The sequence below is a fragment of the Pan troglodytes genome, chromosome 5 (genome assembly GCF_028858775.2).
Source record: "Pan troglodytes isolate AG18354 chromosome 5, NHGRI_mPanTro3-v2.0_pri, whole genome shotgun sequence".
NCBI classification, from domain to species: domain Eukaryota; kingdom Metazoa; phylum Chordata; class Mammalia; order Primates; family Hominidae; genus Pan; species Pan troglodytes.
This window is the reverse complement of record NC_072403.2, coordinates 20,047,918-20,119,614: the sequence shown is the minus strand read 5'-3', so window position 1 is coordinate 20,119,614 and position 71,697 is coordinate 20,047,918. Positions and strand designations below refer to the sequence as shown.

The 71,697-nt window shown below is 44.2% G+C and overlaps 2 protein-coding genes and 1 non-coding gene across 10 annotated transcripts in view; 1 reads left to right on the top strand and 2 right to left on the bottom strand.

The window, feature by feature from the left end:
• The window catches only part of LOC129144213 (vacuolar protein sorting-associated protein 26C-like), a 12,658-nt gene extending 5,304 nt beyond the window's left edge, over positions 1–7,354 (top strand). The window contains exon 1 of the mRNA XM_054685609.2: positions 1–7,354. This exon is cut by the window's left edge and continues 5,304 nt beyond it. Within this exon, the coding sequence (XP_054541584.1) occupies positions 6,611–7,210 (600 nt within the window). The 5' untranslated portion in view covers positions 1–6,610 and the 3' untranslated portion in view covers positions 7,211–7,354.
• Positions 7,355–12,232: 4,878 nt separating this feature from the next.
• Positions 12,233–12,297, bottom strand: LOC112209643 (U7 small nuclear RNA). The gene has a single exon (XR_002944466.1). It is a non-coding gene; the product is annotated as a U7 small nuclear RNA (small nuclear RNA).
• A 19,919-nt stretch (positions 12,298–32,216) lies between these two features.
• On the bottom strand, positions 32,217–67,619 carry CD83 (CD83 molecule). Of its 8 annotated transcripts, XM_063812114.1 has the most exons (8): positions 67,385–67,594; positions 65,506–65,681; positions 61,763–61,919; positions 58,696–58,809; positions 50,821–50,936; positions 37,150–37,378; positions 35,143–35,249; positions 32,217–33,789 (listed from the first exon to the last, which is right to left on the bottom strand). In XM_063812114.1, the coding sequence occupies exons 6-8, from the start codon at positions 37,352–37,354 to the stop codon at positions 33,661–33,663; spliced, it is 441 nt and encodes a 146-aa protein (XP_063668184.1). In that variant the 5' UTR covers positions 37,355–37,378; positions 50,821–50,936; positions 58,696–58,809; positions 61,763–61,919; positions 65,506–65,681; positions 67,385–67,594; the 3' UTR covers positions 32,217–33,660. The 8 variants fall into 8 exon arrangements, with proteins under 8 accessions (XP_063668184.1, XP_063668185.1, XP_063668188.1 ...); XM_063812115.1 differs by lacking the exon at positions 61,763–61,919 and having other exon boundaries at positions 67,385–67,619; XM_063812118.1 differs by lacking the exons at positions 61,763–61,919; positions 65,506–65,681 and having other exon boundaries at positions 67,385–67,579.
• Positions 67,620–71,697: the final 4,078 nt, after the last annotated feature.

Below are 71,697 nucleotides of genomic sequence, written 5' to 3'. Positions count from 1 at the left end.
TGGTGGCATAAGGAAAATGACTTCAGAGCTGGAACCTCTCCTGGTGTGGAGAAAACAGCTGGCTGACCTTCCACCCAGAAACTCCTCCAAGTAGCTGAGCAACACAGACTGCCCGTGAAGGCTGCATTTGGCAGTAAGGGCAGTCAGTAGTCATGGCTGGGGCAACCAGAAGGATTCCAAAAAGGAGCAAATAGAGAACTTGAGCAAGGATGGAAAGTGGAAGGACAGCAAACAGGTGGGGATAACTCCTTAAAGGATGAAGCTAGGTTTATTTTATATGAAAGATGAAGTGTGAAATCCTGGGCAGGCATCTTCCATGAAATGGCTTAGGGTAAGCCAGAGAAAAAATGAGGGAAGAAGACAGCCCTGATGATAACTAAAGCCTCTCTCTACCTTGGTTGCTAATGTTTTTACCCTGGGGTCAGGAACAGGGTGGTTATGATGGTGTAGAATATGGTCCTTTCTCCAGTGTTTGGGCCACTCTGGCCCCCTTGCTGTCCATCATCACTATGCCCAGAGATGGGCATGGGAAAATGAGAAGCTACATGGAGGGTTGCTCAGTGGCTTTTTACTAAGCAGGGCCTTGTACAGAGAAAATTGAAGCTTCTGTGCTGGCAGAGATGAGTGTAACCCTTGCTCCCTCCTTTGAGTGATTCACACTCAAATCTCATGCCAAGCCTGTGGTTTCACAGTAACAATGATTTTAGACTCCAGGATCCCTTTATAGACCAGCCACCAGGATTCCTTGTCCCCAGGCTCCACTGCCTTTTCTTTCTGGGCACTAGCTAGCTCACCCACTCATAGCAAAAACCTCTGAAGTTTTCCACCCACTTTCGTCATGACCTCTGAGACACCTCTACTCTCCCTTATTGCCTCACCTCTCTTACTTCCCATCCTTCCTTGAAATTTTGCTTTATTCTTTGGATGGAGACATGAGGTTGCTTCTTCAGAAGCTCCAGAGGCCCCTTTATGAAGTCCTCCCCACTAGTTTCTTCTCTGTGTAGTCTATAAGCATATATGGATCACCTAGTCTTTAGCCAGGGGCCAGGCCCTGGTTTCTCCCTTGTGTCATGAATCTCAGTTCATTCGTATGCAGAAAGTCTAATGCCAACAGCCTAAAGTGGAGGTCAAGCCCCTGTAACTCCAACAGAGGCAAGAAATTCATGAAGGTGGGGTTACCAGTGGTATCAGTCGGTTACAGCTGCCATAACAAAACACCATATACTGAATGGCTTAAAACAGTGAAGCTCATTTCTTCACAGTTCTGGAGGCTGGAAATCCAAGATCAAAGCGTCAATAGGTTTGGTTTCTCCTGATGCCTCTCTCCTTGGCTTGCAAATGACCCCCTTCTCCCTGACCTCACATGACCTTTTTTATGTGTGTGCACATCCTTGGGTCTCTTCCTCTTCTTATAAGGACACCACTGCTATTGGATTAGGACCCAGCCTTATGACCTCATTTAATTTTAATTACCTCTTTAAAGGCTTTATCTGCAAATACAGCCACATTGGGAATTAGGACTTCAACCTATGAATTTTGGGGAGAATAATTCAGTACGTCACACCAGTGAAGAAGCTTTTGTCTGCAAGTAGCAGAAACTTGACTCTCGTGTTCAGGTGTCCAGAGGAAGAGAGTATCCACTGTTAGTTCAGGGACCCCACAGGTTTATCAAGAACCAGACTCAAAAGAGACCACTGAAAGCATGTTCAGTTATGTGTATAGATCCAAAGACAATGATTCTCAAGTCTAGAAATTGTTTTAAGATTTTGTACATCTATTCTGCACCTGTCACTTATTTGTGAGAACCACCAGCAAAACATTAAACCAGGCTATATGATTGCAGGATACGCAAGGGTATTTTCAATTTATCATCACTGGAAATGACACTGACATCACTTTCTTAGTTCATTTATTCAGAACACAGTTAATAAACGGGTCCCCTGCATTTTCAAGGCCTTGAGTTAAGGGCTTTCAAGGCCATTGGTATGAATCAGAAATTAGAGTGCCTCCACCTTGTTTTGTGAATTTCAGAGCAAGATTTAGCCACTTATGCCCACAGTAAGAAGAGAATTCTGAAAATTCAGATGTTCAAGAAAATACATGTAAGCAATAAATAAATAAACAAATAAATAAATAAACTGTGACACTCCTTAGAATCAGGCAATAATCAACTGCACAATTACTTATAGTGAAGATTCACACTTCAGGGGACACCAGAAAAAGTAGTTTCTGGCCAGGCGTGGTGTCTCACTCCTGTAATCCCAGCACTTTGGGAGGCCGAGGAGGGCGGATCATGAGGTCAAGAGATCGAGACCATCCTGGCCAACATGGTGAAACCCCATCTCTACTAAAAATATAAAAATTAGCCGGGCATGGTGGCTCCTGCCTGTAGTCCCAACTACTTGGGAGGCTGAGGCAGGAGAATCGCTTGAACCTGGGAGGTGAGCAAAGATCGTGCCACTGCACTCCAGCCTGGTGACAGACTGAGACTCCATCTCAAAAAAAAAAAAAAGTAGTTCCTACTCCTTTTTACTGTTTAGTGCTTTTTTTTTTTTCCTTTGGTCTCCCTATTTTGTTGATTTGTACAGCTTCCAGCAGTTCTCTCTCCACTTTTCTCTAAGATTTTCCATCTTGCTTTTAATGGAGCTTGATGTCTCTCTCTCTTTCCCTTTTTTCCCCATTAGTCTTTGCTTTTAGTTCCTGGCTCCTGCATGTAATTCTCCCCCACTCCCACCATGTCTCCACCTTTCCCCACTAAGGCCTTGAGACACATAGATTTCTTCCAGAGAACCTGGGTGAATGGTTTAAACTTGCCTTAGGAAGTTACTTCTTTCACATATAGCTGCTTCAAGTGAGAACCAAAAGCACTCTTTATAGCCTGGATCTGGGAGGCTGCAGAGCAGAAGGCTGCTCCTGAAAGTGGAGCAGGAGCGCTGGGCATTCTCTTTGAAGAAAGCAGAATTCTTTTATCTCAGAGCAGAGTCCAATTTTATGAGCACATGGAAAGTTAGATTGAAGCAGGTCAAACCTCAGCCAATGCCTTTAATGACTGCATCTTCCCTCACAAGGGCCATATGCTTGGGATGGATCTGATTATGTATATAATATATAAAATAGACAAAGGTACACTCTTGTACTCTCGCTTGCCAATTTCATGTTTTTGAACCATGAGATCCCTTGCTGTTGAAGTTGGGTCCCTGTGGGCCCTGTAACACCTTCTACCCATAGGGGCAGAATTCATGGAGTTCCATTGTGGAATTAAATTAACTCTGCCATCCATAAAAGCCAACAATCCAATGCATCCTCAAACCTCTGCGTTTTTTGAAGAGTATAAAATGCGAACACGTGGAGGAAGATTTGAGACCAAATAGACAAGAGATAAGTGGCCAGCCACTTATTTTAAGTTAAAGTTTTTCCCCAACGATGATTGATTGTTATGCTATTTTGACAAGGAGGTTTTTAATAAATTCTGGCAATTAAAGAAATTTAGCAGTCTTGGAACCAGAAGCCTTTGAGAATGAACATAGTCTTTACATAAGAAGCTCAGTGAACTAAGGGAAATACCAGGCAATATTGCCATCAGCAGAGTGAGGGATTTCTTTAATAGTAAATAACAATGGTTTGTAAAATTTGCGTATCAAGCAAACACACAATCACCTAGCCAAAAAGCTGTGCTTAAGTATGAGGCAGATATAGAGCTGCCTGTAGCTGACAAGCAGTTTCCAGGAATTCTTTAAGAACAAATGTGACCTGGTAAACAAGTGTGGCTAATAGTCCCAATATCACAACTATTTATAGGGCCAGGGTCCAGAACAAATCCATGAAGAGCTATAGTTCAGCCCAACCCAAAACCCAAGGATTAGGATGTTGAGGAAATTAAGCTGTTTGGGGACATGCAGGGCACACACGTGTTTGCCTTCCTGTGGATTAGTTATGCTATAAATGCAAGCTATTTTGCTAGAGAGAAAAGCACATGGGGGACAGTCTCCTAAATTCTGGCTGGCTAGAAAGGACAGAGTTCCTAGATGTAATGGCCAAGAAGATTGCAGAAAGCAGCAGGAGGAAAAATAACTCTACGAAGCTAGAATCACAAAGAATGTCAAGAAACCAGTGAATGGAAAACACAAGGCACAAGGAAAGAAGGCACCCAAGACCTAGCATCATGTCTGGTACATAACACTTACTCGGCCAGGCACAGTGGCTCATGCCTGTAATGCCAGCACTTTGGGAGGCCAAGGTGGGCAGATCACGAAGTTAGGAGTTTAAGACCAGTCTGGCCAACATAGTGAAACCCCGTCTAGTAAAAATACAAAAAATTACCCAGGTATGGTGGTGTGCACCTTTTCCCACTAAGGCCTTGAGTGACATAGATTTCCCAGCTACTTGGGAGGCTGAGGCAGGAGAATTGCATGAACCTGGGAGGCAGAGGTTGCAGTGAGCCAAGATAGCAAGATCGCGCCATTGCACTCCAGCCCAGGCAACAGTGTGAGACTGTCTCAAAAAAACAAAAAACCAACAACAAAAAACAAACAAACAAACAAACAAAAAGCCATTTACTCCATGCATGTTATTAAAGAAATGAAAGAATAAAACACTAAATGAATAAATGGAAAAGGTTTAATCCACTGTATGTATTAGGAATTGACTTTTTCCATAGATGGTGGATCTGGAGCTTTGAAAATAGATGGAAGCAAACATTTCATAATCCGTGGGCAACTAAAGCTTCATGCTGTCCCTAGAAGGGAGATTCTCATTGTGGTGACTGATGTCTCCCCTCTGCAGGGGTAGAGGTGGCTGTGAGTACACTTGGCATGGACAATTGGGAGGTAAAGGAAACATGATGGACACATTTTCAGCGTTTTCCAAACTTGGCTTATGTGATTCAAGTGTAAATAGATGCCATCCACATGAGAAGCAAACTTGAGTTGTGGGCAGAAGTAGTGTTTTCAGCTCTTCTTCCATTGAAACTCATGACTTTGAAAGTCAAGGCACCTTTATGAAGTAGGCAATGGAAGTTAATTTTCTAAAGCATACCCATAGCTTTTCAGTCAAGGTTGGGCACTGCCTTTATTTTGGGAGGGACAATATTTTATTTTGTAGGCCAATAGTACAGCCCTGCCTGCTGCCCACGAAATGCCAGTTAACACACCCCAGTCATTGTGACAACCAAAAAATGCCCCAAAACAGTTCCAGTTGCCGTCTAGGGGAATGTTTTCCAAGTGAGCAACACTGGATGCTTTCAAAGAACTGGATTTAGTCTTCTGAACCACAGTACACTATGCAAAAATAAATGGCTTAGGAAAGGATAGAGTTTGTCTTGTAAATATTGGACTAACATGCTTGGCAGAATGATGATGTGTTCAGGACAACGTTGAATGATATTCAAGTGTGGAACAGAGACAAACTCAAACATGCACTATACCCCTTGCCTATCTCAGTGGGCCCCCTTCAAGTGTCTACTCTAGTATAGAACACCTACTGGGTGTTCAGAGTTAAGCAATCTTAACTCCTACTTGCTTATGCTCTGCTCCAGGCCTCAAAGGCCTCATTTTCAACCTTGCCTGCTCATCATTTCACCCTCTGGCTTGCTTTTCTACTTTCATCCGGTGATAGGCTAACTTCCAGCTCCTGGCCATGGCTTAGTTTCCTGGATGCTGCTTTTGTGGTGTTCCTGCATCATGGCAACCCAGATAGATGACTTTGTGATGACCATGTTGCCCAATCTAGCCCAGGGAGAACCCACCCTTGGGCAGAGTGCCTCCATGCAGCCCTCACCCAATCTTAGTTCAGCTTCAGTGTCACAGCCAAAACAAACACCACATAGCATAAACAAACAACAGTAAGGAAGGTTCTCAGTCCCTCTCAGGAAAGAATAATAGGGAAGAGGGTTAAAAACAATGCTGACATATTCACAACTTCATATGCAAATTCCCAGAGTATAAGTAATAAACCAAGTGAACTTGAAATTCTAAGAATAGAAAATAAATTGGCCTCATGGGTCCAAATGAGAGTTAGGAGCTCATGGAACTAAAAAGTCCAGAGGTAGAGCTAGTTTTAAGCATGGGTAGTGTATTAGTCCATTCACCCACTATTATAAAGAAATACTCGACACTGGGTAATTTATCAAGAAAAGAAGTTTCACTGGCTCCTGGTTCTGCAGGCTGTGCAGGAAGCACGGAAGTATCTGTTGCGGGAAGTCAGGGACCCCAAATGGAGGGACCAGCTGAAGCCACAGCAGAAGAACATAAATTGTGAAGATTTCACGGACATTTATCACTTCCCCAATCAATACTCTTATAATTTCCTATGCCTGTCTTTACTTTAATCTCTTAATCCCATCATCTTCATAATCTGAGGATGTATGTCACCTCAGGATCCTGTGATGACTGAATTATCTGCACAAATTATTTGTAGAGCATGTGTGTTTGAACAATATGAAATCTGGGCACGTAGAAAAGGATCAGGATAACAGCAATTTTCAGGGAACAAGTGAGATAACCATAAAGTCTGACTGCCTGCAGGACCAGGCAGAACAGAGTCCATATTTCTCTTCTCGCAAAAGCGAATAAGAGAAATATACCTGAGTGGCGGCTGCTGCGGAGAATTGGAGATGGGGACCGCCCTGGACATCAAGATTAAAAGAGCGAATAAAGTTTATCACGCCGGGTATACACTGCGCTGTGACATGAAGCGGTCTCTGTTGGCCAAGGACTTGACAAAGACCTGTGAATTTATCGTTCACTCCGCTCCTCAGAAGGGGAAGTTTACTCCCAGTCCCGTGGACTTCACGATTACACCTGAAACCTTACAGAACGTCAAAGAGAGAGCTTTGCTTCCCAAGTTTCTCCTTCGAGGACATCTCAACTCAACAAACTGTGTCATCACACAGCCGCTAACGGGAGAGCTGGTGGTGGAGAGCTCGGAAGCCGCCATCAGAAGCGTGGAGCTGCAGCTGGTGCGCGTGGAGACATGCGGGTGTGCAGAAGGCTATGCCCGCGACGCCACGGAGATTCAGAACATTCAGATCGCCGACGGGGATGTGTGCAGGGGCCTCTCTGTCCCCATCTACATGGTCTTCCCTAGGCTGTTCACCTGCCCTACACTGGAGACCACCAACTTCAAAGTGGAATTTGAGGTTAACATCGTGGTGCTTCTTCACCCTGACCACCTCATCACGGAGAACTTCCCGCTGAAGCTCTGCAGGATATAGCCCGGAGGACGGAAGCATAGAAAACGGGAGTGGCCATCTGGAAATCCAGCTGGTTATCCAAATCCTAAGGGGAGCTACAGCCAGCGGCATATACTTGTTTTTGTGATTATTCTGTATCAGAAATGAAACAGACCCTCAAATTAACTTTCCTTCCTCATTTCTTGAGGCTTCTGCTTCCAACAGGCACCTCTAATCAGACCTTTTCTTTGAAATTCAACAAGATTTCTTAATGCTATTTGCCAAGACCATTTCACAGAAAACATTGACTGTGGCTCTTGCCTTATCTGTTCCTTTTTAGGTACAGTAAAACAATTGTGACAGCAGTTTGAGCTTGCTGGAGAGTGGCATCACGGGGACAAAAGGAAACCTCTGACTTGCTAATGGATGTAGCCAGGGACTCCCCATAGCAAAGGGTCTGTGGCCAGTTGACATCCAGGATGGCTGCAAGCACACTCGATGGTCAGGAAGTTTGCAGATACTCGCCAAGGCAGAGCGCAAAGTGCTAGCCACTGGAAATGCATGACTTCCCTCCACCCCTACTCTATTCTGTAGTTTTTTGGTTTTGTTTCTGAGACGGAGTCTCAATCTGTCACCCAGGCTGGAGTGATCTCAGCTCACTGCAACCTCCACCTCCCAGGTTCAAGCGACTCTCCTGCCTCAGCCTGCCGAGTAGTTGGGATTACAGGTGACTGCCACCGCGCCCGGCTAATTTTTGTATTTTTAGTAGAGACGGGGTTTCACCATCTTGGCCAGGCTGGTCTTGAACTCCTGACCTCGTGACCCACCCGCCTTGGCCTCCCAAAGTGCTGGGATTACAGGTGTGAGCCACCACACCCAGCCTCTGTAGTTCTTTTTGCAACATTTTTCATTATAACTTTAAATTTTTTAAGCAACTGGAAAAGTGTTCCTTGCTCTCATGGGGGGATTTGGCTGGTGCCGAAGTGTTTCTGAAGTCTCAAGAACTGCCATAAAATCTCACGCTGCCATTTCCCTGAACAGATACATACATAGAGAGAGACAGTTTTCCAAACTGTGTCACGCAGGCTGAGTGCACTGGCAGGATCACAGCTCACGGCAGCCTCAACCTCCCTGGCTCAAGCGATCCCTCCCCTCAGCCTCCTGAGTAGCTGAGACTACAGGTGAGTGCCACCACACTTAGCTAATTTTTAAATTTTTTGTAGACAGGGTCTCCCTATGTTGCCCAGGCTGGTCTTGAACTCCTAGCCTCAAGTGATCCTCCTGTCTTGGCCTCCCAAAGTGCTGAGATTACAGGTGTGAGCCACTGTGCCCAGCAGTTTCCCAGAATATATTTAAATGCAAAGTTACATGACGGGAAAACATGTATGTTTGCTCCTGTTGTTATTGGGTAGGTTCTGAACAGCAGAAACCCATGTGCAGGGTGGGCTGGTGAAGGCCCCTCTCCGCAAGATGGTAGCGGGAAAAGGTCCTTGACTTGATGAATTTGGTCTGCCTCTGAGCCACTGGAGGAAGCTGTTTTGAGCCAGGGTTTTTTGGCCTAAAGCCAGCATTTCCTCAGTCTCCCTTTGTGGTTCGAAGGATATGGACTATTGCAATACATTTCTTCCTTCAAATCCTGCCACTGTTTTGTTGGCCCACAACTAATAGGACCTCAAAATAAGCCATGCTGCTTTGCACACACACTAGCCTTCTTTTGTACTTTTCATTCTGGATGGGCTTGGCCAAAACAGGCTCAGGCCAAAGGCCTCCCAAGCTGTATGTACTTCCAGTATCCTGAAACAGTGTTTGGTGACGTAATGCCAAGGGTAAACAAGCCTGATTTAGGCACTGCTTTATCCAGGGGCTTCACCCATGAAATTAATAAAACTTATCTGAGTCACTTGAAACTTGGTTCCCAGAAAATACATTTCTGGTTTATAATCTCCTTTTATGCTCACCTGACATTAATTATCTATCCTTGATGATGTGTTTAAACTGAGTAGCAGAAAACAGAGGCCACACTTTCTGGGAAATTTTAAAGGAAGAAACCATTTTTAATGAGATGAAAATATTTAACGAATTTAAAAAGCTAATGACAATTTTGAGAAAAGGTTTGGGATGTATATTGCTATGTAATTTAATAAACTGATTTTATGGATATTAAAAAAAAAAAAAAGAGAGAGAGAAATATACCTGAATTCTTTTTCGCAGTAAGGAACAGCCCTGGGAAAAGAATGCACTCCTAGGGGCAGGCCTCTAAAATGGTCTCTCTGGGAGTGTCTCTCTTATGCACTTGAAGATAAGGGATAAAATACGCCCTGGTCTCCTGCAGCACCCCCAGGCTTGCTAGGATTAGGAAATTCCAGACTGGCGAATTCTAGTCAGACCAGTTCTCTGCCCTTGAACCTTGTTTCCTGTTAAGATGTTTATCAATGACAATGTGTGCACAGTGGGACATGGAACCTCATTAGTAATTCTAATTTCACCCTGGCCTTGTGATCTTGCTCTGCCCCCATTTGCCTTGTGATATTTTATTGCCTTTGAAGTATGTGATCTCTGTGATCCACACCCTATTCGTACACTCCCTCCCCTTTGAAAATCGCTAATAAAAACTTGCTGGTTTTGTGACTCAGGGGGCATCACGGAACCTGCCGTCATGTGTTGTCTCCCCTGGACACCCAGCTTTACAATTTCTCTCCTTTGTACTCTTTCCCTTTATTTCTCAGACTGGCCAACACTTAGGGAAAATAGAAAAGAACCTATGTTGAAATATTGGGGGCTGGTTCCCCCGATAAGTATCTGCCTTTAGGAAGGTCTCAGTAAACAGGAAACAGTCATGGCAGAAGGAGAAGAGGAGCAGGCACATCACATGGCCAGAGCAGGAGCAAGAAGGGCAGCAGGGGCGGGAGGCCACACACTTTTAGACAACCAGATCTCATGAGAACTCTATCACCAGAACAGCACCAAAAAGGGAAATCTGCTCCCATGAGCCAATCACCTCCCACCAGGCCCCACCTCAACATTGGGGATCACAATTTGGCATGAGATTTGGATGAGGACACAAATCCAAACCACACCAGGTAGACTGAGGAGCTCAAATTATGTCAGTAAAATAGAAGTAAAATCTCCTGGTCTTGCTTTCTCTTGTATTGACTTTATCCTCAATAAACTTTTTACACTTGAACTATGTCTGAGATGGTCACTAGAGAGTATAGTTTACCTTCTATCAGCTTAGTAAACCCAGTGGGAAAAATTCCTTTTCCTAAATTATTCCAGAAAGAGTCCTGGGGTCTCCTTCTGGCTTAACAAAGCACATAATTATTGTCCAATCACAAAGAGCAAGGGTGTGAAGTACTATCATTGAGCCTCCTCATCCCCAGAGGTGGGAAAGATGGTTCCCCAAAGGAAAGTCAGAGGAAGAGGAAAGAATGCTGAGCAGCCAAGAATGACAGGTATCTATGATGTTGGCCTGCAGCTCTTGACTTGGTTTTGGCAAAGGAAGAGTACAGCTTTATTTTTAAATACATATACACAAAATATATACACATAAAAATAATATAAATATATACATAACATATATGTGTGCATGCAAATGTGATATATATATTATATATCATATATATAATATATATGATATATACTATATATATATATTTTATAGCAAATTCTATCAGCTACCTAAAAAGTGAGCTCCACAAAGGCAGAGAATATTTTTCATCTGTTTTGTTTGCTGTTGCATCACCATTACTTATAACAGTGCCTGGCACATAGTGGGTTCCCCCAAAATAGCTGATGAATAAATGAGTATGGAAATCCATACATATGGAGAGGAAAGCCCAGGGGACAGTGTGTGAGTGGAGACTGAGTATATACCATAGGCTGCCCCACCAGACGGAGGGTATAACTGGTGCTCTCCTAACATCTGCCCATTACTAGTGATGGATTTAAAGTCTCCAGGCAGTGATAAAGACTGTGTACCCCAAATACATGGCTTCTTTGACTTATCTTGCTAATAATTTCACCTTCAGGGAGTAATAGAAGTTGTATCCCTTAGAATCGTCTCTCACCAACCAGTGAGTACCATTTAGGATTGAATGTGAAAGAGATAAAAACCTTTGGAAGAAAGTGGCCAGGCCAGTCATGGTGGCTCACACCTGTAATCCCAGGACTTTGGGAGGCTGAGTTGGGAGGATTGCTTGAGCCCAGGAGTTGAGACAAGCCTGGACAACATCATGAGACCCTGTTTCTACAAAAAATTAGCCAGGTATGGTGGCATGCACCTGTGGTTCCAGCTACTTGAGGGGCTGAAGTGGGAGGATCACTTGAGCCCTGGCGACTGAGGGTGCAATGAGCCAAGGTTGCACCACTGCACTCCAGCTTGGGGGACAGGGCAAGACCCTTTCAGAAAGAAGAAAGAAGGAGAGAGAGAGGGAGAGAGAGAGAAGGAAGGAAGGAAGGAGGGAAGGAAGGAAGGAAGGGAGGGAGGGAGGGAGGGAGGGAGGGAGGGAGGGAGGGAGGGAGGGAGGAAGGAAGGAAGGAAGGAGCCATAGGATCCAAGCTTTAAAGGTATCGGTAAACATGTACCTCAGATGTGCATTTCTAAAAATGCAGACGTAGTGATTCAAAATTTCATATGGGCCAATAAACAAGATTTATTTCAGAAAATGTGAATAAGAAGAACAATGAATGGGGAATATATATACCAGATATTAAAATACAGCAGTCCCTCGGTGTCCATGGGGATTGGTTCCAGGACTCCCATAGATATTAAAATCCACAGATGCTCAGGTCCTGATATAAAACGGTGCCATATTTATGTATAACCTATGCACATCCTCCTATATACTTTAAATCATCTCTAGCTTACTTATAATACTAATACAATGTAAACGTTATGTAATTAGTTTTTATATTGTATTGTTTTTTAAATTTGTATATTTTTCATCATTGTATTGTTATTTTTATTGTGTTTTTTTCCTGAATGTTTTCAGTGAGGTTGGTTGAATCTGCAGATGCAGAATCTGTGGATACAGAGGGCCCACCGTACATACTCTTTTTGAGGGGCAAGGATGGTATACAGTGAAAACTGGAAACCCTGTTAGATAAATTCTAAAAGAGCTGTCACACTCAACTCTATATTCTACAACGGCAGTAACTAAACAGTATGGTACTGCCTCAGAACAGACAGACACATCTATGGAACAAAATAAAGAATCCAGAAATAAACTGAAACACATCTGGGAATGTAATACATCATATAGATGCCATCCCAATTGAGTAAAGAGAAAGTGGATTATTTGATCGGTGGTGTTGAATCAACACAGAAGAAGCCATCTTGAAAAGATAAAGTTGGATCCGTGCCTCACACCTTACACCTGGATAAATTCCAAATGTAAGAAATCAAAACCCCAAAATAGTAGAAGAAAGCATGAGAGGATATTTAATAAGTTGAGATGGGAACAACTTATCCAACATAAGATTCAGACATTATAAAAGAATAGGTTAATAAAATTCTATCATGAAAACATAAAATGAAAATTCTCTGTGCAATAAACATTACAAGCAAAGTCAAAAAGACAAATGACAAATCAGGAAAAAATCTACTTCCTCCATCACAGACAAAGACCTAATTTCCCCACCATGCATGTTTTCATGCAAATTAATTTAAGATGGTCAATCCATTTAAAAATGAGTAAAGGATATAAACAGTTCATAGAAAAGTAAATATAATAAGGCTCTTTAAAATATGAAAAATGTTCACAGCACTCACAAAAAAATACAAGTTAAAACTACCCTGAAATACAATTATTTGCTGCTGAAATTGGCAAAGATCCAAAACCCCGATAACATACTCAGTTGGTGAGGCTTGGAGTAAAGGGAACTCATTTATCACTGGAGGGGAAATAAATTGGATGGCCGCAAAGGTCAATATGGCAATATCTATTAAAATTACAAATGTGCCTACCCTTTGACCTGGCAATTCATTTCACAGTCTTTATCCTACAGTTGTACCCACACATATGCAAAATGATGTATGTACAAGCTTATCTGTTGCAACAACGTAAGAGGGAAAGATTGGAAACTACCTAAATGTCCATTAAAAAGGGACCTGGACAAGGAAATATTATTAAGGTGTAAAAAAGAACAAAAGATCTCCAATATATGCTGCTAGCTGGAAAAAAAAGAGATATGAAACAATGAGTGAAAAGGAGAGAAAAGAATATATATCTTTTTCAAGTGCATAAAAATCTCTGGATGGATACTCAAGAAACTGGGTCACTAAGAGCAAGCCATATTCAAGGGGAGAGAAATTAGACTCTGTCTTTGATGGGAAGAGGGTCAAAGAATTTGCAGACATATTTAAAACCAGTTTTTATACTCCTAAAATTCTGAACCCCATGAATATACCACCTATTCAATATTTAATCCATCAATTTTTAAAAAACAAGGGAATGAGTACCACTGGGTTTCCCAGTTGTGGCAGTTTACTTCTGTCAAAAGAAAAGAAAACATTCAACTGTCATCAGAATTTTTTGCAAGTTAGACTTGATTTCAGCATTCCAGGAGGTCCTAGGAGAGATTCCTCCTGGTTTCTCGTGGGGATTCAAACCCAACCAGAAAGAGAGGGATAGAGGCAGACAGGGAGGGAGGGAGAGAGAGGGAGAGAGAGAGAGAGAGAAAGAGAGACAGAAAGAGAGAAATATGTTATATGTTATGCCGGTGGTAGTTAGCAATGTGGTAATTGTTATAACCCCCTTTATATTTCTGTGTGATTTCTAAAATTTTTTCATTGAGCAGAAATTTTTGTAACCAAAAAAACTGTTATTTAAAAATTTATATATTCTTCAAAGTTCACTTATTAGTTAAAATTCACGTATTATTTCAGATTCACCTTGCCTTCCAACAAAGACACATCCCTGGAGAAATGTTGCTTCTGCTAATGGAGTGCTAAGCTGAAGGATGCTGGTAGAAAAATTCAAAAGAAAACTATACTTTTAAAAAGAAAATCTAGGGTGGACAAAGAGAAATACAAGAGAAGGGAAAGGCTGGACAGCATTGCTGACGAGGTTGCAGGGTAAAGGTCACTGGAGTATAAAGGAGCCATGAAGAGACCATCAGACGAACGCTGGGCACCTTAGACAGTAAACACTAGATAAATTCCATAAATTAGGTATCTTCAAAGGGGGTTTTATGCTTGGCCATATGGTCTGTGATGTACAATTCTTCCTCATTTCTTTATGAAAGCATCAGTAACTTTGTATATATGTATATAGTTTTCCAAAACACCCCCACCTCCAAAGGAATTCAGCTGAACAGGAACCTGAAAACTTCCACCTGTAGAAGGATATCCCCAGCAGAGTCTTGGGACAGGAAATAGGATGGTCTGGGCCGGAAATGTGAGAAGGTCAGTTGGCTGGAGCCATAAAGCGTCAGGTAGGGAGAGACAGGAGATGGGGCCTGATGGACAATAAGCAGGAGACAGGTCTTGGAGGTCCCTATATCTTACAGGACTTGTGGACGTTATCTCATAGATTACTTGGAACTACCAAAGAGCCTTAAATGGGAGAGTCTTAGATTTGTAACTTAAACTGAGCATGTGGCTGCAGCTGGAAGACAGATTGGAGTGGTCAAGATTGGAGACAGGGAGACTAATTAGGGTTTTATTTTGCAACAAACCTCATCCAGGTGATGGATGAGGATGGTGGAATAAGGATCGTGGTAGTGGGGAGAAAGAAACACACAGGTATGAGAACCCCCCAAAGGATAGAATGGGCAAAACGGAGTGATTGATTGGACTGAGGTTAGGTGAGGGAAGGGTTTCTGTGATGTTTCTTAGGTTTCTTGGAATGGATACTGTTGACAAAACAAACAAACAAACACACAAAGCATATATAGAGAAGACCCGTTGTGTGAGCCTTTTTAAATTGTTGCTTATTTCTTTTGTTGTCTGTAAGGAAGCTATGAGTTCAGTTTCGAACATGTTGCATTTACATTATTTATGGGACAACCAAGTAGAGATGTTCAGCTGGTGGTTGGATACTTGAGTCCAAGGTTTGGGGAGCATTCTGGGCTAGGGGTATAGAAATCATTAGGATACAGGCAAATAAATGATACAGAGGGATGGGTTCACCCCAGAATATCAGCACAGTAAGAAGGGTCATGGGGCAAGCACAGAGCTTTGGAAAGTGATGTCTGGAGTTAGAGATAGGACTCTAGGGTTTAGGACTCCAATGACTGAGTAGATGTTGACCTGATTATTTCAGGCAGGCACCTTTAGCTGCAGTAACTGGGACTCGTTCAATTTATCTCAAGAGAAGGGAGGTTTTGTGGAAGGGTCTGGATCAGACCCGGAGACCTCAGCAAATGAGGCAGGTCTGGGGGTATCCATCTCTCTCCAATCCTATTTATTTCTGTATATCCTCTTCATTTTCACAGTATTGACTTTATTATCTCTTCTCTAGGGCCAATTTCTCCAAAATTTGGAAGGTCTATAAACATCTTAAAACTGTAAGCAAATTGTTCATTTATGCATTTCTCTACAAGGGGAGTCTGTAGCTTTTGTAAGATTCTCAGGGTAATCTAAGATACAAAAGAAGGCTAAAACCTCCTCCTTATCTCTGTCTGTCTCTCTCCAGAAAGAAAGAAGCCTTGGCTTGCCTCAGCCCCACCTTAACCCCACAATATCCATTCACTTCCCGATCACTTGCAAATTACAAAATTCTTTTTATTTTCCTAGTTCAGATTTTAAAATTAGAGGATATGATTGATCCAGTTTTTTTACATTAGGCCAAAATTAATAGGATTATTGTTGTGGAGTCAGGATTAGCTAGCAAGGGGGTGTGATGACAGAATACAAACCCAGGCTGCCTGAGAAGGAGGTTAGGTAAAGAAGCTTCCCTTGGAAGGGATGTGGTGCCGACAGGATGGAAGGTAAAGGCTTGGCCTATGCAGCATGCCCATTACCATTAAAGAGGAGTAGATTGTGTATCCCACATATTGTGTGAGATGATCAATAGCTGGCTGGTTGCAATTACCCAAAGAGATTGGATTACAGGATTGATATTAAACTGGAAGATATCTAATGGAATGCTACAGATTTTGTAGAAGATCCCAACCTTATCTTTTCAACATTTATGTTAATTAAAGTTTATCAAACATGAATATCAAATTTGAAGCTGGGGGTGACATAATATATTGGAAGACAGAGCTGAGTCTCAAAACGATCTTGGCCAGTTGGAACAAGAGACCAAAACAAACAAGATTAAATTTAGTGGGGCTGAATATAAAATATTGTATTTAGAATTATTAAATTCAAACACACAACTACCACATCAGGAAGAAGTGGCCAATTATATGTTCATATATAGCTTTAAATAATCTCTAACCAATTTGATCCCAAAGAATAAGGCAATTGCTGAAGAAAAAGAAGAAAAAAAAGAAAGAAGACAGAGAGAAGAAGCAGAAGCAGGAGGAAAATGAGGAGGAATAGGAAGAAGGAAGAGGAAGAAGGAAGGAGGAGGAAGAAGAAGAAGAAGGAGGAGGAAGAAGAAGAAGGAGGAGGAGGAAGAGGAGGAGGAGGAGGAAGAGGAGAAGGGGGAGGAGGAGGGGGAGGGGAGGAGAGGGAAGGGGAGGAGAGGGAGGGGGGAGGGGAGGAGAGGGAGGGGGAGGGGAGGAGACGGAAAGGGGAGGGGCGAGGGGGAGGGGGAATGTCCTGTATTAATAAATGTTTAAATGCCCAGATCCAAGTGTGGTGCTCCATTATTCATTGCTCAGAGGGCATCTGCATTCAGTGTCTAGCTGCTGGGGCCCTATTTGGAAAGATCCAGTAAACACAATATACTCTGCTCCTTAAGAGAGCCTGCCTGGGCTGGGCACGGTGGCTTATGCCTGTAATCCCAGCACTTTGGTAGGCCAAGGTGGGTAGACCTGAGGTCAGGAGTTCGAGACCAGCCTGACAAACAGGGAGAAACCCCGTCTCTACTAAAAATACAAAACTAGCCAGGCATGGTGGTGCATGCCTGTAATCCCAGCTACTTGGAAGACTGAGGCAGGAGAATTGCTTGAACCCGGGAGGCGGAGGTTGTGGTGAGCCGAGATCATGCCATTGCACTCCAGCCTGGGCAACAAGAGCAAAACTCCGTTTCAAAAAAAAAGGAAGGAAGGAAGGAAGGAAGGAAGGAAGGAAGGAAGGAAGGAAGGAAGGAAGCAAGGAAGGAAAAGAAAAAGATAGCCTGCCTGGCTTCGACTTGGATTTCCTCCTAAGTTATTTTCTCTTAAATTACTTGCTCATGCTCTATTTGTTCCAGTCCATAGGCACATGATGCCCTTCTCCTGTGCCTGCTAAAGTCCTAGCATCTCCCCTCCAGGGACTGCAGTGAGCTCACACAACCCTGGACTCAAACTCTTGTCATCATGATCTTGCAATGATGCCCACTCCACGCCTTGAAACAGACTCCCAGAAGTGCCAGTGAGCAAACGTGAGGATGGGTTGTTTAGTCTTCATGGTGGCAACAACAGAAGAAACTGAGGTACAGAGTCATATCTCAAAGTAAGTGACCAGCACAGTTAGGATTCAGACTCCACATATTTGACCCCAAAGGATTGCCACCCCTCATCCACTTTTTTCAGTTCCCCTTTGAGCTATGGCAACACAAAATCCAAGAAATCGATTTTTGAAGCCTGTTTTGACTTTGGAATCCTCCCTTCTCCTTTCTTATCCTTCAGGCTGTCAGTCCCCATCTGCTCTGCCCCCAAGACCCCAGCACCTCCCCCTACTTCCCCCCTTCCCTCATACAGAGTCAACATTGTGACTGACATTTTTGTTTGCATGAACCCTCGCTTGAGTAGATAACCTCTGCTCAAAGAACACCTTGAGATGCAGATAGTTTTGGTCACAGTTTGGAAAGAGCAGGGGGTTGTGCCCCCAATGGTTTGGCTTACCAAGCAAACTTGCCACATAAATCTGAGTAACCCACACATCATCAGTGATATCAACATGCTCCCAAACCTAGCTGTGGAGGTCCAAAGATTGGCACATTTCTTTCCACATGGGATGAAATTGAGCCACGTCGGCAACTAGGTTAACTGCATGCATGAGAGCTGTGCAACAAATCAGATAAAATCCTCCAGGGTCCCAGGCTTGTGAAGGAGGGCCTCAGATGGAAGAAGAAACCACAGCTGTGTCCATGTTCAATGTCCTGGTGTTGATTGTGTAGGGGTAGTAAGAGTCAGAAGGGAGGCCAAGGTCATGGGCAATGAGGCAGTCAGGTGGAGCTGGCACAGCCATGGGAGGAGCATGAACTGAATAGACCAAGTATACCATCCAACAGAGCATAATGCTCATGCTGGGCAAATGAGATACCACCAGGGAGGACCAGCCCTTCCCCTGACAGCAAAACGATAGGGCAGGAACACCTGGTCCCAAGTAGAGATTCGGCCAGGCCTGGGCTCTATGGGGCCCATGGGCCAGGAGGCTGGCCTCGTTGGGCAGAGCATGCAAACCCTGCATAGTCCTGTTTCCTTTCCTCCAACCTACCAGCCAGGCCAAGTGTACATTTTCAGGCTAATGATCTATGAGGCTGCCAAACTAAACTTCATTTTCTGTTTGAAAGATTTTTCCAGTTTGGGGCCAGGCGCAAGGCTTGGCAATTTTACCCAGAGTTCTCCTTACACATGCAGTAATAACAATTAACCAAAAGCAACCGTGTGCCTTAGGGTATCCAAGCCCCTAGAATGTGCAAATGAGTCCCAAGGCAAGCGGGGAGTCAGGCGGGGGCACATCTGCTCATTTTCCTTTCCAAAATCACTGCAGTGCTAAGATCCCTTCCCTGCTTGCCAGGAAAGCGCTGCCCGGTGACTTGTTGCTGCCAGCAGTGGCCGCACATGGCCCCCTAAGTAGCAATTTAGGGCGATGTCCCATTTGCCAAAGAACAGTTACATACATTGACTAGTAGTACAGTTCAGACTTCTGTGGTTTGTGTGTACTTAAATAAAAATTACAGTCCACTCTTGGAAAGCATAATGAAAACTTGGTCTTTTTTAAGGGTTCTAAGCTATTTAATTGGTCCAAATAACATCTGTCCCTGAACCTTACACCATTACCTACCAAGTCACGGAGGAGATGCAGGTAATGTGGTTACTGCCTCCACCAGAGGGTGACATCACTCATGCCTTGTTAAGTGGGTCCTTCTGTTCTCCAGTGTCAATCCCTTGTTGCTTCCTTTCACAAAGCTTCTTATCCAACACACTATCATTGTCATTAGTCAACTAATTAAAATGCCTATTAACATGGAGAATCATAAAAAAGATTAATACGTACAACCAACATTTGACTTTAACCTAAAAATAAATGTACCTTAATTTGCCAGTTTTTCCTTATGCCAACAATCCCCGATCCCTCTCTGACCAAAGTCAACTAGAAAAGAAAGAGAAACTTAACGCAACACTTCCCCAAACCTAAGTTCCTTGACTAATCATAAAATAATCCCGGGCTTAAAAGTCACCTGAGAGATTAGCTCATTCCACTCCTTTAACAGAACTGAAAATAATGTAAAATTTTTTATCATTTTACAGAAGAGAAAAATGAAGTCAGACCAAGGATGTTAGCAAACCTGAGAGAGTTGTGAGTGCTTGCAACAAAGGGGTTACCGATGCTAAATAAGCTCATCTGCTCTCTAGAACCCCAGACAGATTCAGGAATTACAGGCCCCGCCAGAGTGTCATTGAAAGTGGGAGGCGGGGCATTGAATCAATCAGGAAGATTGATTAGATGTCACAAAAGAGGCAGTAAGACTTCCCAACTTGTCCAGCGGGGTAACTGGTCCCCATGCCCACTGCCACCAGGATATGCAGGGGTCTTATTTGGGGGATAACATGGACAAGCATGGCTCCAGGCTCGAGGCTACCAGGCAGGTCAGAGGGCAGGGGCTGGTGCCCCACTGACATCAGGGCAAGGAGTAAAAAGCCCAGATGCTGGACCCTAAGACCCCACCACCACGCTGCCTGGGCAGAGCTCAGGCAGTCACCCCCAGGCGGGAGACTGGAGCGAGACCGGAGGTATGATGTGTGCAAAGCCGCAGAGGCTGAGACTGAACTGCAAACAACCAGGCAGGGAGAGCATGAGCCCTGAGCAGGGAGGTGGGCAGAATTCCAGTGAGGGTGGGAGACCAGAAGGCTCTAAAAAAGTTAAATGGCATGGCCATACCAGCACTGGAACAGGATCGCTGTGGCAGTAGAGGGGCTCTAAATAATGAAGGAGGTAACACTGGGAATGACTGGTTGGGTCCAGGTGAGGATGACAGCTCCTGAAGAAAAGCATATGGGGGAGGGAGAATAGGTTTGAGAGGAAAAGTTAAAACTAACAGAGTCAGGCGGTCTCTCACTGACCTCTTGGTTCAAAAGGTAGGACCCCAAGCTCCCAATGTTGCCCCTTTAACCTTGCCAGTTAATAGACCCAGAAAGACCTGGGTAAGTGAATGTAAAGAAATATTGCAAGTTGAGCCAGGTGGTTGCTGTGAGATTTTAAACCAGTTGCCCATTTCTTGCCAGGAAATGTAATCTCATTTTGGGTTAGATGGATCTGCCAGGAAATACTCCAGTGTGCAGTGAAGCTGTGGAGTAGAGGTCAATTTCACAATTACGAAATAGCTAGCTTTTCCAGAAACACCAGCAGTCACCCGTCTACATCCTCAAAGGGCAGCTATGAATATCGCACCTGTGCAGCCTGTCACTGGGGGACACACTGAGGATGATGATTCACGTACGGTGGGAATGTGGGGGTACGTTGGGTGCACAGCCAAGTGTGTGCTATGAGCTGGACAAGGTGGGAGACGAGGTTGAGGCTCCTCTACAAACCTCGTCAGCTAGGGCTGGGCATCAAAATTAAACTTGTGCTTCTACCACAGCCCTCGTTGTATCTTCTCATGGCCTGGGCAGTTCTTGGACCATCAAGGTCTACAAAATTGGCACTCTCCCCAAGAGAACTAAGCCTCCTCTACTTCTTCTACTTGGCACTGACGATGACTTTAGCTGTGACAGAGCAAAGGCCAAAATATAAATGCCATCTGGGCTTTAACAGTGACTAACTAGAGGAATAGTTCAACAACGCCTTTCGACTAGTGGGAAATAATGAAGCTAGTGTCTTTGGCCAGTCTCAAATCAGTCCTATCCCTGACTCAGGCAAGGTTTAAAGGGGGCTGGGACTAGGAAGAGGCAATTCACCTGGGATGCAAACCATGAGGGGACCCCAGAAAACTCAGCGATCAAGATATAAAATATTTCCAATATTTCTAAATATTTAGAATATTTCCAATATTGCAAAAATTAAAATGAACATAGAAAAATCCATGATGAATAAAATATCAAAATGTTATACAAAAAGGTGCCCTGCCAAGCCATACTGGAGCCTGAAGCAAAAGAAAAAAATCAGTAATGCTGGTTGTTTACTTATTTAAAATTTGCAGATTTTGCTCATCATTGCATTCACTTGGATTTTTAAAAAAATACAGCATTAAAACATTTTAATCTTGAGTACTGACTCTTTGGACACCTTCTTAAATCTCGTGCCAGAGACAAACACCCCACTCTTGGACCAGCTTCACGGGAAGGAATTTGAGTAGTTTTACATGTGTTCACTTACAGTTTTGGACACCCCACCTCACCCCAACACATACACACACACACACACACACACACAAACATGTATGCACATACACACAAAAGGGCTTGGAGAAATTCAAAGCCAGTCTTTGGAGCAGACATCCCGTCCATTCACAGAGGCTATGCAAACAACTTTTCTCATTTCTGTCTTCAAGAGTGTTGCTGTTCACCTTTAAATACACACCTGAGATCAGCATTCGTAACAGAGCTGTGCACTTGGGTTGTGCTCACACACAGAAAGGAGGAAAATCAATTTCAATCCCCGAAGGACAGAATTACTGGTGCAGAAGGTCACTAAATGCTAGCACTTGCTCAGTGGGCTTGGAACAAGATCCTTGTTCTCATTGCTTCGCTGCACTTCTAGCAGAGTGTGGGGGAGGGAGGCCTGGAGACTGGCTCTCACCAGGGAAGAGAGCGATGTCACTTGTACAAGCCACAGGATAAACACTTAAAACAGCAAAGGGGACACGGCAAACACATGCATGAGCAATGTGGAGTCCCAGACTGACGTTCGCACCTAACGCTCTGGAGAAATTGGCCAAGATTGGCCCAACCAACTGAAAATATTATTGCTGTAATTCTTTCAAGGTCACTTGTCAGACTGGGTTATCTACCTCCCAAGGGCTTGCTGCACAAATCGGCCTTTCCAGAGAGACAGAACTCAGGGCTGTGTCTGGGGGAACCTCTCAGGCCTGGTTGCCATTTTGTTCACGCTCTTCCCTGCCAAGAGCATCTGATTCAGGCCATCTGGGGTCTGCAGTGGACAAGGGACGAGCCTGGATCCTGTGCCAGTGGTCACGCAGCCTGAGTCCTCCCAGATGTGGGCACACTGGTGCCATCTCTGCCACCTCAGAGATGACTGCAAATATTTGGTTGGAAAGCACACCAATGGTAACATGATCAGAGGCACGGAGGGGCAGTAGTCAGGAGAAGGTGGCCAGGCTTCTTCTGCACTCGTGTTCCCAGAAGCACACGCATTCTTCCCCCAGTGTGAGGAGGAGGGTTTAGCAGCAAAAGCCAGAGCATGGAAATCAAATAGATCTGCAGACGTGAGTCTGGATCCTGGCTCCACACATTAGCCATGGGACCTTGGGACATTATCTGACTTCTCTGAGGTTCAGTTATCTAATCCATAAAGTGGGGAAAAGCTAACGGATGCAAAGTGCCTGGTGCGAAGCTCACGCTCCCCACGTGTGTACTGCACCCTTTCCCCAGCAAAGACCTGCCACATAGGACCTCTTCTCTTCTCTGCACCAATCCCTTTTCTGTGCCCAGAACCTCCAGGCTGCTCTTGCTTCCTGTTCATTATGGTTGAGGCTTGACCTGGCTTTCTCTTTACTCAGCATCTGGCATTAGGGACAACGGGATTTTTATGAGAATAAAGGAGCCAGGTGAGAGCATCCCACTCCCAGCTTGCATGATTTAGGCAAGGAGGCAGGGAGGAGAAGAGGAAACTAAGGCACACCTCTTCCTCTCTCTCCTCTTCTCCTACCCAGTCCTGAGGACCAGAGCAACCACGAGAGCGGGCCTACCGGGCTGCATCCCAGTTGACCTGCTGCTATTCTGAACTAGCTCTTGGGAGGGCCATGAAGGACACGCAGAGACTGAAGCTGAAGGAGGTGGCTGGTCACTTGTTCCCACATTCTTGTGGGGAAGGGAGGTTATAAGAGCCCGAGGGAAAGGAAACACTGCCCTAAGCGACGGGCTCATCAGGAACTCTAGTGCACATGAGCAGAAAATAGGCTGACCTTGTTATTTGAACAAAAAGATTCATGCAGTGGGAAGGGAAATTTGAAATTACAGAGGCCCACTTTCACCCCAAATCTAAGCTATATGGCAACCAACCTCCACAGGCTTCCTAGGGAAGATTACTGGGAGACTGAACCTGGTGGGTCAAGCCTGTTCTGGGATTAAGAGTTACAAAGATGACAGAGAAAGGCTGTACAACCTGTGAAGTCCCATGTGGGCAGGGCATCTTCCTGTAGTGACAACAGTTGTGTCTGGCCCCTGCTGTGGTTTTTGGCTAATGTTGGGGGCAAGATGTTTTTGAATGGGGCACTAGGGTGGTGGAAAATGCCCCAATTCCAGGAAATGAAAGAAACGCAAGAAGTTAGCTTATTATGTAGGGAGGTTTTATTGGCAAGAGAGGCCTTTACGACTCCCAGGGGCCCAGGGGCCGCAGCCTTGGGAGCAGCAAGTCAGCCTGAGCAGGAGGGATGGGGGAAGCAGTTGCTTAATCCATCCACCAGGTGGCAGCACAGACAGCAGCAGTGGCCGGACCAACAATACAACATTGACGGGGGCCAAGGGCCAAGGAGAGCCGCGGAGGCCCACAAGAATGGGGCCTGTGAGCGGGACACCAGCCCTATTTGGTGGGGAAATGCAGCGTCAAGGATAATTTTATTTTTATCAGGGTTGTTACTCATGTCCTTGGTCATGAAGAGCCTGGAGAAATAAAGTTATACTCAAAACTTGTTAGGATTTGTTTTAAAAAATGAAAATATAATGAGTTATTTGGCAAAGATCATTTCTGTCTGGGTAAATTCGAGTTAAAAATATAATGGGGGTTCAGAGGTCACTTTTTTTTTTTGAGACAGGGGTCTCACTCTGCCACCCAGGCTGGAGTGCAGTGGTATGATGCACTCATTATGACTGTTACTTATAGCTCACCGCAGCCCCAACCTCCCAGGCTCAACGGATCCTCCTGCCTCAGCCTCCCAAGTAGCTGGGACAACAGGCACATGCCACCATGTCTGGCTATTTTTTTTTATTATTATTTGTAGAGACAGGATCTCGCCATGCTGCCTGGGCTGGTCTTGAACTCCTGGCCTCAAGTGATCCTCCCACCTCGGCCTCCCAAAGTGCTGGGATTACAGGCATGAGCCACTGTGCCCAGCCCGGAAATCACTTTCAAAGAAAGTAAGGTTGCTGATTTCACCTCCTTTGGGTTCAGCTGATGCCGATGTTTGGCCTAGTCTAAGAGGAGTGACTTCTTGCTTTCTTTATATTGCTTTGCTCTCAGCCTGTGAAGAGGATCCATCCACAACTCGAGCTGCCTCCCTGTTGCTCCGCATCTCTGGTTCCCCAGGAGATGAACCCTACCTTAGAGAGAAGAGACAGAGAAGGAAGAAGCCCCACTGCCTACTGTTGGCCCACTGTGGACAAGCTGCTGCTGCTGCTGCCAGGAGCTCTCGGGGGTGACCCTAGACAAGGAGAATCTTCCCAGGGAAATCCTGGGAGGGGCTAACTAAAGCCATGTAGAGTAGGAAGCAACTTCTCTCCAAGCCACAGTCCAATGGCAGGCTCAATTATGCAGCCTCCTTCAATGGAGCCATCTCTCCCAGCCTCGCCTTCTGCCCCTACTCCAGCTTGCCGGGCCTATATCATCAGCTTCCATGCTCCAAAAGAAGAAAACTACTTATTGAGCAGAAGCAAATGCTACTGATAATTTAACACATACTGCACACCACACCTTTACACAAATATCAATGCATTTAGTTCTCACAACAAATCTATGAGAATACCATACCCATTTACCAGATGAGTAAATTGAGTCACCTGGATTCTAATTCACATTGACTGACTCCAAAGACTATATTTTTTTCACACCAGTGTGTCAGCCATCATCTTTCTACCTTATTATGTGTTACCCGCTCTGGGGACTGTTTGCATTTTTTTTAAAGGAGCCTGAAAAGGGTAAGACTAAAGATAAATACCACATATAATCTCTTACCACGAACGTCTGCAACCTCACCCATGCCAGATGAATGGTATTTCCAGACTTTGGGTCTTAATGTCTAAAGATTTTTTTCCTTTTGCTACACTTAATCTAGCACCACTGGCTTCTGGGTGCATTCTTTGATTTTCTGATTTATTGTGGGGATTAAGAAATGGAATGTGTTAAATGCATTTGCACAAGTGCAATTCAACATGTTAAGACAGGATTGACCCGCCAAAACATCTAAGTGTCTGAGAACCATCAACACCTGCCATGCCAGAGGATCGCTGTGATGTCCCTGTCACCACCATTGCACTCTGACCTCATCTCCAGCTGGAGCACACCACAGCCACAGCCCAGTCCCTCCAGGAAATCTTCCTTCATTATCAAGATGGTAGGGTGTGTTTTTAAATGAGTGATCATTTTAACAATCCTGCATTTGAAAGCTTTCCAATATTCAGATTATTATATTAGTTTCTAGGGCTGCCATGACAAAGTACCTGAAACCGGATGGCTTAGAACAACAGGAATGTATTCTCTCTTAGTACTAGAGGCCAGAAGTCTGAAATCAAGGAGTCAGCAAAGGCCATGCTCCCTCTGAATCTGTCCCAGGCCCCTCTCTTAGCTTCTAGTGGTTGCCAGCAATCCTCGACATTTCTTGGCTTGTAGATGTATGATTCCAGTCTCTGCCTCTGTCTTCACAAGGCCTTCTCTTCTCTGTGTGCCTGTCTCCACATTTCACTTTTGTTATAAGGACACCCATCCTAATCCAGAATGATCTCATCCTAACTTGCCTACATTTGCAAAGATGCTGTTTCCAAATAAGCTCATATTCACAGGTACCAGGGATTAGGACTTCCACGTATCTTTTCTTGAGACACAATTTAATCTACAACAACTACCTTTTCCAGATATCAATAATCAATCATGGCCTATTCTACTAGGCACACTAGATACAGCGATCCTCCAGGCAGCCGGCCTGGCTGTACCTACCAGCAGTCAGAGCTGACACCTGTGGTGAAGCCGATTTGCCATCACAATTCTCACTAAAGGAAATGAGTCTGAAATGACGGCAATGTAACATGTGGTGACGAGCCTGTTGGGGAGATCGTGCCAGCATCCTTCAAGCCCGGGTGTGGGTGGCCAGTTCACTGTATGCATAAGGTGGGTCCTGCTGGGGAGGGAGTCATCACACTGTCTCTTTGGCCTGGCGGGGACTACGTACACCTGACCAGAGCCCTGGATTCACAAGGGAGATATTCCCGGTGCCTTTTCTGAGTTCGCAATCCACATGCATTGTAGTATGGCCTGGTTCCAACTTCACTCCATGCATACATTTCTCCTTCCTATACCCCCTGCAAATTGGAAATAGTGATACACAGCCATCTCACAGGGCTGTTGGGCAATTTAATTAATGTTTATAAAGCACTCTGAGGTCTTCAGATGAAAACTGCTGTGTAAGTGCAAAATTATTATTAGTTCTCAGCCTCCTGTCCCTTGACTTCTGACACAGGCTTTTGTTGTTCCTGAATGGGAGCCGTTTATGGGCTGTCCAGCTGGCTCTTTTGGGTACATACACATTTACAGATTTTTTTCCCTTTGAAAAAAGCATTCCAACTCTGTGGGATGTCTCAAAGCTTTTCAATGTCTGAATTTCTCTCTACTTGTCTCTACTAAGTACTGTAATCTACAAGAGTAGATTGTAAACAGGCTACTTTTGCAAAGAGTTGGGGCGGGGGGCAGGAAATGGTCAATTTGAAGAAATAGCTCCTTTTATAATGAAGAATATAACAATATCTCCTTCTCATGCAGAATCTAAATGAACCACTAAGTGAGGTCTCTCTCCCTCGCCCAGAGGAATACTGTACGTGTTTATGCATTGAAAGAAGAAAAGAATAGAAGATTTGCTTCCACTGCCCACATTTTGCCTCCTTCCTTCACCCTAACTTCTCAGGAACCATGGAAACAAATACACCCCACCTAGATGATGTTTTCCTGATAGTCCTTTGTTACCTCACTGTGCGCTGCCTGGGATCCCACAGGGAGAATGAAATTAAAAAGTGGAAAAGAAGAAAGATATGTCTGCAAGTGGAATGTCTTGTCTCCGAAGGACAGAGTGGGGCTCGTGTGTGATTTATCAAGCTCTGGGGGCAATAAACAATGTTATATTCCTTTTCCTTTTCCCTAAGACGTATTCACACCCGTCCCACATCACTCAGGCACAACCCATCACATTCCCTTGAAGGTATCTTTTGGTTGATCATTATGCTTTGTTAGCAGTGTTTGTTAGTCGGCCAACTGCTGGAAGATTTTATTTTTAAAAATTGCTCAGGAGCAATTATATAACATGTAATCCGTTGGACAAAAGTATAAAGGCACAAAATCAATGAAAGGATCAAATGTTAGTTACAGGGTTATAAACACAGGAATAAATAAACCAGAAGAGCTCAGATAGTGCACACCGTGTTTCCTAAGTCAACCAATCACCGATTAAATAGAATATCAAATTATATAAGAGAAAAATAGGAATATTCTTCCAGGACAGGAATGCAAATTACATAAGGGAAAAACCAGGACTATTCTTCCGGGAGAGGAATGTTGAGGCTGAAGTGGGAGGAAAGAAGGATAAAACTAGCGTGAAACACGTGAAGTCTATGGCTGCAGCAGCGGAAGTGTTTTATTAGCTACGGGGATGACTGTGAAACAGGGAGAACATTTTCCATGGTCTCCAATGATTGAGCTCTGTCTTTTAGGTAGAGATAAGGATGGGAGAGATAGGTTCTTTTCTTTTGCATTCTGTTAATTTTTTTTTTTTTTTTTTTTTTTTTTTTTTTTTTTTTTTGAGACAGTCTCTCTCTGTCGCCCAGGCTGGAGTGCAGTCGCGCAATCTCGGCTCACTGCAAGCTCCGCCTCCCGGGTTCACGCCATTCTCCTGCCTCAGCCTCCCGAGTAGCTGGGACTACAGGCACCCACCACCATGCCCGGCTAATTTTTTTTTTTTTTTTTTTTGTATTTTTAGTAGAGACGGGGTTTCACCGTGTTAGCCAGGATGGTCTCGATCTCCTGACCTCGTGGTCCGCCCGCCTCGGCCTCCCAAAGTGCTGGGGTTACAGGCGTGAGCCACGGTGCCCGGCTGCATTCTGTTATTTTTTAAAAGGAAAAGATGGCTGAGTTTTTAAAAAATAATAACAAAAACATATAAGCAGCAGCTAGGATCATAAGAAAACCCAAGGCTGGCAATTGAAAAGACACGTGCAGGAGCCGGCTGGAGTCCAGCCCTCCTCTTCTCTTCTATTGATGCGGTGCTTCTTCAGGCTTCCCTTCAGTCTCCTACGTGGTCCTCCTGCCTCCCATCTCTTCCAGCTCTTTCATCCTTTACTTTGTTTTCCTGGTTATTATCCTAAAATTGGATCTGACAATGTGGCTCCCCAACTCAGAATCCTTTGACGCTACCACTGTACAAACTCTACAATAACTTATCCATCTTCCATTACTGCCTCCTCCCTCCTCCACCTGGGCGGAAGCCACCCCATGCCCACCTAAACTCCCATACGACCCTATCTTCAGCTTGCTCTCTCCTTTCTTGCCTTAGAGACTGTGCCCTCACCATTCTCACTGCTCTTCCCATGGCTACCATTCAAAATCAGTCCAAGCTCACACAGAATCAGCTCTGCAAGGCCTCCTAAGGTGCTCCCAGAAGAATCCGGACATTGCCACAGTTATTTTTCTGTGTTCCCAGTAATCTTCATATTTCATATATTGCTCTCATATTTAGTAAAACAAGCAACCATGTATACGGCTCTGAGCTCACTTCTTCCAGTTGACTGTAAGCTCCTTGAAAGAATGTGTCCCACTAGGTTAAGTATTGCACAGTGTCTGCAACAGTATTGTATCTGGAGTACATACTCGGCCAACATAACTTATGTTTAATTTCACCCATTCAACGCACACACACACACACACACACACACCACAGAATGGCAGGTGGTAGAATCTTAATTTCGTACGTACTTTAAATGTACTTTAAAGGTGAAAATTAAAAACTATGCACATCTAGTCTTGAGAAGACAATAAATAACAATAGTAGACCATGACCAAATAACTGACTGACTGTATTTAACCAACCAATTGGTCCCATCTGCCTCTGCAGACAATCAGTTACAAAATTATGGGGGACAATAGCTGGTGAATTAAGCACATAGTTCGTATCCTGAGATTTTTAGGTCTTCAGCTATTTTTACATAGGAAAGATGAGGTATTAAACAATGACCCAGTTAATGCTACCAAATAAAGTTGCTAGTGAGGAAAGAGCTGGGAACCAGACTGAGTTATTCCAAGACTCTCGACTCTCACTGTGCTGCTAGGTTGAACACATGGCCTCGCTCTGCTGTCTCTACGTCCAGAAGTCTCTGTTATTATCTCTTCCCTTGCAACCCAGCAAATAATCGGGCTCTGCTGGATTCCATGAGTGTGGCTCAGTATTTTCTACGAGGAAACCTCCTAAGTATTATTATAAATACGAAAAAACCACAGGCTTTCTTTTGGAAGAATGTGGAGCTGATAGTCACATCTGTATTTGTGCCCTGGGACATCCCAATGCAAAATTATTATAACTGTAGAACTAATTTCATAGACAAGGGACAGCCTTGAATACAAAGCTTTCCCTGGCAATGGAGATGAAGAATAAATATGGTCCATGATCATCTGCCTTCCTCTGAAACATCTTCATAGGCCTCAATCGAGGCAGTTGAGACCAGTTCACTCTCCTTGACAAATTCTGCCCTCCATTCTCCTCTACACCCCCTTCTCTCTCTCTCTCTCTGCCTCACACACACACTTTTTTTTTTTTTTAAGATGGAGTCTCATGCTGTCGCCCAGGCTGGAGTGCAGTGGTGCGATCTCGGCTCACTGCAACCTCCACCTCCCGGGTTCAAGCGATTCTCCTGCCTCAGCCTCCTAAGTAGCTGGGACTACAGGCACACGCCACCACGCCTGGCCAATTTTTGTGTTTTTAGTAGAGATAGGTTTCACTATACTGGCCAGGCTACTCTCAAACTCCTGACCTCATGATCTGCCCGCCTTGGGCTCCCAAAGTGCTGGGATTACAGATGTGAGCCACCGTGCCCCGCCACACACAAACTTTTTCTTATACCAAAGACTAGGTCTGAAACATTGAGTCCACCTGCTCTCAAATTTCCATCATGTTTCCAGCTTAATTCAGTCCAAACTGACAAAGGGCAACCCTTCTTCATGGTGTGTCCTGTACTGTAATTCTAATGGCCACGAAGAATTTTAGTACACTGAGTATTAATCCTCTGAAAGCAGCATGACTCCTTCACCAAGCCAATTCATTCCTTTTAACAAAACCACTTTGTCAAAGATTTATGGTTACTGATACTTTCTCTGCTACCTTTTTCTCCTTTCTTGTTCTAATATCAATCAAAGGCTTACCGTTTGCTAGACACTAGGCTTACTGCTTCTATATATTATCTTATTTAATCCTCACAATAAACCTATTAGGCAGATACTATTCTTATTTTAAAGATTGGCCAGCTAAGGCTTAGAGGGGTAAGTCCTCTGCCCAAGGAAATATAACTTCCAAATCTTGAAGCTGGGCTACACACTCAGGTGACTAGTTGCTCTGTGAACTCTCAACTACCATGCCCTGGCACTTTTGGTAAAGCATTTGAGAACAGACTTGATTCCATTGAAAGTGAATCCACAGCTTTTAGAGACATTTTATGTGTATTCATCTTTGTAAAGAGACTTCCACTTATGACGCTTTTTTTTTTTTTTTTTTTTGAGACGGAGTCTTGCTCTGTCGCCCAGGCTGCAGTGCAGTGGCACAATCACGGCTCACTGCAAGCTCTGCCTCCAGGGTTCACGCCATCCTCCTGTCTCAGCCTCCTGAGTAGCTGGGACTACAGGCACCCGCCACCACGCCCGGCTAATTTTTTGTATTTTTAGTAGACACGGGGTTTCACCGTGTCAGCCAGGATGGTCTCGATCTCCTGACCTCGTGATCCGCCTGCCTCGGCCTCCCAAAGTGCTGGGATTACAGGCATGAGCCACCGTGCCTGGCCTGATGCTTTTATAACTATTACAACTACTTAGACCACATCGTTCTTAACATTTTGGGGGGAAGGGACCTATTTGAGAATCTTGAGTGAAACCCATGAATCCAGGCACAAAGCCCCTGATGTTACACATCTTTCTGAAGCAGAAACCCTCCCTCCATCCCGCCCACCCATGACCGTGCATGTTAGTATGAGCTGCTCATGTACTGGGTAGCAACGTGGTCCCAGGATGGAAGCAGAAGCATCTCTGGGAAGGAGGGTGCTATTTACAAAGCTCTGTCTGCCAGCATGCCCTCCCTCCGAGAAAGACTCAGCCAATCTTTCAGCTCTCATTTTGGATTCTGATTCTCAAACTGGTTTACAACATCCTAGCACTCATCCCAAAGTCGGGATTTTTTAATTTGTATATGTTTTTTATTTTTAACTTTCATTTTAAGTTCATGGGTATAAGTGCAGGTTTGTTACATAGGTAAACTTACATCATGGGGGTTCGTTGTACAGATTATGTCATCACCCAGGTATTAAACCTAGTAACCATTACTCATTTTTCCTATCCCAAAGTCTTATGAGTTGAATATAAAACAGAAAAACACCCTTTCTTCACATGCATACGTTTAATAACATGAAAGCCAAGACAGAGGTAAAAACACTAAATCAACTTGGTATCCATTTTACTCCCTAATATTAGGGGGACAGTGAACATATAACTCAAGCAATAAAATGCCTTTGGAAACCAAGAAGGGAAGGGCCCAAGTTTGATAAGGGAAAGCCAACAATGGCTAAAACATCCATGCAACATTTCGTGAAGTCCTTTCTGCCAGCGGCTCCCGTGTGTCCATATCTTGGAGTGTGTTAGGCTACTGCTTCAAGAACAGACCATGGACCTGGCTTCCTCACTTCCCCAAAAGAATTCCTACAGAAGGCTACAGGAAAGGCTTCTTGGTAACCTTCTTTGTTTCAAACAATGGAAAACATGAGAAATGGATAGCACCCTCTCACCCCCAAAACACCACCATCATAGCAAGGATAATGACTCAATGGAGTTTCGAATCTGTATAGTGCTTTATATGTTTTCAAAGAATTTTCACGTATATGATCTTCATCAGCCCATGCAACAGCCTTGTGGTTTACAATGGAGAAAGCAGACACCAGAAGGAACTTGCTCAAGATCATGCACCCAGATAGTGGGACAAGTGGGCGAGCACCCAGACTGCACCGTCAGCCCAGCATTTCCAGCCGGCCATTAAATAGCTCTCTATCTTGTCACCCTCTCTGACTTCTTCTCCCTCTCTATGTCCAGGCTGCCTGTCAGTTCACAATGCTATCTCACTACAGATACAGATTTCAAAAGCAGAAAAACACAAACCTTCTTTGACAAGTACATATAGATATAAAAATAAATGTGGCACTCTTCTTTATTGCTTCTTTATGGATGTCTTTCCCAGATGAAAAGACCCTGCTGGGGAATAGTTCATCGACTTGTTATTTCTTTGTACACAGATTACTCCTTAGTAATAGCAGGACCTTCACACCAGGAAATTATTTGCTAAATATTTCCCACTGTCTCACAGCTTGATCTGTCAATTTCTCCCAGATGTAAAACATCTGGGCTGGTACAGCAAAACAAAGAAAATTCAAAGAGATGTCCCCAAGATGCAGAAGAGGACAGCTGTCCTCAGGAGTCTGTCACGGGCCAGCTGGGGGCATTCATATTTCCCAAGACCCTTTTCCAGCTGCATCTCACCATAGCTTTTATATGACTGAAAAAGTGTCCAGGAGGTTGACCAGATAGCTGCATACATCACTGAAAAGGTGGCCATGGAGAAGCAGCAGTGGCCTCATGCTATGTGGTCATGTGATGGTTTTCGAGGCCTGCCCACAGAAAATGGGGTGGGATCCACTTCCAGATGTTTTCAGTGAGGTGAAGGACTTCACAGGGTGCCATCTTCAGCGTAGGCTCATTCTTCTCTCCTCCAGTGTAACAGACAGGCACACCCCTGAGCCTCAGCTTCAGGAAGAAGAACCTGCAGAAATCCTGCTCATACCAGTTCTGTCTTGTGAGGAGTCACTGGCCCTAAATGCTTATTTGGGGAGGTAACTGGGAGAAAAGCTCGTTCCATGCCAGCTTTAGAAAAATCTGGGAAGATACTCTGTAGCCGTGCAAACTTCTAAAAAGAAATGAAAGAAATGTGAAGTGAATAATTGGAAAAATTCAGCAGTTGTCACCTCCTTTTAAACTCTATTCACTAAGAGCTGGCTAGACAACCCATTCTGGAAGCTCTCGTACTCACTGCCTCACTCGCTCCACAAGGGATTTGTACCAACCATTTCACTGGCGTCTCCAAACTTGGACCAGGAGATTCACTGATTGTGGCCATTTCGACCCCCTACTGTTAGGTCTCTGTATGGAAAGTCAATGCCCACAGAAGCAGGCATTTTCCAACAAGAAGCTAAAGTCATTCATGTTTAAAACATACTGCCTGGTAACTCTAATTATCTTCTTATACGCAAATAACCCTAACATCCTAACTGTAAGCTCCTTGAGGGCAGGAACAATGTCTTACACCTTTTTATGCCCTGTACAGTGCCTAGCATAATGCCTTGAACATAGTAGGTGCTCACTGGAGTCTCTGATTGACTGGTATCTAAAATAGAAACCAGAGAGATGAGTGCACAGCCAGAGAGGCAAGTAAGTGAATAGAGGGACACAGTGAGTGGCAAGAACCAGTCCTGGGGTAGCTCCTGGGTGAAGTCTGTCCTGGCCCCTAGGTAGCCAGCCCTGCCTGGTAGATGGAGACAAAGGGGGCAGATCACTTCCTAGAGGGGTCAGACACACATGTGGCCCTACTCTCCCACAACCATGGTCAACACAGGTGAGCAGCCATGCAGAAAGAATCTCTGAGGGCTTTGAGCCGGAACCTGCAACCAACAGCTCATGGGCATGTCTAGGGTGCCCGAGCACCGGCCAGCCATCCTGCAACCCGGAAGCCTCCCACTGTGCCTCACTGCTCTGGCTTCTTGGGATTAATTCTTAAGGCATGGGCAGAAATACCAAAAATAGAAGGGGAGAACCCCCACGAGAAAATAGTTTGAAGGCAGCCAAAGGAGGCTGATCTATCCCCTGGCATCCCTGGGGCAGTGGGGCCCACTCCCTCACCCACAGGAAGAGCGGGGCCTCTGCTCTGGGATGGGGGACCCTCAGCGCTGCAACTTCTAGCACTGCGCCTACAGGGCCTCTGCTCTTGCATAGAACCCCTTGTCATTTCCCAAACGTCCTTCCTATATCTTACTTTGTTTTTTTTTTCCACAATGCTCTAAACGTAGCCACTAGACAAAAGCTGGAAATATTTCAGGGAGCTTCCTGTAATGATTCTCCCAGTCTAGGGGCCTCAAAAAGTCCAGGGTTCAAAGAATAATCTCTCTCGCCATTATTAAATGATTCGCACTATCTGCAAGAGATACTTGGATTGGTGCCCTGGGTAATCTTTTAATAAGAGAAGATGTTTTAAGAAGATACTTACACAAGTGAAAATGATGAGTGTTAAGTAGAAAATAACCAGAGCCAGCAGCAGGACAATCTCCGCTCTGTATTTCTTAAAAGTCTCTTCTTTACGCTGTGCAGGGCATCCTTTAAAAAAGTAAGCGACATGTGAAGCCATTTTAACAGGATTTTTCTACCATGAAAAAAAGCTAAGAATGCTTTGTTCCTTGGTCCTGGAGTCCTGCTTGTCTCCTCTTCCCACCATCAGGATGAACGACAGTAACAGTGACAGTGAAGGTGACAGCAGCAGCCGGTGCGCACTGTCGCTCTGTGTCTGGCTGCATGCGACTCTCACATGGTATCTTTCCGAATCTTCAGAGCAGGCCTGAGTAGTCCCATTTTACAGATGAAAGAGCCGAGGCTCAGAGAGGGTCAAGGACCAAGGACCAAGGCGGCTGAGCCAGACATCTGGTCCAGGCTTATCCTGCGGCCTGTCTGCCTGCACTTCAGATGTCAAGCCTTTCCTGGCTTATTTTGTCCTCCTACCAGATGAACCACCACTTGTTAATCCAGAAATTATCTTAACTTCATCACTGTTGGGTAGACTGTGGTGTGTCCTCACCTCAGGAGGTTTCAGGGACTATGAAAGGAAGCAGGGGAGCTGCCCTGATATTGCCAAATACGTCAACAGATTTTTCTAGAATCATTCAAGCTCTTTCGGCAAGGGTGCCAGCATGGTTGGGTGGAAGAACAACTCCCTCAGGGCTGTTAAAGGGTGTGGTGCAGCACGAAGGGAGGGTAAGAGCAGCGAGGCCTTTAGCCCAGGGACAGACATGAAGGGAGGTGCCTCTCCCCACTCAGATGCAACACCCAATGTGCTGTCTGGGGAAGCAAGTTGAGCTTTGGCTATAGTGTGCTTGCAAACAGAATCTGCTTGATGCCCCAGGCAGGAGCAGGTGGAGTGCAAGTGAGCGGAGGGGGTTCTGCCATTGGAGCCAATGGCTAGATCTCCAGAGATGTCAACCCCTGAAAATGGATTCAACATTTTGTGCAGCAGTCGAGGGATGGATTCTCACAGCCGTGGGTAATGAGAGCCATTGTCCTCATGGTCCCTAATATGTATTGATCATTCAGTCTATCCCGGGCACTACACTCAGCATTTTAACGCAACTTCTCATTTAACCTTCACAACAAGCCTATGTTGTAGACGTTACTTCCATTTTAGAGATTAGAGAACTGAGGCTTAGCGTCAATCCGTGATTTGCTCAAGGTCACACACTAACAAAAGGCAGAGTTAATATTTGAGCCAGATCTAAGTGACTGTAGACTCTGACCCCTTAAGTTGTAGGCAATATCGCCATGGAAGAGGAAAAGGAGAGAAAATCAGCTATTCTCTTCATTTTCTCTCCACTCCCCGCAGGACATGCCTGCCCTCTCCACTCTCCTCTGCAAGGTTCCTCTCATTCAGGTGAATATTCATTGAGGGCCTACTATGTGCCCAGATACATCAGAGAAGAAAACACAGAGGTTCTTGTTCTCTTGGGGAGACGGACAGTAAATCAATCCATACATAACATGCCAGTTGTACTAAGTACCAGGAAACAAAGAAACCAGGATGAAGGGCTGGAGATCCAGGAGGGCCTAAGGGAGGTGTGTGCATACAACACTAAGCAAAAAGCACAGACTGCCCCCTTAAACAGGGACTGTACTCTTGCAGGTGTAATAATATTACCCGAAGTCCAATTCCTTTCAGATCCCTGACAGAAGGAGAAATCAACTGTTGTATGGAATCAGGGGCTCTGTGACCACACTTTTATCATTTCCACCCTCAGCCCCTAACAAGTGTTGGGCAAAAGTCAAACAAAAGGCATCATTTAAGCCACAGAAAGAGAAAATGGTGACATGCTTGCAGCGGATTTCCACTTTCAGCCACAGATGTGATCCAAAGCTCTAGAGCTACACTCCAAAAGAGAGGATCGATTTTAGGACCTAAAGGAAGTACACATGCATTGTTCAAGAAGAAAACAAGTGCAGCAGGTCACCTCACCTGTCACTCTCAAGATCACCTTGCCACTTAGGTTTCTCTGCCCATCCGGGTCCTGCAGAGTGCACCTGTATGTCCCCGAGTTGCAGCTGGTAGTGTTTCGGATCTTCAGGGAATAGGGCCTTTCATTGGGGGCGTCGAAAGAACCATTTTGCCCCTTCTGATGATAGTGCTGTCCCCTGAGGTGGTCTTCCTGGGGTGTCTCCATCCTCTCTTCACCGCCCTCCAATAACTGTGAAGAAGGAATCAGAGCGCATCACGGTCCGCTGCAAGCACTCCAACTCGACACCAATGTTTCCATTTTGTTTTCAGAAGATCCAGCCTCAACTTATGTTTGTAAAACAAGACGTGATGCTTTTGTGTGTGTGTGACCTCTGGGGGAGGAGAGATCTATGAAAATTCCCGAGGCTACATCTTCGGAATATATCAGGACTACATCTCATGATTCTATCATAAGTATCCCAATTTCCACCCTATATTAGGGAGAGAGAGTCACTGTTGATGACAGTGATATGTTGTGTGTGAATCTTGCTGGATTATATTTTGTGTCTATGTATACATGTATAGATAGGACTGTTCTGTATTAAATGTTCTCTTGTTTTCTTCAGATACCAACTCACCCACTGAATGATTCCTATTTTTGTATCCCAGCCTTTTATTTGGAAAAATTCCTAAATCTGTTATGATCCTTGCCAGACAATTCAACTAAAATCAGATAAGCAGATGAGCAACGCCTCCTGCGAACAGTCACCTTGTTCCTCAAGGGCTGTGTCTCTGTGTGGTCATGCCTGACGTCGCCGAATGTGCCACACCTTTTCTCTGTACTATGGCAGTGAGACAGCTGAGAAGCATGCTTTATAGAGAGTGTATGTGTCAGATCATTTGCTGCTCATATCAAACTCCACATGGAAGGGCAGTAACAGCTGACTTCACTGTACTCAGGACAGACCAGCCGGACTTGGGGAGATGCCCAATTTAGCCAGACATTTTATCTGGCTGGCTTTCTTTTTTTCTTTTTTGAGACAGGGTCTCGCTCTATCACCCAAGCTGGAGAGAATTGGCTTGATCATGGCTCACTGCACCCTTGGCCTCCTGAGTCAACCTTCTGGTACTCCCACCTCAGCCTCTCCAGTAGCTAGGACTAGAAGCCTGTGCCACCACACCTGGCTAATTTTTATTTGTTTGTTTTTTTAGAGGCAGTGTCTTGCTCTGTTGCCCAAGCTGGTCTTGAACTCCCAGACTCAAGCGATCCGCCCGCCTTGGCCTCCCAAAGTTCTGGGATTACAGGCGTGAGCCACCGTGCGCGGCTTGCTTTCTGTGAATTCTTTGTGATCAAACTGGTGGAGTGTCCTCAGCATCTCCCACTGCATAGATTAGGCTCATACCACATTCACCATTAATTCTCTCTTTCCTAGACATATTTTTAATTTGCCTAATTAACTTGCTAAGTTGCTCCTCCATTGAAATACTTTAAAGCTTCTAAAATGAATGTACACATGCAGTAAAGCAAATCCTTGTTTTCAGCCTTCCTGGGCAGCCCTTCAACAATGACATCCCCTAGCAGCACCTGAGTTTCCCTTTGCTGGTTGGCTGGGGACCAGCAGGGAGCCCAGGATTAAGTGACATTCCTTACCTGTCCCTAGCATGATAACTGCACCCAAGAGCCACCTTAGGGAAGGAGACAGAGATTATCAGGGCCCACTGCCACTGTCTTTGCTTGCACCTATCAATGATGAATCTCCCGTTCCGGGAGCACCCTACAACTCTTCTCTGACTTTTAGGAAGGAACTCAGTGTAGGGAAAGAGATAACCAAGGAGTTAGGGGAATTCTCTGAGAAGCAACTCAGGAAAGAAAATACATACACATGGGCACGTGTGCACTCATATACACACACACACACACAGTCATTTCTGCTTCATTTATTAATTCAGAGCATATACCACAAGGTCACCGGAAAGCTCAGGCTCCAGCCCTGGTGTTTGTGAGCATTCCTGTAGAGTGGGCTACAGAGACATCTGGTGGCAGATTGATCGCTCCTGCAAGAAAACCTGCTCAGCTCCCTCCCAGCCCTGAGCTAAGATGAACGGCTCTTCTCAGGCTGAGTCTGCGGACATAAATCCCATTTCTTGATGGTCCTTTTTGTGTGGAAAGATTCCTTCCTAAATAATCAAGAATCTATGGGAGGAAGCTAAAAGACTGGGGCCCATGGGTGTGCAAAAATAAAGCACAAAAAGGAGGTGGGGCCAAGGAAATTTAGAGGAAATTAACAGTGTCCATCTGATTCCAGAACACATCTAATTTAGCACCATTTTTCCCTTTTCAAGCCTAAGTAAACCATAAACTGAAGCCTCGTCATGGGCTCACACTGCTTGCCTCTCCCTTCCGCTGCCTGGCAGAGCGGCTTCTTCCTACCAGGCAAGGGCTTTCAACAGACCAGAGACCGAGGCCCATCCAGGGCCAATCTGTGTCTAGGATGGCCTGAAAGGCCAGTTTGAAATAATTAGCTCGGCCCAGTCCCTGCAGTCCCCATTCCAATGTCCAATCTTGCTTTTCTTTTTCTAAATTAACCTCCAAATGCGAGTGTAGCTGCAACAACCATTTTGAGATTATTCACCCATGGTTTTCTCCTGGGAAGCTCCTCTCCCATCCAGCAACCCCTCCCTCAGCTCAGAAAGGCCCATCTGAAAGTCAAGATCAACACTGTGAACCCCTCTGGAGCTGGTAGAAACATAAACTATTGTGTCTATTTACATAAAGATGGCCCCATTATTGTGTTAGCTGCTGGGAACTGTTGAAGCAAAAAGGTGCTGGTGATCAAAACTGGCTGGCAGTAACTTCTGCCTATTTGCAGAGAATTCATTTTAAAAATCAGCAGCAACACCAATAAAATTTATTTGATGGTTAGATTTCCAAGGGCCTCTGGCAAAACCGTCAGTGGGCCGCTAGTTATTTTTAAATGGCAAAACAAAGGCAGGGTGAGCCATAAGAACAGAAGGAAGAATCAAGGGAGAAGGCAAAACAAAGAACCTCAAAGCGACCTGCAGAATTCTGATGTGCTGCCACCAGTGGGATCATGGCAAAATATCTCAACTCTCACAGGGTCGTCTTCCAAACACCCCTTTTCCTAAATGACCCAGAGAACTATCCGCAAAACCTAGGAACTCTTGCCAAACCAATGAACAGCACTGTTTGCCTAATAACTAACTACAGCAAAAAGAATTCCCTGTAAATTCATACATTGCACCTGGAAATATTTCATAACCCTCTCTCTAACTTCCAGTTTTAGGTATATACATTTTCAGCTAAACTTTCTCTTGTGACCCCCAGCTGTGGAATTTGGGGTTTATCCACAGCTGCAAAAGTCGTGGTAGTTTTTATGTTAGTGTTGCATGCTCAGAATGGGGGTGGGGCCCTAGCAGGATCAAGGGACCGTATGCAAAAGCTCAAATCATTATCATCAGATATGTGGCCAGGCAGCTATCACCCTGCTTTATCAGATGAGCTAACTGTGGCAGAGGCACCACCAAAAACTGAAGGGAAATTTCAGTGGGAGGAAAACGGAGTAACAGCAAATGGGCCATCCCCACTTTGCTTTGTTTTATGAGTTCTCATAAACATTGGAGCTGGCTCAAAATCAACCACTGGCAAGAACAGCTCTTTAAACATTCCAAATCTAAAAGTGTTCCATCGCTTCTCTGCAAAAGCATTTTAGGAAATAGTAATTTATAACAAAAGGAACCCTCAGATTCATTCACAGCCAACCATAATTGACAGGAACTATTTAATGCACCCTTCACAATGCTAATATTGTAGTACAGTGCGCTAAAGCACAACACAATTTCAGCAAATTAATTACTCAAAACACTCATCCCAATCATGTTTTAAAAATCCACATGTTGTACATCAACTTTTATGCTGACAACTCTATCATTTTTGGTTGAGCTGGAAAAGTGCAAACGTGGGACATCTCATTTTCAGAAAGCCTGGGGACTCTGACTTGTCTCAAGGCCTCCAATTTGACTAAATTATTTAAATACCATATTCTTTCTCTCAAATGGAGATTTGACCTTAAGAAAAGCACAGGCCCTAAATTAAAACAAACTCTCTTTCATTTGCAGAATGCTAAATCAAGCAAACACAAGTACTAATCGTATGGGCACGTGAATGGAGTCAGTTTTTTTTTTTAATGATGAACTAATTTGAACTAAAACAAAAGACATAAAATAAATCATTAATTATGGCTGAAACTGAACCAATATTAAAACATCCTATTGTGGAAAGTGTTTTTTTTAAGTTTACATAATTTTATCCAAATATATGCCAACCTCCTACATTACCATATTTGAAGCTAAGAGGGCAATAGTTTCATTTTATAGCAAAAAAAAGAGTTTTGATCACAAAATTGAAATCTAAATTTATCATATAGTAGATTTGTTAAGAATGCAGGGCCAGGCACGGTGGCTCATGCCTGTAATCCCAGCACTTTGGGAGGCTGAGGCAGGTGGATCACATGAGGTCAGGAGTTCAAGACCAGCCTTGCCAACATGGTGAAACCACATCTCCACCACAAATACAAAATATTAGCTGGGCGTGGTAGTGGACATCTGTAATTCCAGCTACTTGGGAGGCTGAGGCAGGAGAATCGCTTGAACCCAGGAGGCGAAGGTTGCAGTGAGCCAAGATTGCGCCATTGCGCTCCAGCCTGGGTGACAGAGCATGACTCCGTCTTAAAAAAAAAAAAAAAAAAAAGCGGGGGTGGGGGGAATGTGCAATAGGTGCCTACCTAAAAGAAAAAAAAAAACAGTATAAAAATTTCATCTAATAATTTGATAAAACATATTTAAGGGTATAGATTGTAAGGATTTAAAGTTGGTATTAAATTAATCTGATGTATTCCAACCACATTGAGCAGCTTTTTTTATCGCATTTCTTGTGCACTAACATTCATGTACCTTGGTTTCTAACTCAATTAAAGTGCCAATATAATTCCCATTCATCATAAAAACAGCTCTTTATAATGTGCAAAATAGTTTGGCTCAGAGGTTGATGTCATAATGAGGGTAGAATGTATGAGCATTAATATCTTTTTTCTATGCGTAGTTTTATTAGAAAAATGATTTTCTACTTTGAAATTTACTGGGTCTAACAGACAGAGCTGGATTTATGGCTGTTAACAGAGTTATGAGTATAGCAGAGGCAACATAATTAAGAGCACAGGCATTGGCATTGGACTGAGCTGGAACCAAACCCCAGCCCTCCCACGGCTACCTCTGCTCTTGGCCAACTGACTGAACCACTCTCAGGCTTGGATAGCTCCACTGGAATCTGGGGGTGATCACATCTCACTGAGCTGGCGTGAAGATACTTATGATGATGTATACAGACCCTAAGCATCATATCGATCACACAGAAAGCCCTGAAGATGTTACTACTCTCTCTCTCTCTCTCCTTTTTTTTATAACCAAGGTTTCATTCTGCATACTAAATAGTTCCCTGAATATAAGACGTATTGAAAAAGTATTTACTGAATGAATGCGTGAATTTTAGAAAGAGTGAGAAAGTTACAAGAGCACTAGCTTTGGAATCAAAGGTCTGAAGTCAATCCCAGTTTCTCCATGTGTTAGCTGGGTCATCTTCCATATGTCACTTCACCTCTGAGCCCCATTTCGTGATCTGGAGCTCCCTTACTTGCTCATGGGGTTATTATAAAATCAAGTGAGAAAACAAGAAAAGTGCTGTATAATTGGTAATGCTGGTAATAGAAATTATTCTTGTCTGTGATAGCTTTCCACACCATCCACCCACTCTGTCATTTCCTTACCACTGACACTTCCCGTCTCCTCTGGGAAAGTTGTCCTAGAAGTCCCAATCTCTGCTCTAGGGAGAAACTGTTTTTTCCACATATGATGTCTTCAAAATATCCACAACATTCTGTATTTTTTAAAGCACCATCATAATAATGTAGCAAAACCCCTTTGGAACTGAGATTTGAAGGCAATGTTGGACCCTTCATTGTTCATGCCAATCATCTCTCTTCTATTAGCATCCTGTGGGGCCTGCTGGACCTGGAAGAGGTACCATTACAAGCTCTGAGTTCATGTCCTCTGAAGAACTCCACACCTAGGTTCTAGAGGAGGCAACTTAACTCAGGCCTGGTACCCCACGATCATGGAGACTGGCTCTGATAGCCACGTGACCCAGTCAAAGTCCCTTGAGAATAATCAGACATAAGTTGAGATATTTGAAGAGAAACACAATCTTCTCCTTTGCACTTGCTTCTGGAAGGATATACAGGTTGAGCATCCCTAATCCAAAAATCTGAAACACTTCTGCTCCCAGGCATTTCAGATAAAGGATGTGCAACTTGTCCAACTCTGTAGTTACTGGCTGTGATCTGGCTGCTATGTAGAGGTTGGACACAGAACCAATGTAAAGGAAGGCAGAGTTGACAGATGGAAAGTCACCAAGTCCTGGGGACATTCATGAACCTCTAAGCCTAGCTATATTCATTTGCCAGGGCTGCAGAGCACCACAAACTGGGTGGCTGAAACAATAGAAATGTATTCTCTCACAGTTCAGGAGGCCAGAAGTCCAAAATCAAGGTGTTGCCAGGGCCAAGCTCTCTGAAGGCTTTAGGGGAGAATCTGTTCTGTGCCTTTCTCTTAGCTTCTAGTGGTTGCCAGCAGTCCTCGGCGTTGCTTGGCTTGTAGACACATCACTCCAATCCCTGTGTCTGTCTTCAAATAGCTTTCTCCCTGTTGTCTGTGTCAGTGTGTGTTTTCTCCTATCAGGACATCATTCATACTGAAGTAGGGCCCACCCTAGTCAGGTAGCACCTCATCTCAATTTGATTACATTTGCAAAGACTCTATTTCAAAATAAAGTCACAATCACAAGCATCAGAAATTAGAACTTCTGATCTTTTGGGGGGGCACAATTCAAGCCACAACGCCATCCATAACTGAAATGTGAACTGTATTTTGATTTTTCAATTTTTTCCCATTCCAATTATATATAAGCCAATATATTTCCTTCTCTTTAGGCTAGTTTTGATTGGATTTACAATCCCTCACAACTGAAAGACTCCTAATGATAAGGCACCCCGCACCACCATGTAAATAAGGGTGGTACGTAGGGGGCTATCGGCACATGGCTCCAGCCTCGAGGCCAGTCCTGCTTCGTCCCCTGGGCTCACATGCCTCCCACTCCTTGGGGAAGGAGATCTCAAGGCCTGATTTGAATCAGAACCTCTGTTCTCCAGAACTGCTGGTCCAAGGTGATTATGAACTGTTTATGGAAACCAGCATCCTTCTTTTCCTAAAGGTTTTCCCTATGTGGACCCATAATCCTAGGCAGCTACCAGCTCTTCTAGAATCGGTAAACTCAATTCTATCGGTAATACCGATTCTAATCAGTAACCCCGAGGACTGCTGGCAACCACTGGAAGCTAAGAACTGGAACACTTCTCCAAATTGTCCCAATTTGGGATATGCAGTAGACTGGTCCTCCAAGAAAGCATCAGGTGATATTAACAAGCCTTGGGCTCCCAAGTCTGTACTAGTCCCACATGACACACACGGAAATTTTACCCAAATACACCTCAGTGCAAAACAAAACAAAATGAAAAACAAAAACATGCTTATGAGTATAAAGGAATCTTAGGGAAGTATTTTCTGTCCAGCTCTATTTTGAGCTAATGATTGCTGATACAAAATTTAGGGTTATTCCAGGAGTAGCCAGGAAGGGATTACGGAAACATCTTTAGAGGGAGGAAACTTTTTTTAGGTAATCAATCTGCTTTTAGTCTTGCCCTACATAAAACTTTCCCATAGGTCACTGAGACCTTCTCCAAACTTCCTCTTCTTTGTGTAGTGACATTGCCAAGTACGTAGCTAAGACAATCCAGTCCTCATGTGACTCAGGTTCCCCCTTTTATTAATGGAAAACAAGTTGGTTTTTTTGTTTAGCTTTTTTTTTTTTTTTTCAATTTAACTCTCAGCTGCTTTCTTCCTCCCTCCCCATTGTCAAGCTAAAAGATTTTGGCAACTTGTGCTCTGTTCCACTATTGTCCAAAAATCTCAGTGATCCACCATTCTCATCTAGATGAGACTTCTTCTATAGCCACTCAGAGGCGGCCTCATTCTTCCTTGCCCACTCCTCCGCAGAACTACATGGACAGGACTGGTGACCAAGAGGAAAAGAGGGAAAAGAATGAAGTCTCCCTCTGAGACTCATCTTCTAAGATGAATCATATTCTATCCAACACCAGGAGAAATATGCTTTGCTTTAGGCATATTTTCCATTATGCCATTGTCTTTGCTTAAAATCCTTCAGTGAGGCCGGGCGTGGTGGCTTACGCCTGTAATCCCAGCACTTTGGGAGGCTGAGGCAGGTGGATCACCTGAGGTCAGGAGCTCGAGACCAGCCTGGCCAACATGGTGAAACCCTGTCTCTACTAAAAATACAAAAAAGTAGCGGGGCATGGTGGTGGGCACCTGTAATCCCAGCTATTTAGGAGGCTAAGGCAGGGGAATCGCTTGAACCTTGGAAGAGGGGGTTGCAGTGAGCTGAGATCACACCACAGTATTCCAGCCTGGGCGACAAGAGCAAAACTCTGTCTCAAAAACAAAAACAAAAACAAACAAACAAACAAACAAAAAATCCTTCAATGGCTCCTTACTGCCAAAAGGATAAAGTTCAAGTCATTGTTGTTGGGCATTCAAGGCCCCTCACAATCTGTCTCTAGCCTACTTTCTAATGTTATCTCTCAGCCACATCTGCTGTTTAAGTCTCCCTTCTACATCACTGGTTACCTCAATGGTTCCCAAAAAGTCTTAGTGGATTCCCAGGCCTTTGCTCAAGATGGTCCTCTGGCAAAAGTTCTACATTGATCCTGAGATGGCCAATGCCAGGCCCAGGATGGGGCACACATTTGGGACTTAGAAGTATTTACTAAACAATGAAAGTGTAAATATGAGAGACATCTGAAAAGCAACTTTACATCTTTCATGGTTTGACCTAGGGAGGAGCCCATAAAAGTGATTCAACCAGGACAAGTACTATAGGTGCCAATGGGGACAGTACGATTTTTTTTTAATTCTAACATACATTGTTTTCATAATTCAATGGTTCTACATTTAATGTAGAAATGTTTCCTTTTTGTCCTAAAACATGTTCTTAAATCCACCTTACAACAGAATCATTCTGGAATCAAGGGAGGACAGTAAGTGTTCAGTATTGGCTCCTTCCATGGGCTATGAAGGTCTGTGGCTGTACAGATTACATCTGCCCCAACCGCTTATCAACTCTAGGCCCTCCTAAGGCACTCTGCTCTCCTCAGTATCCCTGGTTTTGTAGCTCATTATCACACAAGATGGTAGAGACAGAAAACATAACTCCACCAAAAAGAAGTTTAGCAACATACACGAAAGACAGCCTTGAACTTTTGAAGTGGCCTCACGCAAGCCATTAACCTGCTCTCCAACAGTTTCCTTAGTGTTAATGTCAGAAGCAGAACACTCCATGGATGGCCCATGATCTGCCCCAGCTGGGGCTCTTCTCAATATTATAAAGTCTATTTATAGTAGACTTTTATATGAAGTCACACTCTTACTTCCCTTTTCTCCCTTCCTTTGGAAATCATCTGAAAAGGGCACTTGTCTTGTGATGCTTCACTGTCCTCACCCCCGCAGCATCACCCAGAGATGACACCATATATCCTCTTTCGTTTTGCATCACCCATAGGCTGTCAGGGCTCCTAGCATGATACAAGAAGGCATTGCAACTCTGGGATAAATGACCACTCATTACTATCTTTAGTGAGTATCAACCAGGCCCAAAGTACTCCAACCAAAGTCATCCTCTCTCTCCAAACCTACATTAAAGAGAGTGTAGACACAGTGATGCTTTTCATGAAGTCCACATGCAGCCCTTTAATGCATGGCTTTACTCCTCACAGACATGATATTGTGCTATGCCCTTTTATGCTGGAATTTAATCACAGGTCATGGCCAGTGGAAGAAAAGTCATGGATCAAAGTATATTTGCATATTTTCTCAAAATACCTCCTCAAAGAACCACATCTATTACAACTTTTTTTTTTTTTTTTTTTTTTGGTAGAGACAGGTCTCACTACATTGCCCAGGCTGGCCTCAAACTCCTGGGCTCAAGTGATCCTCCCATCTTGGCCTCCCAAAATGCTGGGATTACAGGCATGAGCCTCAGCCACCACACCCAGTCTATTACAACTTTAAAAGATAAATCGATTGGCTCATGCCTGTAATCCTAGCACTTTGGGAGGCTGAAGTGGGAGGATGGCTTGAGCTCAGGAGTTGGAGACCAGCCTGGGCAATGTACTGAAATCTTGTCCCTACAAAAAATTAAAAACATAAAAATTAGCCAGTTGTGGTGGTATGCCCTTGTAGTCTCAGCTACTTGGGAGGCTGAGGTGGGAGGATTACTGGAGCCCAGGAAGTCGAGGCTGCAGTGAGCCATCTTCATGCCACTGTACTCCAGCTTGGGAAACAGGGTGAGACTCTGTCTCAAAAAATAAAAATAAAGCTAAATTGAGCTACTATCCTAATGAATATAATGTATGAACTTTTCTATTTCTTCTCAATCACCCATTATGCCTTAAAAAGTATAAGGGAGGAAGGGATGAGAAGAGGACCCTTTGTTGGATCCCAGTTAAGAGGACATGGTCCATAGAAGAGAAGAGCTGGACCAACAGGAATTGGGATATCTCTGTCCACTTTTGGCTTCACCTTTAGCCTCCTGCACATGTGTCTATTAAGTCCCCTCTAGCCCATCTCACTGCATCTTTGAAACAGAGAGAACAGAATGAACACTCTTCCTTCCCAACCCTAATGTTGCAAACAGATTGGATGCTGTCTGTTTTGAGTTTTCTGGTCAAAGGCATATGATAAAAAACACATGGTTTACATGGGTCCTTTTGTTAATTACAAGTATCAGTGCCAAATGGACAAAGTCAAGATGCTACATGGTGCCGGAGGATTGAGTGGTGAATGGAATTTTAAATTGTGAGTCATTATAACCATACTTATGATATGCAGACAGCCTGCAGGATGTGCTTCAATCTGGTGGATGGTGAAAACCCACTGCAAGGGACTCTGCTTTCCTTGCCCAGTATGAAGCCCCCTCCTAAGCTGGCAAAACAGGTTTTACAAAGCCAGCGTAGTGATGATGAAGTGAGTAGGATGGGATAAGCTGGTTCTGGTTACCAAAATGAAATTCCTCCCTTTGTGGCTATCCCTCCACTTTGATGAAACATTTTACAAGAAACTTATAGAAAAATGACCAGATGCTTAACGTTCTGTAAAATGAAGTATTTCGGCATTTCGCCACTGGCCTTGTCTCCAGAACACTCTATCCATTTTTGTTGTATAAGCATAATCAATGAAAAAGTATAATTATTGGGCTGGAAAATAATAAGTATCTACAGAACATGCTGAGAGCTGTTTAAAAAAAATGCTTAAAGGAACAATATATGTCACTTTCGAGGCACCTGATTCGTTTATTGGTATAGCATAACTCTCCTACCCACGAATCTCAATCACCATTTACTTCTCAAAAAATAACTACGGTATGACTTTTCATTGGCACTATTCCATGGATCAACAGGAAAAAAAGAACGCCTAGAGACTGCTGTCCCTTTTTTTCTTGACAGAGCTTTCAAAGACCTTGGGGGTAAATCTCGCAAGAATTCTGTCCAATAAACAAGCTCATGCGTTACCGAGTTACGTCACCAGCTGACATCCAAGGAGAAGTCCAAGGTTAATTGCTATGGTTTAGTGGACCATTCCAAATGACCCTGTGCAAGAAGCTTTCACTCCAGAACTGTTTGAACTTTACAGCCTGAAATTTCATCTACTTGTTTCATGAGTACTTTTTAATTACTCCCCTGGGGGTATTAATAATGTTTTCTTTATTAAATAGTTACTCTCTGGAAGGGATAGTGGTTTCATGTTTTTCCCCGTTCTTTGAGATAACTAAGTCCCTGCCTGGTTAGCCCAGGGGCACTTTGATTTTCTTTACCTTAAGTTATTAAGGGAGAAAACAGAGATCAAGATAGACCTCTAACAACTCAGGATTTGGAATCAGACTGCTTCGTTCAAATCCCAACTCCACCATTTAGCTAGCTGTGCAAAAGTGGACAAGTTATTTCCCTCCCTAAGGCTCAGTTTCCTCACCTGTAAAGTAGGAATAGTAACAGTACTAATCCCTAAGTCCATTCTTCCGATGGATGGAAATGGATAATGTATGTAAATATTTACCTTGGAGCTTGGCACGTGGTGAGCATTCAAAAATTGTTTTTACAATATTTTTTAAAATACTATTGTTTTGACTATGAGAACAATTTCGGAATTGTTGTGTTCTCTGATCCCACAGTAAGTAAGGTACCAATGAAGTAGGAATATTTAACACCTTACTTTTATACACAATACAATGCTCTGAGGCAGCAGCACCATCCCCGTCACGCATAACTCATGAAGTGCTGGGCTGAATTCACAGAGCACCTTTGCAATTTATAGGGCAAAAATTAGGTGCCGTGAAGAATACACAGAAGTATGGATACAGCCACTGCCCCCCAGGGAACTGACAATCCAGTTAGGAGACACACACACAAAGAGATCACCGCAATGACGCCTTGTACTGTTAAGTGGCCAAAGACATGTACAGTTTCTTATAGTATCTTTTATGGTGGGCAGAAGAACGCCCTGCATTTTGGGGAAAGCTACAAGTGCACAGATTTGCCCCCATGGTAAGACAGCAAATCAGTGAGAGCTACAGAGTAAGGTTGGAATATCATATTCATTTGGGTTAAAATGGAGGTGCTGTGGTAGCAGTGGCCTGACTTAAAGATGGACCAGTGATATCAAACAGTAGCTGCTTGGCTTTGGAATGACACCATCATTGCCATCTTAGAATCTGAGAATGTTTCAGTCAAGAGGAAACCTTGAAAAAGCCTCCTTGTCACTCAGTCCTCTTACAGTAGGAGCAGCAAGGCCTGTTCTTACACATGCGGGCTCCGGATCGTGCATCCACCTGATGCCCTCAAGGCTGCCTCACTCAGAGGAAGGAGGAGGAGGGCTAGGGGAGGAAGCCAAGGGTATCCCACAAAGGAGATGACCACGATAACTACCATGGATGAAATGGCCTAAGTCACTTCTGTGTCTTAGCCTTTCCTTTCAAATTGCCCCCTCCCCCTCCCATGTATCATGGGCATCACAGTCACAAAACACAAGAAATCAGAAGTCTGGAGACATTCCCCCTGTCCAATGCCCAAATCTAGGTCCCTGTTGCTTTCTTCCTGACCTGCTGGCCCACAACCACAGGTGGCCTCCAGAATTAATCCAAATGAGAGAGTCTCTGCCCTTCCAAAACGTCTTAAGTGGATCATTCATCTCAGGCCACCTTCAGTGGCAGGAAGGGGATTGAGGTCTGCGGAGAGCAAAACCTAATTCGGCCCTGTACCTGGATGCGGATGGGGTCGGGGAGGCGCGACGGGAGGCTGGGTACTCCAAGTTCAGCTGCGGGAGACGCCCCTCGCCCCCACCTGGCAGCCACAGAGGGTCGCCAGCCTAGGGGAGATGGTTCCTGCTGTCTTCAAATGAGCCCACCAAACCCCAGCCCGCGGGTATCGCAGCACCTACCTTGACCCAGGAGACCGTGTAGGGAACCTGCGGATCCCAGGGGGCGGTGCAGGGCAAGTCCACATCTTCGGAGCAAGCCACCTTCACCTCCGGCGTCGCGGGAGCCAGGCTGTAGGCTACAAGAAAGAGAGAGCGCGTCGTGAGCAAGCGACCGACGGGAGGGGGTGTCGTGGAGGGGAGGTGGGCGACAGGCGAGACAGGCGCTCGCGAGCCCTACCGCAGCTCAGGAGCAGAAGCTGGAGGCCGCGCGACATGGCTGGAGCGCTGCGCCGCTGCCACGAGCTGCAGAGCTGTGGCGCGCTGGCGCCGGCTGCCCTTTTATGACCGCGCGTTCGGGAACTTCCCTGCGCGCCAGCCCGGGGGATTCCCCGGCGGGCAGCGGAAGCGGGTGGCGCGCCCACCTAGTCCCGCTTAGGCCGGGGCGCCCCCGTCCCCGCCCCCTTCGCCCCCGTCCCCGCCCCCGTCGCACCCGCCGCCCTCGCCGCGTGCGCGTCCCCGCCCCCGCGCGCCCGGGCCGGGCGCCCCGAGTTCGCGTCGCTGCTGCGGCTGGCAGCGGCAACAGCAATCCCCGCGTGACGCCCAGCGCTGGGGGCTTCGCAGACCGCGCTCGCGCGCGTGACGCTGCCGTTGACCCGCAAAAGGAAGCCGGGAACCGGGCCATCCGAGCGGGATCTGCCCATTTTACGGAGGCCAAACCAGATTCCGAGAGGGTGGGCAACTTCCTCAGAAGCCCAGCCTGTCCTTGGGAACGCACTGGTGAACCCAAGTCCTCATTCTTCTCCAGAATCTGTGATAATCAAAGGCGCGTTAGATTTCCATAGAAACATACAAGTCTGTAGTACTTGGCTCCCTGCCTTCCCCGGGAGGTTATCAGTCAGTACCGTCCTGTTTAAATTATATCACCAAAGGAGAGTGTCTCCTATTAAAATAATAATTACACACACACATACACAACATTTTTGGAAAAGAAAATTCTAGAAGACAATGAAATCACCTGTAATTCATCCAGAAAGTAACTTCAGTTAACATTTTTTTATATTATAAAATGTTTATAACATAACATAACGTAAAATATTTATAACATTTATGTCAGTGCACAGATTGGTATTTTTAATGGTTTATTCTTCCTGCTATCTTGTAACCTACTTTCTTTTAGCTTAATAATTTGCAAGCAGTTCCACATCATTAAAAACTTCCAACAGCATCATTTTGGTCCATTGTTCAGTTGCACCATAAATTAGAATCGATTAGTGTTAGACATACAGGTTGTTTCTTTTTGTATTACTAATATTAGAAACAATATTGTGATTGCTATGGGAAACTTCAGTGTAGATAAATCTTTGCTCTAAAATTGCTTATTTTCTTAGAATAAATACCTCAAGGAAATTGTGCTAGGTGAAGGGGAGTTTCCAATTTTGTTAAATATTGCCAAAAAATTACCTGCAAGGAGGTGTCTTCAATCTATATTCCCATCTGCAAAGAGAGTGCCTGTTTGCCAACACAAACTGTTATCCAACCTTTCTATCTTTGTCCATCCAAGAGGTTAAAAAGAGTGGCATCACTATACCACCAGTTTTAATCTGCTCTTGGAAGTAGTTATATCAATTGACAGTCTCTCCAGCTTGTGTGAGTACCTTTTCTCCAGCAGCCTCACCAAATTAATTTTTAATTGTGAAAATGTTAAGCATACAAAATAAGTATAGAAAATATGGAATTGAACACATCTGTATACAATTTATTCTTGAGAAATAAAACAGTACTAACATTTTCGAGACCCTCTTTTTTTTTTTTTTTTTTTTTTGAGACGGAGTCTCGATCTGTCGCCCAGGCTGGCGTGCAGTGGCCGTGATCTCAGCTTACTGCAAGCTCCGCCTCCCGGGTTCACGCCATTCTCCTGCCTCAGCCTCCCGAGTAGCTGGGACTACAGGCGCCCGCCACCACGCCCGACTAATTTTTTTGTGTGTGTATTTTTAGACGGGGTTTCACCGTGTTAGCCAGGATGGTCTTTTGAGACCCACTATGTGTCCTCTGCCAGATCGCATACCTAGGCATTTATGCTTCTTTCCAGTTTCTCCTGATTATAAACAATGTTGCAGGGGAGCTGAAAGTCTTCCAACACTCTAGCTCAGTAATTACACTGCATTGTTAAATATTGCCGTCTTATTATCCAAAATGCACATGCCCATTTACACTCCCCTCAGCAGGTCTTAGCATGATCAGATTTTTTTCTTTAAAGATAGGGTCTCACTATGTTGCTCAGGCTGGTCTCAAATTCCTGGGCTCAAGAGATCCTCCTACCTTGGCCTCCCAAGGTACTGGGATTACAGGTGTGAGCCACGTGCCCAGCCAGATCTTTTTAAATTTCTGCCTATCTAATGAGTGTGAAATATTAGATCCTTTTTGCTTAATTTATGTTACATTGATAACATATGTTTCAAGAACATTGGATATTTCTGAGGATTGTCATTCATATCCTTTGGCCTTTTCCATGAGCGCTGTTTATAAAATCTGGGCCAAATCCTTTCTTGGTTATATCCATGCCAAATCTCTTCTCCAAGTTTAAGATTTGTATTTTCCATTTTGTTTATGATATCTTTAATTTACCAAAGAATTTTTAAAAAATATTTTCATGTGGTCAAATTTACTGATCTTTTTGTTTATGATTTGTGCTTCTGGTATTGTGTTTAAGAAATCTTTTCCTGACCTGAGATCATAAAAACATTCTCCTTCATTTTCTTCCAAAACTTTTAAAGTCATGCTTTTTCATATGTTGGTCTTTAACCCATTTAAATATGGTTTGATGTCGTGATCTAACTTATTTTTTCCATATGGATAACCATTTTTTCCAATGCTGCTTGCTAAAAGTCCTTCTTTCCCTACTGATTTAAAATGACATCTGTGCTTTATACAAATTTCTACATATGAGTGGGCCTGTTTCTAGACTCTATTCTGCCTCTCTTTGTGCTAATATCACACTTTCTTATTACTATAATTTAATTAAGTCTTGCTGTGGTGGAAGTGAGTGAGTCTTCACATGTTGAACTTCGTCTTCAAAATTGTTCTGGTGGCTGGGTGCAGTGGCTCACGCCTGTAATCCCAGCACTTTGGAAGGCCCAGGTGGATGGATCACTTGAGATTAGGAGTTCAAGACTGGCCTGGGCAACATGGTGAAACCTGGTCTTTACTAAAAATGCAAAAAAATAACAAATACAGAAAATAGCTGGGCATGGTGGCTTGCACCTGTGGTCCCAGCTACTCAGGAGGCTGAGGCAGGAGGATCGCTTAAGCCCAGGAGGTCCACGCTGCAGTGAGCCGAGATTGTGCCACTGCACTCCAGACTGGGTGACAGAGCAAGACTGTGTATCCAAAAAAAAAAAAAATGTTCTGGCATTCTTGGTTCTTTGTTCTACCTTATACATATTATATCAATTTGTGAACCTCAAAAAACTTGATTTGAATTTTAGTAGGAATATATTCAATTTATAAATTGCCTAAAATCAACATCTTTAGAAGTCAGTTCTACAAATTCATCCCATATTGTGTATCTTTCCATTTATTTAGGTCTTCAAGAATTTTTAAAAGTATATATATATAGGTTTTTCACATCTTTTGATAGATTTCTTCCTGGATACCTTCACATTGTGTTGCTACTTTCACATATATATTTTTTAAACTATATTTTTCTAGGTGTCCATAGCCAGTGAGTAGAAATTTCCTTTCTTATTAATGTTAACAATGTGTTCTTAGACTCTCCATTAAGTCACTTGTTGAATTATGAATTATTTAGAGGGTTTTTAAAAAAAATTTCCCAATATATGGCTTGGTTTTCATTTTGCTACTGGTGTCTAACAGTTGAGGTTGCTCAAGAGCAGTCTGTATGATTCTTTGTTGCAATATCAAGGATTGCTTTGTAGCCTCATATGTGATCTTTTGGTAAGAGTGGCATGTACTCGGAAAAAAAGATCTTTTTGATCAAGTTTGCTCATGGTGTTGCTCAGATCTTCTATATCCCTTCTGTAATCATAAACTATCAATTACTGAAAGAGATGTGTTAAATTCTCTCCCGTGACTACAGAATTGTCCGTTTATCTCTGAAATTTTATCATTTTTTTGGCTTGGTATAATTTGATGCTATGTTTTAGTGTCTGGAAGTTATGTTTTTCCAATGAATTGTTCCTTTTTCTCTTCATTTATTTGACTTTTTTTCTAATACTCCTTTTTGCTTGAAATACAACTTTGTCTACTTTTTTTTTTTTTTTTTTTTTTTGAGATGGAGTCTTGCTCTGTCACCCAAGCGGGAGTGCAGTGGCACAATCTTGGTTCACTGCAACCTCCACCTCCCAGGTTCAAGCAATTCTCTGCCTCAGCCTCCCAAGTAGCTGGAATTACAGGCACCCGTCACCATGCCTGGCTAATTCTTGTATTTTTAGTAGAGATGGGATTTCACCATGTTGGTCAGGCTGGTCTCGAACTCCTAACCTCATGATCCGCCCGCCTCAGCCTCCCAAAGTGCTGGGATTACAGGCGTGAACCATCACGCCCAGCCTGTTTACTCTTAATATTACCATCCTCTGCCTCTTCCTTTCTCTGAGTTAATTTTTTGCTGGCGTTTTCAATACTTTTACATTCAACATTTCTTTTTCCTTACATTCTATTGTGTCCTTTTTAAAGTATATTGTTAGATTTTCTTCTATCCAGTATGACTGACAATCTATCTTGCTAATTGAGGGTTTAATTTTACTTACTTTGTGAATTCTGCTACATTAGGATTTATTTTGGTCATTTTGTTTTACGCTTTATGCTTAACCAGATTTTTCTCTGCCTCTTCCTTTCTTGCATCTTTTTATTGACCATTAATAAAAATATTTTAGCCCGGGCATGGTGGCTTATGCCTGTAATCCCAGCACTTTGGGAGGCCGAGGTGGGTGGGTCACATGAGGTCAGGAGTTTGAAACTAGCCTGAACAACATAGTAAAACCCACCTCTACTATAAATAAATAAATAAATAAATAAATAAATAAATAAAATTAGCGGGGCGTGGTGGCGCGTGCCTGTAATCCCAGCTACTCAGGAGGCTGAGGCATGAGAATCACTTGAACCCAGGAGGTGGAGGTCGCAGTGAGCCGAGATTGTACCACTGCACTCCAGCCTGGGCAACAGAGCCAGACTTGGTCTCAAAAAATAAAATAAAAATAAAAATATATATTCTGTGGTGTTCTCTCTACTGGTTTGGAAGTCATGCATACTATTTCTCTTCTTATGTGATTACCTTTTTATAATTTTTAATAAGCATACTCGATTTAATAAATTCTAGAGTTAATTAATATTGCCACCCTTTGCCCTAAAATGCCCAAATGCCCGAACTCTGCCCATCTCATCTACTATTATGACCAGTACCCTCGTTCCACTATGTTTTTATACTCCCCAAGTAGTCTTTTTTTACATATTAGATATTTGTTGAAATTTATCTCATATTGTACATCTCACTGCTTCTTTCTTGGTTCAATTCCTTCTGAAGTATATTGTTAATTCTTTTAGCAAAGGTCTTCAAGTGGAAAATGCTCTCTGTTTTTGTGTGAAAGTGTTTATTTTGCCCATATCCTTGAATCATAGTGTAGTTGTAAGTTGACGGTTATTTCTTCTCAGCACTTGAACATATTATTCCATTGGTCTTCTGGCTTCTGTTGTTGCTGTTGCAAAGTTCCAGACAACCTGATAACTCATTCCTTTGTAGGCAATGCTTTTGTCTTTGAGAACTTCTAAGATCTGGGCCTTTCTACTTGGTCTTTTTTTTTTTTTTTTTTTTTTTTTTTTGAAATGGAATCTTGGCTCTGTTGCCTAGGCTGGAGTGTAGTGGTGTGATCTCGGCTCACTGCAACCTCTGCCTCCCGGGTTCAAGCGATTCTGGTGCCTCAGCCTCCTGAGTAGCTGGGACTACAGGCACGTGCCACCATGCCCAGCTAATTTTTTTGTGTGTTTTTAGTAGAGATGGGGTTTCGCCATGTTGGCCAGGCTTTTCTCAAACTCCTGACTTCAGGTGATCCGCCCGCCTCAGCCTCCCAAAGTGCTGGATTACAGGCGTGAGTCACTGCACCCGGCTGGTCTTCTTTTAGTTATACTGTGTTGTGTCCAGTAGAGGATTTCATGTTACTTAACCTGCTGTGGTTCATAACTTTCATTAGTCCTCATTTATCATGTCTTGAACATCTAATAGATGTGGTTGGTCCTTCACAGTCCACACTCCTTGTCAGTAAGCCCTTCCTCTGCATGTTCTGTCTCTTCATCTCTCTGCACAGGCTTCTGAAGATTCCTCAGATCTTTCTTTCCATTCATTAGTTATTTATTTGGTAATATATAATCTTTGGTTTAACATAGTAAGCTTTAAATGATAATTTTTAAATTTCTGAGTTATATTTGATTTCCTATGTAGCTCAGTCTAATCTTTTTGATGTCTTATTCTGTTATGTTATTATTATTATTATACTTCTTTTATGACTTCTCATTTTAAACATGCTTATTTTTAATCTACCTGATAATTATATTTTATCTGAAGTTGTTGGCTGTTTCATATTGTTTTTTGTTTTGTTCACTAACTATTGGTTTTAGGGTTTTTTTTTTTTTTTTTTTTTTGGTTTTGCCTCCCAGACTGGAGTGTGGCAGCACGATCTCAGCTCACTGCAACCTCTGCCTCCCAGATTCAAGCAATTCTCCTGTCTCAGCCTCCCAAGTAGCTGGGCACCACCACGCCCGGCTAAGTTTTGTATTTTTAATAGAGATGGGATTTCACCATGTTGGCAAGGCTGGTCTCGAACTCCTGACCTCAGGTGATTCACCCACCTCAGCCTCCCAAAGTGCTGGGATTACAGGTATGAGCCACCATGCCGGGACTGTATGGTAGTTTTTAATTATAAGTTAATCTTTAGTTGGGACTTCATATGAGGGTATGCTAGGAGGCCTAGGATGGATGTATGGCCTCCCAGAAAGGTTTTATTTTTATTTCAGCCAGATTCCCAAGGATATTATTGGCATGTGACAGCACTTTATATTAATTTCTTGGTGGGACATGTCTTAGACCACTCTAGTAATATAAATTTAAATATCATATCCATGAGAGGGCACATTAATTATTATAAATTAATTTTAAGGGGAGCTTTTTTCTTTTTCTCAAGCAAGCTTCCCTGTCATCTCCCTGTGTAAGCAGGCAATGGTTTTCAGTTCATCCTTACACCAGGGTCTCAGTTCCAACTCCCTACTCTTCTGGGGCCCAAGCCCCTTCTTGTGTGCCTGCTGGTCATGAAAGCCTAAGCTCCTTGATTTAATAAATTCTAAAGTGAATTAATATTCCCAAATTGGATTCCCAGCCTGGCCAACTGTCCTCCCCAACCTTACCTCCAGCAGCCCCAGGGGCAACCCAGACTGGTCATAGTTCTTCCTCCATTTTTGACCCTTCAGCATTCCCTTACTTTCTTGCAGGTGCAGCTAGGCATTTATTAGACTGGATTCAGCACGTCTAGAAATTTGCAACAGCTGTTTTTCATATTACATGGAAACCTATGTTATTGAAAAACAGAAGTATCCAATCTGCTGCTCAATAACCTAAAAGCTTGCCGTCACAGGAACCCCTTCTTAACCCACAGAGTTGAACGCCAAGGTGTATTTTCACGCATAGCATATTCTTCCTCATGTCCTCATACTGAGTATGAAGAGATTTCTGATGAAGGCCATTCCTGAGGAAGCATTTTCAGGCTAACTACAGGCTACGTTACCATAAAAAACCAGACAGTATTTTGCAGCGTGTGTCTGGCGTGGGAGTGGAAATTCAGTAGCTCTAAGTCCTGACTTGTGTTCTTCCTCGAATGTATGAGAGGGGCTTACCCGTATGTTGATCTTCGCTTTCAGTGAAAAGGGAAAAGAAAGGTGAATGCAGACGAAGAGCTTCTTGCCTTTCTGAAACCACTGGCTGTCATCTTCGTGTTTTCTCTGCTGTGACTATAAAAAGAGAAAAACCGAAAATCATTAGAAAACATTGTGGTTACGCATTCTCACTGCCAAGGCAAGCATTTGGTAACCTTTGGCAAGGAACAAAGCTAGCCAGGTCCCTCTCCCTTTCTTCTGACCCTCAAACCTTCCTGTCTGATTGCAATTTGCATCACGGCCAGGGCTTCATCATTTAATTTATCTCAGAGAGCGTCCTGACAGAGCATGGCAGAACATTGTGAACCTAGACATTTGAGAAGCTGGTCAGAGTTTGGGAGCCAGGGGAGAAAGCTCTAGAATGTTTTATTAGTTCTCTCACCTGCCCCTCCCAAGTCAGGGACTCATGGGGAACGGGTGTGGAGAGAGGGAAGTTTTAATTCACTATTAAACATTCACTAAGCAGCTGGTAAGTGGTGCATAAGAAAAGACCATTCTCAAGAAGTTTACACAGTAGAATACAGTTTCCTTTTTTTTCTGGAGTTGCTGGGGGAGTGTCTCACTATGTTGCCCAGGCTGGTTTCGAACTCCTGAGCTCAAGTGATCCTCCCATCTCAGCCTCCCAAAGTGCTGGGATTACAGGCATGAGCCGCCGTGCCTGGCCATTGAATACCATTTCTCACAGTGGACCTTGCTTGCTTCTCTGGAGTTCTACACAGTTTCTCGCTGAGGGTCTGGGGGGACTGGGATGCAGGGGCAGAAGGTGGTTCTACAAGGAGGGAGAGAACTAGTGACGGGAGAATTCAGGGGAGGAGAGAGGATTAGGAGAAAAAGGAAATGAGAGTAAGACATGCCCTTTAAGAAAAAGTCCCGAGGGAGGGGGGCCAGTGAACACGTTTCTGCTGTCTGCCTTAGACACCTGTCAGATGCTGAATGGATCATAAATAGGCAGAAAGAAGTTTGTGATAGGCTGGAAATAGCTCACCTGATGACTGCTGCCAGCAATGGGGGCAAAACCCATGGTACTCCCCAGGCACCCAGCTCTCTACCCAGCCTGACTTCCTGGCTGGACTGATCTGCAGGATGAGGAAGTTCTGTAAAAGGGGAAGGCGGGGGTTCCCCTCTGCCCCAAGTGTGCCTTCTGAGCCTCCTTTCCAGAGAAGGGCTTTTGAGTGAAAAGAACGCACTTAACCTAGGCCTGCCCACGGACTACCGCAGCAGCTGCCCCTTGTTGAGCTCTGGCTGAGAGTCAAGCCTTCTGTGCTCAGCCCCTTCTGACTCTGCTCCCCAGCGGAGAGCTCTTATCTGCTGGCCTCCAGGTCTCGGGTTCCCATTACCACAGCCCTTCCCTCAAGCCAGTAGAACCTTCGCGAACACCTCAACTGCTGGCGGCACTCCCCAGCGTTAAGGCCTGAACACCCATGGGCCATTGAGAACCACAGAAGGGCTGGAAGGAAAGCCCAAAGTGTGGCTATGTAAATTGTGTTTTTAAATAAAATTTCCCATCAGGTTTTTCCCTGAGGGCTACTTCTTAGTCACCCTGTACTTTCCAGTTATGGGCTTGTTTGTTCACCGAATGAACCAAATAAATAGAAATAACTCTTATTTCTCGTGCTTTGTCTTTGCTTTCTTTTTTTCTCTTAGAAACTAAAAGCCTGTAGAGAGAGTGTCCATCCTCTGCCAAGGAGGAAAGAGGGAGGTGAAACAATTCCTTTGTTGAACATGAGGAAGAAACCGCATAATCCAGCAAGTGACACAAAAACAAAACACAGAGATATTTGTCTCAGGCTTGATTTGAGGCACTTAGTGGAAAGTCTCTCCACAGGCACAACACAGTCCTTCAAGGACCATGTAAAGCAAGCCTCTTCTTTTCTCTTCTCTTTTCTTTTCTTTTCTTCTCTTTTCTTCTTTTCTTTTTTGAGATGAAGTCTTACTCTGTTGCCCAGCCTGGAGTTTAATGGTGTGATCTCAGCTCACTGCAAACTCCACCTCCCAGGTTCAAGCAATTCTCCTGTCTCAGCCTCCCGAGTAGCTGGGATTACAGTCACCTGCCATCATGCCCAGCTAATTTTTGTAGAGAAAGGGTTTCACTGTGTTGACCAGGCTGGTCTTGAACTCCTGACCTCAGGTGATCTACCCGCCTTGGCCTCCCAGGGTGCTGGGATTACAGGCGTGAGCCACCACGCCAGGCTGCCTTTTTTTTTTTTTTAAAGGCAGGAACTTCTATGCTGAAATCTCCTGCTTGTATGCTTCTTGCTGCACCTTTGAGCTTGCTTGTCCCTCTCTCTAGAAACTTCTTGCCCAGAATCACAGCCCAACTTCCTCATTCATTTCACCCAAGTGTGTTCAAATGTTACTCTTCCAGAAGAGTCTCTCTTGACCATCTATCTAAAAGATCTAAGCCCTGCACCATCCCTGTACCTTGTCTTAATTTTCCCCCACAGCACTTCTCTCAATCTGACATTATCGCACATATTTGTATGCCTATTTATATTTTTTCTCCTCCATTAGAATGTGGAGGCCATGTCTTATTCACTTCCTTTAGTCTCAGGTCCAAGAATAGCATTGGGCATGTAGTAGGTGCTCAATAAATGTTTGCTGAATTAATGTATCAATGAAGACAGAGGTACTTGAGAGAAATATTGTGGCAATTTGCATTATCAGCTTTCATTTTCACACCTTGTTTTCATGCTGTGAGAGTTGAGGCCAAACGTTAAGTCAGGGGACCCTCGCTTCCAACATCAATTCAAGTTTGAGGGGTTCCCAAAGCCACCCTTGAGTATGATAATGCACTGAAGGGACTCATGAAGTGGCTGAAAGCTGTTATACTCATGGTTACCATTTATTACAGAGAAAGAATACAGATTAAAACCAGCTGAGGAAGAGAAGCCTAGGGCAGAGTCCAAGAGAGGTCCAATGCCTGGAGGTTCCAGGCATCCTCTTTTCATGGAGTCATGGACAGTGGTACCTCCTCCCAGCCATGATGTGTGACAATATGCATGGAATATTGCCAAGCAGGGATGCTCACCTGAGCCTCAGTGGCCAGAGTTTTTATTGCAGCTCAATCACTACTGCCCATGTGGCTGACATGATTCTCTAGTTTCTCCAAAGGCAGAGCTAACATCACCTCCACCAAATGCCTCCATTGCAAATCATATTTTTAGACTGTCAAGTGGCCAATGCCCCTAGACAAACAAAGACATTTCTATCAGTCTTGATATTCCAGGAGGCTAGGGGTTACCTCCCAGTAGTGAACGGCAAAGGTCAGACCTCTCTTTGGGTAGAGTTAATTCTTTACTCACACATGCCTTATAAATTTGCTGTGCCCTTGAGCTGTGGGTGGGAATAACTCCCCCACCTCTTGACCTTGGGTTTGTCTCATGAGTGGTGCAAGATCAGAGGTAACCAGGTCCATGCACATTTGTGTCTTTTCACATTGACAGACTTTTACTGATGCTATTTCAATCACAAAAGCCACTAGCTACATCAGGTCCCCAAGGAGGCAATTCTCGTTAGCACTTCCTGTTCACTGGGCAGTCAGAGTCACAGGCACACAGGCTGAAGCCACTCCACAAGTCACTCTATATTGCAAATTATACATAATAGTACACCTAATCAATATATAAATGTTATGGGTTAAACATCTACAACAAACAAAATAACATTTAACATCAAGAGAAAAGAAATGGGAAAAAAAGTTTAATGAACCAGTCCATGAAGAGCAACAGAGACAAAAAGAATCTCCTGGTCTGGGCCAGGCAGTCCAGTGGTCTTGCAAGGAACACCTTTGATGTGGGTAGAGCCTTTCGTGGCAGATGCCAGAGCCTTTCATGGCAGATGCCAAGGAGCTTATCTTGAATGACAGCAAGACAGTGTTGATTAAGACAGCTGTTTCAGCCGGGTGTGGTGGCTCACACCTGTAATCCCAGCACTTTGGGAGGCTGAGGCGGGTGGATCACCAGAGGTCAGGAGTTCGGGACCAGCCTGGCCAACATGGTGAAACCCCATCTCTACTAAAAATACAAAAATTAGCTGGACGTGGTGGCACACGCTTTTAATCCCAGCTACTCAGGATGCTGAGGCAGGAGAATTGCTTGAACCCGTGGGGCAGAGGTTGCAGTGAGCTGAGATCGCACCACTATACTCCAGCCTGGGCAATAAGAGCAAAACTCTATCTCAAAACAAAACAAAACAAACAAACAAAAAACCACTGTTTCAAGCGCTGAAGTCCTGCTCCTGCCCGTTTTATGGCTGCAGTGTCCTCTGGTGAAGAAGATAGTGGAAGATTGTGCTTATTTATGTCCTTATCTGGTTGGATGCGGTCTTTATTTATTAATTTATTTATTAAGCAAAATATCTTGTCCCTATTGGCAAGTGCCCTATGAAATGTAAGATGGAGTTTTTTTCTAAGATGGAGTCACTTATGTCAAGGGTGCTTCATACAGTTTGTAGTGTGACTTCTTGCCCATGGAATGAAGCAGAAATCAAGGTGTATTAATTCCACTTTCTCTCCCTCATCTCTACCATCATCATGAGAAGAACATGTCCAGGCTAGCCCATTTGTGCCAGGAAGAATATGAGAAACATATGGTGCAAAGCCAACCCACCCTCAATCTGAACCCAGCCTAGAGCCAGCCTTCATCTCGTGGGCTGACTATCTGAACTCCATAAATGCCTTCTGCTATATGCTGCTGAGATTTTGTGATTGGTTTTTAAGCAGCATTATCATGGGTATAATTAACTGATAAAGATATCAAACCCTTAAGGACCATTTATATTTTTCCATAAGTTTGTTGATCCTATTAGAGCTCCTTTGGCTGTCAAAAACAGGGTAGCTTGAGAAAATGGGCACAAGTTGACGAAGTTTGGATGAAAGCAGGTGATGAGGGAGGAGGCTTGCAAGATCTAAAGCAGTGATTGCAAATCCAGTTACCTACAGGGCCAGGAGGGTTATGTGAGGGAACAAAGAAAGCCAGTTACCTGACAATAAATGTGACCCATGTGAGAAGAAAAGCAATAGAGAGTAGTGAGGACTATGGCAAACTGGACAGTAATCACCCAACTAAGAGAAGCCACCACTTAGCTCCCACCAATTGTTGCTAATGGGAAAATGTCAACCAACGTCAAATCTTTCAAGTTTTTTTTTTCAGAGGATTGGATATAGATATTATATGAAATCTCTTAAATGCTGCAAATGGTTGATTTTTGTTCAAAACACTTTTGCAAGACAAACCAAACACACCTATGGCTGTCTGTATGCAACCTCTCATTTATGTCATGATATACAACATCTGGTGGCAGCAGGCTTGTCTGGGACCTTAAGGAGAGGACGCTTGATGGCCAGGGTCAGCATGAGCTGACCAGTTCCTTGTGTGCGGCTGGGTGATGGGTTTTAGCTCAGAGAGGAAAAATCACACAAAGAGGAGAGCAGGCATCACAAGTGGATACCAAAGACAAACTTCTTCACTGTTATTTGGCCCGTGGCTGTTCCTATCACAGCTTAATGGGGCCACTTAAGGGTTCTGAAATGATTTCTTAACAGTTTTCAATGGTGGGGGTGTAACACCCATAATAATCCGGCAAGGATCAAAGTAATTTACATGTATAACTCTCTGTAGGGTGCTGCAGAATGTTTCAGGAATTCAAGCAACATCAGCGGCAGCACATGAGTAGCCTCTGCCTGGGGCTCAGGAGCAAGGTGGGAGGTGCTAACATAGCCCTCCATACGCTCGCCCCTCACTAGGCATTGCCCCAAACACTGACCCTCAACTGTGTTTGCAGAATTTTGCTCTTTGAAACAGAAAAGCGAGAGGTGGGCTTCTTTTATGTTTGTGACTAAAAGCTATGGACATCAGCACCTAGTCTTTTTTCTAAGGTGGACGTCAGCTGTGGACACAGTAGAGCTGTCAGTAAGTCCTACGACTGCCTTTCAGGGTGTTTATTCCCCAGTCACTGGTCCTGATATGGGCTGTCTGCTCTACAGGGGCAAGAATTATTCCTGAGACAAGTCATTTGTAAGCTGATATTTGTTTAGCGCCAGGTTGTTGCTTGCTCTTCCTCACTTCCTTGCTGTCTTGTAGCCCTGGGGATGCTGCAGACATGATGGTTCTGAGGAAGGCCAGGGAAGGTCTCCCCCACATGCACAGACCTAAGCGCAGCTGTCGGCAGGAACAGCAGAAATGACAGAGCGTTTATCTCTACCTGCAATGGGAGCAAGCCCACTTCATATGAAAAAGCACCTAAGCTTGCCTAAGGGTTTTATTTTTAGGAATGTATATCAACAATGCCACTGAAAGCACATTCTACTGGTACCAGTAAGACAAAAGAAACAAACATCCACTGAGTGATACTAACCAGACATACACATCACACCATTTAATCCTTATGATGATTCTGACAGGTGATATTAAAATGTCCACTAGTACACATGAGGAAATTGATGCCCAGATATGTCTGACCCAAGAGACTACTGTTAGATATGGTAGGCATATGTCTTGAACGTTCCAGATTTTGAATACTGTGTTCCACAATTACACCTTCTCCCTTTGTGGGATGTCACTATGTCATGAGGCCAGTGAGGAGCCCCCTATCCCCATCCTCTTTTAATATCCTACAGAATTTTTATAGGATATTCTATAAATGCCCTCTAGGTACCACAGGTGAGCATCAAGCCAAAAGGGAAGAGCGAGTTCAACTTTGTCTCTGGTCACTTCCATGATAGGGAAGAAAACAAGTGAAAGCTCCTTGACAACGGTATGTTCAGTAACTTACATGAGAAGATTATGATGTCACAAAGGTAAAGGCAGCCTTTCTGATGTCTCATGGCTAGCCGAATAGACCTTCCCTGAAGATTCAAACATGATAGCACAGTCAACTCTCTACCATTCCAAAGGCAGGCTTGTGTGGGTACATGAGTCCAGAAAGTAGATCTGTACAAGGAGGCCAGCCTGCCAGGAAAGAGAGGGGTCAGATGTCTGGTAGCAAAAGCCAAGATCTCATCGGGCTCTGAGTGTGGTCATTTGGTCCAAGCAGGAATGGGGCAGGCAGTGAGGGTGTGAGGAGGGCCCAGGAAGGTGGGAGACCAGCATCAAGGATGTGAGAGTGTGTGCCAGGGGCTAAGACTGGGCACAGGAAAGTCAGGCTGGGGAGCAAGGTCTGACTCCTGACCCTGAGGACTCGGGGCAACTAGGCCAGAGTCAGGCAGGACCAAGACCACCCAGCTGAGCCAGAGGACTTCCCACGGGGTCTCTGCCTGGGTCAGACTCAGTCCCCAAGACCTCAAGCTGATTTCGATAGCCTTTATTTATCAAAGGACTGGTATTTAAATAAAATACTTTATCCATTGACTGTTGGTGTTTGGGTTCAAAACATGTTATCTAAGTGATAAGGCTCCTTTATCCCACCAATGACCTCAGGTTACTGAGCAATCGGAGGGTCCTGGGCTGCTGCCTGTGTCTGGATGAGAAGAGCTGCAACTCCAGATTTGTGCATTTGAGGACATGCCTATATGAGAGTGGGTATATATGTGGTTGTGAACATATGGATATGTGTGTGTGTCTCTCTGTCTCTGCGTGTTTGTGTATGCGTGTTTCCTCAAGATCTGAGGCATCTCTTGCAGATGGGGATTCAGGGCTGGTAATCCCCAAGCATCACTTCTCTCTCTGTGAGCAGAGGAACTTGGAGGAATGGGTGAATGTCTCCAGCCTCAGCTCTGTCACCACTACCCTCTTCCCTATTGTCTAGACCCTGTCCATCAACCTTGGAACCCAGTCCTGAGAGTAACAGCTGGTGGTGGGACATTGCCTCTCCTTCACAAGGACCTCCTGAGACATGGCATGGAAACAGAGGTGGCCTTTCTCACCTGTTCTCCTCTCCTTCCTGTGTGAGCTGGGTCAGGGGATCCCAAGTCCAGGGTGCACTTTTTTTCTACCCCAAAAAGACGGATGTCAACTTCCAAATTATTATTATACAGCTATGACTAAAAAAATGAATCTAGCCAAGTGCAGTGGCTCACGCCTGTAATCCCAGCACTTTGGGAGGCTGAGGCAGGAGGATCATCTGAGGTCAGGAGTTCGAGACCAGCCTGGTCAACATGGCAAAATCCCGTCTCCACTAAAAATACAAAAAGAAAAATATTAGCCGGGCATGGTGGCACATGACTGTAATCCCAGCTACTTGGGAGGCTGAGGCAGGAGAATTGCTTGAACCCGGGAGGCAGAGATTGCAGTGAGCCAAGACCGTGCCACTGCACTTCAGATTGGGCAACAAGAGTGAAACTGTCTCAAAAAAAAAAAAAAAAAAAAAAGAATCTGAACTTTGTTTCTAACATCTTAACTAGTCATAGACCATCACCTTTAATTCTTAGTAAATACCCAGCTCTTACATCCCATACACACCATTTGTCACCTCATACATGGACCTCATCCTAAGTCCATTAATTATTTCTGCTCCCTGAAAGACTGATTTCCTTAACAGTATCTATTTTCCCTTCAGAAAGACTGGGGACCCTTCCTTCCTTGGGTCCCCAGGTAAGATCACCCTCAGTGGCATAGCCAAAGCAACACTGGAGTCACCGATTAAACAGGGCTGGTTAGGAAAGTGTTGCCTTCCGAGGGTGCCCAGGTTAAGTTCACCTGGCAGGGACACTTACAGTCTTCAGAATCTGGCTTCAAATGTTTTGGGATTCTCAAGAAGTCTGCAAGGGAAAGGAAGCTTGAAGCAGGAGGGTGTTTTTCAACTCTTGGGAGCTCTTGGAGAAAAGAGCTGAGGCTTTAATTTGGGACCCAGGGAAGGCTGCTCAGGTAGGCAGGGATCCCTGTGGTTTGATCCAGGTTTTGTCTATGTGACTCTTTCAGGGTCTAGGCTCTGAGTTCCATTATGACACTGAATGTACTGTTCATTCTTCTGGTCTACACTGCAGAGGAATCCCAGTCATGTCAGCCCTTCATAAAGGGCTGTCTATGATCTCTGCCTCTGGGTTTTAAGAAATGGTAAGCTCTACAGACAAATCTCTTAGACAATCCTCTTAGACTCAGACTTCACAATTAAATCCAACCCTGGAAGGTTACCAGGGAAATAGACTGAAACGGGGTGTGGGGAGATATCTGGGAGTAACAGACTAGGACTTCCTGGTGCTGCAATTCTGCACGTCCTTGAAGAACGATTGATTCAGATGCCACTGGCTACCCGCTCTCATCTACATGATGATGATGCTACAGCAGTCATCTCTAGCCTCCCAGCCACTGCCCCTGTTCATCAAGAGTTCAGGATCTGGCTCACTGTCTCTCTGCCACCCCCACTGTCATCACAACTACAAAGACAACCCACCCTACATTCTGGCCTTTCTGTTTCTTATCTCCTTGTTGACATCTTTTCTTCTATCCCACTTTATCCACCCACTCCCAAGATCATTTCCTAGATCAATATCCAGGGTCATTGCTTCCCCTTGCATAGACTCCAGCATTTCTTGGGATCTCTGATCCATTGGCACTATCATCTTTTTCACATCTGTCCCTCTTACCCAGCTTGGATCCAGGGCCCATCATTCTGCTCCCTTGCATCCATGTCCTTCCACACTTAACCCCTTGTCCCATCTGTCATACTTGTGAGGCTAACACCCCAAGTCTGCTTACATTTACCTCCTTGCCTAGTCAGCTCCCAAACCTAAGCCATGTACAAGGCTGGTGGAAAACACATAACTGTGCCTACTTCTTCCTTTATATGTATGGTCATAAAATTCAAGTGGGCCCCAGCACCATCTGGGTAGTTCCTCAGTCAACTCACTCCGCAATCCCCCTGCGCAAGATGACTATTTCTCATCTTCTTTCCTCTCCCCACTCAGCTGTTGACCTTGGTTTTTATTTCACCAGAAAACAAAATCAGAAGAGAATTCTTCTCATCAACAAATCTACCAACTTCCTGAATCTGTGTTATCTGGCTCCTTTCCAAGACCTCTCCACTTGTGCCTACTGAAGGACTTTGCAACCATCTCCTCTCTCTCTTGACCCAACTCGCTGCTTGCTTATACTCATCAGCCTACATATATTCTACAATAACTCCTATGTTTAAAAAAATTCTATCTGGGCCAAATGCAGTGCCTGTAATCCCAGCACTTTGGGAGGCTGAGGGGGGCAGAACACTTGAGCCCAGGAGTTTGAGACCAGCCTGGGCAACATAGTGAGACCCCACCTCTACAAAAAAAATCAGCCAGGCATGGTGGTGCATGCCTGTAGTCCCAGCAACTCTGGGGACTGAGGTGGGCAAATCACTTGAGCCCAGGAAGTTGAGGCTGCAGTAAACTGAGATCCCACCATTGCATTCCAGCCTGGATGACAGAGTGAGACCCTGTCTCAAAAAAAAAAAAAATTATATCTGAACAAGGAGTGGTTCTACATTATATTAGTACACACTGTGAAGCCCCTATAATGAAAATAGTGTGGTACTAACCCATAAAAATTCAGAAAGATCAATTAAATAAAATAAAAAGTCAAGAAGTAGACCCAAATGCTTATAGAAATCCAAGTTATGTAAAGGTGCTATGCCCAAATATCCCCAAATCACTGAGGCAAAGATAGTCTTCTTAACACAGGGTACTCAAACAACTGAATAGTCATTTGAAAAAAAAAAAAATATCTATTTCTCACACTATCACAAGAATAATTGCCAAATGAATCAGAGACCTAGATGCAAAATGAAACTATAAAAGTACTAGAACAGAACATGGGTGAACTCCTGTATAACCTGGATAGGAAAAGATTTTTTAATATGACCAAAATCCAGAGGCTACAAAGGAAAGACCGGTAAATATCACCACAAAAAAAAAAAGTTTTTTTTTAAAAAAGGCATAAACATAGTCAAAACACGATGAAAACTGACCAGAAAAATATTTGCAGATGCGGATCATAAGGTTTTAAAATTCTAAAACTTCTAAAAATCGAGAAAAAGGACCAAAAATCCTAAAGAAAAATAGACAAAATACATGAACAGATAATTCATTAAAAGAGAAATAACACTGGTCCTTAAACATACGAAAATGTGTTCAAATTTACTTATAGTAGGGCTGGGTACGGTGACTCACGCCTGTAATCCCAGCACTCTGGGAAGCCGAGGGAGGCAGATCACCTGAGGTCAGCAGTTGAAGAACAGCCTGGTCAACATGACGAAACCCCGTCTCTACTTAAAATAAAAAAATTAGCCGGGTGTGATGGCAGGCGCCTGTAATCCCAGCTACTCAAGAGGCTGAGGCAGGAGAATCACTTGAACCCGGGAGGCGGAGGTTGGTTGCAGTCAGCCGAGATTGCACCACTGCACTCCAGCCTGGGAAACAGGGTGAGACTCTGTCTCAAAAAAAAAACAAAAACAAACAAACAAAAAAAACTTATAGTAAAATGTAAATTAAATGCACATTTTTAACTCATTGAATTGGCAAAAAAAAAAAGTTCAAAAGCTTAACAATACACACTGTTGGTGAGGCTAAGGAAAAAGGCTCTCTGGTACATTGCAGGTGGGGCTGTGATACGGCACAACCCCTGTGGAGATGAACTCAGCAACATCTAACAAAACCACATATGCATGTACCCTTCCACCCAGCAATTCCACTTCTGTAAATTTGCCCCAAATATATCCCTTCCACTACGTAAAAATACAAATGCCCAAGGTTATTCATTGCAGCAATTTTTTATAATTGCAAAATATTGGAAGCTACCTAAATGCCTAAGTATAGAGTACTTGAATAAAATATGGTACACACATGCAATGAGGTACAAAGCAGATATAAAAAGTATGCGGAAGATCCCTGTGAAATGATGTGGAATGATTTCCAGGAGACGCTGTTAAGTGAAAAGGCAAGGTACAAAATAGTATATAGAGTGGGATATCTTTTGTGAAGAAAGAAGGGAAATAATGAGACTTGAGTATTCTTTTTTTTTTTTTTTTGAGATGGAGTCTCGCTCTGTCGCCCAGGCTGGAGTGCAGTGGCGCGATCTCGGCTCACTGCAAGTTCCGCTTCCCGGGTTCACACCATTCTCCTGCCTCAGCCTCCCGAGTAGCTGGGACTACAGGCGCCCACCACCATGCCCAGCTAATTTTTTGTTTTTGTATTTTTAGTAGAGGCAGGGTTTCACCGTGTTAGCTAGGATGGTCTCGATCTCCTGACCTCGTGATCCACCCACATTGTCTCTACAAAGACAAGCTTCTTGAGCTTCTCTCTACAAAAAGAAACACGGGAAGAAAAATCCAAAAAATCTTGTAGTTGTTTTCCTCTAAGGAGTATGAGGGAATGGGATGGAAAAAGCACGCTTTTCTTTTTAATTCCCTCCCTTCCTTCCTTCCTTCCTTCCTTCCTTCCTTCCTCTCTCTCTCTTTCTTTCTTTCTTTCGACAGAGTTTCACTTTTATTGCCCAGACTGGAGTGCAGTGGTAGATCTTGGCTCACTGCAACCTCTGCCTCCCAGGTTCAAGCAATTCTCCTGCCTCAGCCTCCCGAGTAGCCGGGATTACAGGCACCGGCCACCACACCCAGCTAATTTTTGTACTTTTAGTAGAGATGAGGTTTCACCATGTTGGCCAGGCTAGTCTCGAACTCCTGACCTCAGGTGACCTGCCTGCCTCGGCCTCCCAAAGTGCTGGGATTACAGGCATGAGCCACTGGGCCCAGCCTGAGCATGCTTTTCTATATCGTTTTGACTTTTGAAAGCATGTTCACATTCTACCTGGCAAACAATAAAATTAAATCAGTAATGAAGCTTAACACCCAGTACCTATTTGCCATTCTTTGGGCAACCATGCCCTGCTTTTTTGGGGGGAAAGCACGCATCCCACATCCTTTTCCCATGTGTGTTTCATGGGCCCCACCCATATGTGGGGTGGGCATGTGACAGTCCTGTCCATTCGGAGTACCACATTTCTCTGGCCATGGGGCCTGGCCTAGGGGTGGGCGCTTAACACAACTGAGTCAGTGATTTTT

Excerpts from the sequence above, each read along its gene's own strand:
- CD83 (XM_518248.9), bottom strand. The coding sequence starts at position 51,074 with ATGTCGCGCGGCCTCCAGCTTCTGCTCCTGAGCTGCG. Across the intron at positions 35,250-37,149 it reads GGTGATCTTGAGAGTGACAG|GATGCCCTGCACAGCGTAAA; the intron begins GTGAGGTGACCT and ends ACTTTTTTAAAG. Across the intron at positions 33,790-35,142 it reads CACTCATCATTTTCACTTGT|AAGTTTGCACGGCTACAGAG; the intron begins GTAAGTATCTTC and ends ATTTCTTTTTAG.